This window comes from Eleginops maclovinus, chromosome 10 (genome assembly GCF_036324505.1).
Source record: "Eleginops maclovinus isolate JMC-PN-2008 ecotype Puerto Natales chromosome 10, JC_Emac_rtc_rv5, whole genome shotgun sequence".
NCBI classification, from domain to species: domain Eukaryota; kingdom Metazoa; phylum Chordata; class Actinopteri; order Perciformes; family Eleginopidae; genus Eleginops; species Eleginops maclovinus.
The window spans coordinates 4,298,285-4,359,232 of NC_086358.1; the positions used below are offsets into that span (position 1 = coordinate 4,298,285).

Consider the following 60,948-nt stretch of genomic DNA (forward strand, 5'->3'; position numbering starts at 1 on the left):
TGCTGTTCTTTTTTTAATGTGAGAACGCATGTATTTAATGTATTTGGTGATTTTGTTGTTGTTGAAATAAGCTCGTAGTGAGACGTCTTTTTTTTCAATTTTATTTCAGTGTACTTTCTTTCTGTCTCACCTTGTGATGTGCACATCAAATATAAAACATCCTCTCTGAGACAACGCGCTGGCCTGAGCTGTGGTGCATTGTAGTTGCATTGCATGTTGTGTTTCTCAGTGCAATGGATCTGCTCTGCAACACAGAACTCGCTCAAAGCAACAACAACAAGCATCACCGCAACAAGATCCATTATTGTGTGACTGACGCTCAATATATAAGGTAAATGTCATATGCTTGGATGTAAATGTATGTACTGTGCACAGTGTTGGTATAAACCCATGTTTCACAGGTACCTGTAATCAAATCCTTGAAACTGTGAGTGAATTGAATGGCATCCTTCCTAATGCTTGTGAGGTGTGGAAAGTCATTAAACACTAAGGTACTTGTAGTTTGCTTCAGTATTTCTTTCTGCTTTTTATACTTCTACTCGTCTGGTAATTTTGTGCCTTACACTCTCCTACTTTGAGTGATAACATCGTTAGTACGGTGAGTTTGTAGATTTAGGGGTAAATTACCCAGCTATAAATGAAGTGTTACGTTCATTGGCTGTTGCATAAAAGTGACTTTAAGTCTTCACGTAATATTATACAGCAATAATGAACCATTCTGCATGTTGAGTACTACTATTTGGTTTATTTCAATGCAAATACGGTACTTTTACTTCAGTGACATTAAATGTAGGACGTTTACTTGTCTTTGTTCATGCAACTTTAAGGTGAAATATCTGAGGACTTCTTCCGCCCTGCTTTATAGATATTGAAAGGTATGACTTATGTTTGTGGTATTTGGCAGCAGCTGATATTAAACACAGCGTCAAAGGGTCAAATCGTGACCCCTCTGGTGTCGAACCTGTCTTTGAAACTCTACCACGGGGGGAAGTGTTTATCAAACAAGAGCTGACGAATTTAAACAGATCTCTGAGTTATATTTTCATTTGAATGTCAAATTCCTGTTTTCCATTTGCTCTCCGGAACAAAACGCTCCTGGTATTCCTGGCAGGGACTTCCAGTAAACACGTCTCCAAACTGCCATTGATTGACATGCAGTGTTGATTTTCTCATTACTGACACACACACACACACACACACACACACTTGAAGTCATTTAAAAAATAATAGTATATTCTAGCTTTAAAGTGCATATTGGCTGTATACCTGCATGTGTGTGTGTGTGCATGTGTGTGTGTGTGTGTGTGTGTGTGTGTGTGTGTGTTTTAATGGCCTGAGACTATTTCTCTTTTAGCTCGTAGCTGATACTGTCTTTACAGCGGATCGTTCATGGTCCTCCAACACAGAGTCGATGTTTGATGTAATGATGGTGATATTATAACGGAGATTATTTCTACCTGTCACTGAATTTGCTGCACTGCAAACGCCTCTTTTATTTTGGTAAAAGTCAGCTTCTTTCTTTCTTTTATTTACATTTCTTTTTGTAATTTCTTTACTCATTTTTATTTTCATAATTTTCTTTATTATTATTTTTATATGATTTTGTATTTCATTTAATTTGGGGTTTTTTTACATTTTATTTTCATTTGAATGATTTCCTATAATTTTTATTTTAATGTGTATTTAATTTAATTTGTATTTTATTTTAATTTAAATAACCTTCTATTATTTTTATTTTTATTAAATATGTATTTCTATTATTATGTCTATATATTCATTATTTTAATATTTACTAATGTATGATTGTTGTTATTATTCATGTTGTTTTTGTTAGGGCCTTTGTGCAGAATTTGAGAAAAATAAATAAAATATCTGGGGTAAACAACAACAACACACCTGTATTTACCTTCGTCCTGATCACCCTCCCCACAGCCCGGGTGAAATCCGATCCCTTAAACAAACACTCAAGATTAAATGACCTATTTGTGTTTATGATTTACTTTATATTAACGTTGCAGATCAATGCTTTCCCAATTTCCTCTACCTGCAGTTCTGCTATGTCCCGCCCTGAGCTGCACATTTAATGAGCTCTCAAACCACACACACACACACACACACACACACACACACACACACACACACACACACACACACACTGAAATATGTCTGTGTGCATGATAATAATAAACAGAAGCTTTAACTGAGATTTCTTTAATAGAGGCGGTCCATCGGGACTCCAGTAGCTACACTCTCTCCGACTGCATCATGTGCATTGACTTTTCGGGCCTGACTGGTGCCTTGCTTTCTCTTTAGCTGCCTCAGAAGACCCCCATAGCCTCGGAGCACTTTATGCTAAGTTAATTTACCCAAATATATCATGGCGGCTGCAGCCCCCGCTATTCAACATCAACAACTTTGTTAATGGAAACTTGCTGATCCATAAACGCCGCCGCCGCCACCGTTAGCTGGGGGCAGTTCACATATGAATGTTAAAAACCCTCAGATCGATGAGGGGCATTTGCAAAGGAGGCATAAGGTGTGTTTAATTATAATTACGTCAGGAGGTGTGTGTGTTTGTGTCGGGGGAGGGGCTGCTGGTAAAGGCATGCAGGGGCCTCCGTATTTAAATAGGGTCACATCTCGGCCTCACCTTGCAAGTGTTATGCTATATTAAATGCCACTCATGTTAAGTGCGTTGAAAGCCTCCTCCGATGTAGTCAGACATAATATAAAGGTTAAATTGAAAATGTCCCTTCAACGCCATGATTGATCTCCCTTGTACAGGCAGGGAAATGTTACCCAGACCCTGTGTGTTTTACGTCAGGCCCCTTTTTAACTGTGTGAATACCGTGTGTATAATCAGGGTTTAAGTGTCAGTCAATCAGGATTTCAAAAGGTCAATGAAAAAATTAAGGAGATGTTTGCAGAAGGGGGTGGGAAGGCTTTGTTGTGTTACACCAGACACTCATGGTGGCAAAAGCAAAGGTGTCATTGGTATTTTGGGTTAGATTTACACAAGAAATGTGCTGTACAAAATATAAAACCTACACTTATTACATGTATTAGATTCCTCTGTTTTATTTTCTATTTGCAAAGACAAACGTACTGCACTGACAAACTCAAATGGAAAGAAATCCCTGAAATGTCCCCTGATTTGTAAACTGTAAACATGTAAAAGAAGTATTAATTAAAAGCCTAAAATGTTGTGATGATTTTGCCCAATTTTTAATGTGTTTTCTGTCAGTTAAGACATCACATTTACTTTATATATTCATGATTTGAGTTTTTCTGTGAAACAAATACAAATAAAACTCATTTTAAAAATATTATCCATTCGTTGTGAAGGTTAGGGTCTGCACTTTGAGAATATGAGCTGCTAGACGATATGCTTTAACCAGTAAATGATGAATTCTGTAAATAATGTTTATGTTTGATGGACTTTGGACACGCTGATATTGTACCATGACTGATTTGTATGTCAAAATGCCTCTGTAGTAAAGGTCTGATATAGTTTCACTGTGCAAAATATTATGAATGACAAGTTTAATACTAGGAAATGAGTTTTAATCAACTGTATCTTTGAGAGCATGAAGATGATAAGGATTTAAAATGGTAAAAGGACTGTACTTATAAAGCGCTTTATCAGGTCTTCTCGACGCCTCAAAGCGCTTTACACACTACGAGTCACACACACTCACACACCGTTGGCCATCGGGAGCAACTGAGGGTTCAGTATCTTGCCCAAGGATACATCCACATGTTGACTGACCGGGCTGGGATCGAACCCACAAAGAAAGTCGAGAGACGATCGCACGCCCTCGCAGCCACAGCCGCCCCTTTCAGCAACTTCATTCGTGGAAAGTGAGTATTTCTATGCGTCATAAAATATGGAAGACGTCGTGACAAATGACAAATAATGACAGTCGGCAGAGGACTCAGAATAAATACTTATTTATGGAGAAAACCATCTCAACGTGTGATCTAAATAATCCAAGGAATGTTACATAATCATACTGCTCACGGATCATATAGAGAGGAACCTAGTCTATGTCAGCACTGCACATACAGCGTAATGACAGCATGAACGCTTCACCCTTCACCTTTTATCTCTGGATGACAGCATGGTGCTTTCTCTAAGTGACGTTGCTCTCCCTCCCACTTTACTGTACCTCTAAATGTTCCTCCTTTATTTTTCAAGTCAGTTTTAAAGTCCTCTCGTAGGGGTTCTCCTCTCTTTGGATGTCCTTGTGATACTTCCCAGTTGTGGACGTAATGAACGAATGGGTTTAGTGTCTGCTTTGCTTACAGAGTCCAGAAGTGAAGGTTCAGATGTTGGGGCTCCAGGACGTGAACTGGGGGCCCGGTTGTGTGGAGGGGCCCGTGGGAGGATCTGATCCCGGGGAGAGGAGGATCTGGAGTGGACAGGATGTAGTCAATGCTGAATTTGATCTCTGATTCTGGTTTCTGGGTGTTGTTTGGGAGGAGGTGGTTCTGCTGCTGGGGGCCCGGCCTCGGCCTCTCGGGGTTCAAAGGGCAGAGGGGGGACTCGGGGCGCCGGGATGCGGGTATGTGTTGATTGCTGTGGCTCTCCAGAGGGTGGAACGGGGTTTCTGCTGAATCCCGGAAGCCGATTTTCATGTTCCTCCTGCGCCGGCGACGCCGAAAGTTGCCGTTTTCAAACAGGTCGAGCATGGACTCACAGCCGGTGGCAAAGGTCCAGAAGTTTCCCTTCCCCTTCTCGTTGGCCTCTGTCCGAGGAACCTGCAGGACATTTATAATGATTAAGACATATCACTTTCACTGTGACTTTTATCATGACATTTTTGACATACGTGTGTGTGTGTGTGTGTGTGTGTGTGTGTGTGTGTACCTTGATGAAGCAGCTGTTGAGGGACAGGTTGTGTCTGATGGAGTTCTGCCAGGCTCTCTGGTTGGAGCGGTAATAAGGAAACCGCTTCATGATGAACTCGTAGATCCCCGACAGAGTGACGCGCTGCTCGGGAGTCTGCTGGATCGCCATGGCTATCAGAGCGATGTAGCTGACACACACACACACACACACACACACACACACACACACACACACACACACACACACACACACACACACACACACACTCACACAATTATTTTCTCTGTATGTTGTCTTCTCTTCTGGCCTCATTTGAACAAAACATACCATGCACTTATTAAGTAATGACCCTCACCTTCGGAACAAATTGGATTCAACACGACACAACCCTTTACTTCAATGACTTCTAATTACAGTAAATAAAACCGACAGTTTGAACCTATTTCTATAGCGCTCCAATAACAAATGTCTCATTGATGTGTTTGGGTTTTGTTAGACTGCGCAGAAAGTGCATACAGCCCCAATCATAGAAACATTTGCACTGTTAATTCACTTTACATGATTTCAGATTGAATTGATGAATGGATTAATTGAGCATTTGAAAGTCAATTGTATCAAAGGCTGTACAGCTGCCGTTTCTGAGCACAGTAACACCATATTTAAAAGCATCGATCATGCATGTTCATAAACGGATCAATTCATATTATGTATTTAGTTTATTTTGTGAGAATTGAAAGGAAGGTTCGAGTCACAAAAACTGGATGCTGTTTATAAACACATTTATATGAAGTTTATTAAAGAATACAACTTTAAGAACAATTCAATGATAAAACTCAACTGAAAATGATCGTTAGTGCGCCACAGAAGGGAAATGATCCAACCGACTCAAAATATGATGCAAATGTCCAAAAGCAAGGTTTATTTGTTATAATTTATATGATTTATTCAAAGGTATCGTTTTAAAAGCTGCTGTTTTATAAAGAAATAAACATATGTTTCATTTGTAAAAACTGTCAAACTTCAGTGGTGAAAGAAATCTCAAAAAACTACTGAAAAAACGAGGCTTTGTTTATATAAAATGTGTTGATTTAATCAAATAAATACCTTAAACCTAACAAGATAATACATACACTCTATATTTAAAGTATACGAGTTTCTGTAAGTTAAAAGTTACCCTTTGATTTTAACTGCTAAAAGCCCCTCACCTGTACGCAGGTCTGCACAGTTTCTTCTCCTCGTCCGTGCTGGAGGAAGGGTATCCGTCTCCATCGTAGTTGAAGCAGTTGAAGGGGTAGCTGGAGTTATTGAACATCTTCAATATTGGAGGAGTGGGATCTGTCCTGTGTGACTGTCCTGGCCTCGGCCCAGCAGCTACACCCGTCCTGCTGCTCTGCTCCACCACCATGATCTGCTCCACCAGCTGACTCTGAGCTGCTGCTGATGGGACGCCTGCAACACCCCCTGACTCTCCCCCCTTTCCTCCCCCCCCCCCCCCCCCCCTGCTGCTCTCAGTGACTCAGGACCTCCTCTCTGAGGGATTTACACTCTTGATTCTCATCAGATTTCTTTTCCGATTCAGAGACAAGAATACAGATTTCTTTCTGCAAACACATCGTCTAATTTGATGTTTTTTAGGCCAATGTTTGGACTGATTAAATCCTTGTTTTAGGACCATTTAGAAGTTCATTCTTTCATCATTTGGGGATTTTTGGGGGCTGTAAAAAGCACATCTTTCCTATGAAATATGTGTAAATGTATTATATTTTCAGTTGAAGATTGCAGACTATACCAATTAATGTGCAAACAATACCATAGAAGAACACACGTTAAATCATATTACATTTTAAATCTAAAGACTGCATTTAAATAAAAGTGGGTAATCATACAACAAATTCTTAGCAATTATTACCTCTCACTTAGCAAGAGGGTTGACAAACTAGATGTGTCGTTTCCAGGGAAGAAAGGACAAGTATTTTAACACGGTCTGCAAAACACTCTCACAAAAACATGAATTTATAATGTAGATATTTTTTATTATACTTGTTTATGATTACTTTATAATCACTGTTAATGTAGCATTTAGCCGTTAGCATCAAGAAGAGGTCTATTAGCTCACTGGTTTTAAACTCCAAACCTTCCAATAGAAATTAAACTTGTAATCTTTAGCCAAAAACGATGAGTGACATCACTTGAGGCATGCTACCGGATTTAAGTTCATTTTTTATTTAAGCCACAATAGCTTAAATACTCACACCACGGGAAATTAGTAGCATGTCATTTAACCTCATACAGTGCAGACAGTCTCAAAGCAGCAGCCTGGTGTCGTCTGTGTGTGTGTGTGTGTGTGTGTGTGTGTGTTGGACAAACGACCCCCCCCCCCCAACTGTATTCTGGGTGGTCCACTTCATGTTTTATTTTGCCTCTTTTATAGCCTAATCTCTCTAACTGTACTTAAAACAGCTATCCCCAAACCAACAAACAAGTTCCCTTTGCATCTTTATTTTCTTTTTTTAACTCTTTCTCGTGTGTGTGTGTGTGTGTGTGTGTGTGTGTGTGTGTGTGTGTGTGTGTGTGTGTGTGTGTGTGTGTGTGTGTGTGTGTGTGTGTGTGTGGCAGACATTTAGTCAACAACGGGAAGTTTTGGAGATGCTATCTATAATTCTCTGTAATGGCCATAAATTGTTTCCGTGTCTGCAGAACAGGGGATGTGTGTTTTGATGTGAGCAGGGCAGTTGGAGGTCTCCGGTGAGGCGACAGAGGGAAACAGCCCGGGGTCTGCGGGGCCTCCATGTGTGGCCCGCTGCTGCAGGAGGAGCCTACAGGCGCTATTTCGGTTCACCCTGAGACATTAAAGCAAATCTGTGTTTATTCCTGACAGGCTAATGAAGCAGCTGAAAGGTCACTGGGCTCAATATCAGGAGCAGGTTACTCAAGTGGTTTGATGAAAAGCTGTGTAAATTATATTGAGTTAAACTGGATCAGTGGTCTCTGAGTCTTTGTTTCTAACTCATCTAAATTTCTTTATTTTTGCTCAGGAAATTGTGGTTTTGCTGTCGGCTTTCATATTATTTTTTTAGGTAAATTATTGATCAGAATATTCTGAAATCACAGCAAAAATCCTCTTCTAAATAAAGAGGTGATTGATTAAATGTATAGGTTATTTTTTGGCCAATGCTTGAATTTTTTAGGGTGACTGGGTGCCAATTAAGCAAAAATATAATAACAGAAACAATTGAGAAAATCTATTTTTTAAAACTTGACGTTTTTGCTTTTAAATTATATTAACAATTCAACAAAATCCATTCATTGAAACAGAAACTGTCAGGAGTTTGGCCACCTAACTCCAGACTAGATTGATTCATGAAGATTGATGAAAGAGGAGGAGAGGAGGAGAGGAGAGGAGAGGAGGAGAGGAGGAGAGGAGGAGAGGAGGAGAGGAGGAGAGGAGAGAGGAAAGAGGACAGAGGACAGAGGACAGAGGAGAGGAGGAGGTCTCAGTATCAGGTTGGTTGTTTGAGCTCAGATCAGATTAGCTCCTCGCTCCCATGACGAGGTTTCCTCCTCTGGTCACTCTGATGTTGTCTCAGACTTCCTCCATTCATAGCGCTGTCTACTAGTGTGTGTGTGTGTGTGTGTGTGTGTGTGTGTGTGTGTGTGTGTGTGTGTGTGTGTGTGTGTGTGTGTGTGTGTGTGTGTGTGTGTGCGCGCATTTATGTAAACTTAGCGAGTGGTGTTTCCGGGGGCTGTTCTGTGAGGAAAGGTTATGAAAACACAGCGCTGCAGAGGGAACAGTAAACACACACACACACACACACACACACACACACACACACACACACACACACAAAGCTGAGGGCCATTTTCTGTCCAGCCTTCCTCAGCGCCTCCATCCACTGTGTAATGACACCGACTGCGCTTAAGATAAGATACATGAAAAGATATGTAACTATTGCACATGCCTGGGGAGGTAACTTACATAAATGCATTCAATTACACTACTATTTCAACTTTCCAATCAGCTGTTGAGGTTTCCAAATGAAGCTGTGAATGTCTGTCGTCATATTTAGTTCTGAAAAATAAAGCATCAGTGTTATAAGAGCTCCAGAAGTTAGAGCTTGGTGACGTTGTGCCTCATTTTTCCACACAGAAAGACTATTGATGAGTAAGTCTTTGATTCATCATCACTCTTCGTCACATTTCAGTAGTTGGTTTAGTTTTAGGTTCCTTCAAAATAAAAGCCCCTTTCCACTCAAAGTGTGTTCTCTGTGGTGTTAGAGTGATCAGAAGTCTGGTTTTTTACATTAAAGGAGGAAGGTTTCTCCATTTCCACTGAGAGATTACTATTTAAACAAAGCAAACGCACATACTTCTGATAAAGAACAGACGCTTTCTAACATTCTGCTTATTTTTGTTTTATTGCACTTAAACCATGATGCAAAGAAATGGAAAAAGAATCAACAGAAAATTGAATAAAAAACAAAGAAGCGTTTTCCCTTTAAGAACACCATCTTAAGGTTCTCCATGGACCCACACACACACACACACACACACACACACACACACACTGAACTGACCTGACACAGGACGATGGAAATAAAACCCTTAATGGAGAAGTCAGCACACACACATTTATGAAGACCTCCGTATCTTAACTCTCCGCCATGGAACCAGACATTCAAGTATTTCTATCATTGCACAGGCACTAGAGTTTCCTACTTTATATATTAACTTTCCTCCAGCGACTGCACCGTTGACAGTTCAAGTCTGTCAGCTGTTGGTAATGAATGAAATATACATCCTGAAAAATAATCTCTCCACAACAGCAACATCTGGACATCAAATATATTACAAACAAAACAAAAAATATAAAACTATTAAGTGTCACATTTGGCTTTTGGTACTTTAAATCTGTTGCATTGAAATAAAGAAACAGTAGTTTGAATTTAACCTTTTTAAAGATATTTTAAATATGGAGATTTTGCTGAGGCACGGAGCTTTTGCACGTGCTCCGTTTGCCCTCTTGTGGACGAATGCGGAATTACACCACTGTGTTTTCTTTAAACAGAAAGTGATTTCAAATAATAAATAGGTTTTTCTTTTAAATAAATACTCTCATTTATGGGCAGATAAATCCAGGAGCAAACCTGCACTCCATTCAAATATTTCCATCTTGAATACCAATGATACAACTCAGACACTCAGTAATAAAACATCTTTTCAGCAAATCAACAAATTTGGATAATTAAGACAACTCCTCGTCCACCGTGAAACACTTCAATACCAACGATACGTATAAACACATAGTTCAGCTTGTGAAGAGAGAGAGAGGGGAGGGGGGGTACTTTACAAGTCCCTCAGAATTCACTGAATTCAAAAACAGGGTCCTGAAAACAGAGAGAAGGCGTCTCTTGCAAGACTTCAATGGTTTTGTAGTGCTGCGGTGGGTGACGTTGTCCTACACTAGAGTCCGGTCGGGTGTTTTTTTTTGAGGAGTCCAGGTGATGCAGGGGCTCAGCTCAGTTTGTGACCTCGACCCAGGTTTATCCACAAGTCACCCGTGCAGAACGAGTCAAGTTTGTAAGTCCTTTCCAGCAGGCTTCCACTTCCAGGCAGCTGATGATCCTGCAAAATAAATCCCAGTGCAGACGGAGTTCATCTGAGTTTCAGGGTTTTTAAGACAAAGACCGGATCTCCTCTCTCCAGGGAGTCAGTCCGATCCTGCTGCCAGCGCCCCGGGACAGCTACCTCTGCCGGGGGCCCGGGTGTGCGCGGTCGGGCCCCTGGAGGTCGTCCTCTACCACGTAAGTGTAGCCCTCCTTCTCAACGCAGTCTGACAGCACATTCAGCACCTAGTGACGAAGAAACACCCCAGGATAACAGAGAAAGGGTCAGATATATTTTATTGACAACTAAGGAGTGTGTGTGTGTGTGTGTGTGTGTGTGTGTGTGTGTGTGTGTGTGTGTGTGTGTCTCTGACCTGGCGTAGCCGTCGGTCCATGGCGTGGAGGTGCGGCTGGATGAGGATGGGGCTGAGCCGGTCCCTCACCAGAGACTCTGACATCAGCACCGACAGCTTGTACTCCTCTTTAGCCAGCAGCTGCAGACGCAGGTGGGTCGACTTCCTGATCCTGCAGGGGGAGGAGAGGAGAGAGTCAGAGGGGTTTTGTGCAATTAAGAATAAAGAGATACTTATATTTATAACTAACTGTAAAGCAGGTGGAAATGTGTGTTGCTGTAATACTCGTGTTGGCCACCAGAGGCTGTAGCGCACCACTACCTTGTTCTGAACGGGAGTAAAACCACTCATGTTTTCTTCCAGTAGAGTTTTAATTTCTCCATGCACGTTAAACACAATGTACAAACTGTATATATACATTTAGATCGTGTTATTGATGGATAAGCTTTGATTAAAACACATTTCTAGCCAAAAAAAAGAACCTTTATCCTGGTAAAAACATTTTCATTCACACAAATAAATTGAGGCTTAAAAACGTGTCACAGAAACTGTCTTTATCTCACTTTCTATCCTCTTCAGGGCTTCTGTATCCTTCTTATGAAGCTACATAAAAAACACCAGTGAAGAAGAGCTCACCTGCAGCACTGGGTCAGCGGCACCAGGATGGAGACCTCGTCATGGGAGTGCTTTCCGAATCTGTAGGAGGAAAAGATAGAGGTTTAGACGAGCACTTTTATTGTGTGCGTAATTCCTCTTCTTACATATTTTTTGTACGCTTCTTTTGCTCACACGGAACCCTGAACATTTCACAGTAACCTGCAGATTATTATTGCTGGAATTATCTCCTTCTCTTGTGTGGATGCACTGCTGCAGAGCGGAATCATGAAAGCAGTTTAATCTGTTCTGAATTTGAGCCTCTTGAGATACGTCGCAGTGACTCACCCTCTGCCGTTGTCCAGGTGGATGATAAACGTCTCATTTCCAAACTTTTCGAACGTCTCATAATGGTGCCGATCCATGTTTCCTGTGAGCGAATAACAGTAATCAACTCAGCACACGTGTGTAGCATACCTCATGTGTAATAGCTTTTCTCCACCAGAATGAGTGCATATGTGCATGTGTGCCCCTCTATCAATCTACCAATCCCTCTATTAATAGGCATGGATTCTTCCCCCATTGCCAACAGATGACTATGCAACATCATTTGCAGGTTTTTTATTTGAGTATGTCCCATAAATGTATGATTGCACCAAAAAGCAGGACTAGTAAACAGTGGTTACTTCTTTTTTATATCTATTACTTCTTCAGTTAACATTTACACAAGTTGGCAAATGTTTGAAAAAGAGGAGAGCACAAATACCTGTTGATTTGACTTATTTTATGTTTACTTTAATGTACAAATAAACTGTTTAAACCATAAGTGTTTTGCCCATTATCAACCTCTTAAAAGTGTCCACTGTAGGACAGGGACACTCACCCATGAGGAAGTCAAAGACGGTCATGTCCATGATGTCCAGCAGTCGCGTCCCGCTGTCGTACGGAGGAGTCTGTTTCACTTCCTCGCAGTAATCCGGGTCCACTTCCCATCTGAGGAGGTTCAAAGTCACATTTAGCTGATGCCTTTCTACCCAAAAACCAGGAAGAGACACACACTCAACACAGCGAGATCCTGCAGGAACATGAGCTTTAAATAAATGCTACGAACAGAAAGGATATACTTTGAGTTTCTCTATTGGCAAAGGAGGAATGAAAACAGGTAGGCTTTCAGTCTCAGAGATCTGCAGCCTTCCTGCTGTCCTGACATCACTGGGGTTACATCTTCTTCTCTACTGCAACAACGCTTTATAACAATTCACCTCTGGCTGGCAGATAATTCTCTGCTGCATAGCTTCACTGTGATAGCTGGACTTAAACCACACTGTGCCTTTTACCGTACACACTTAATGTATTTATAATATTCTGCTTTATATTTTGTTTTTGTTTTGTGTACTTTTTTAATCCGACATGAAGATTTTGAATTGAATTCATTTCTATTGTAATGTACAATGCCTGTCTTTATGCTACTGCAACGCAAACATTTCCTAAATTGGGATCAATGAAGTACTTCTATCTGTCTGTCTGTCTATCTATCTGTAATGTATTGTAACGTATGCTTCTTCTATGCTGTATCTGCTTTGACCAAAAATCCAACTTGTTTCGCCTTTTAAGTGTTTTTCCAATTAATTCTTGAGATCATTTGGAAAACTAAGATCCTTATCTTCCCTAGATTGTAATTAAGTGACATGATCTGTACAGTTGGTTTTATAATCTATGGATGTCAGTCAGTTTCAATTAGATAATATATATATAACACAGTAAATGGAGGTCAGTCTGAGAGACTTAGGATTAGAAAAGGTTAAATGCAGTGCCTAAATATCCCTGTGTGTGGATCTGTGTACAAGAGGGCTTGATTTGAATCCTCCTGAACGTAGACACCACAGCTCTCTTGCTTGTGAGTTAACCCTGTCACTGAGGGTGATAAATATCCTCTGATAGCTGCACATCTCAGTGGATCCCTCAGTGTCTGACAGTCCGATTGTTACGGACGGATCTCTTACTCTGCCTTCTTGCGTTTGTGGTAGGAGCGTCTCCACGGGTTCCTCCAGGTCTTGCGTTTGGCGAGCGCCAGGTCAGGGAGAAAGGCGGCGAGGGATCCCTCTATCTGGTCGGGTTTCCCGCACAGAGCGTGCTCAGTGGAGCAGTAGTACGAACACTCTCCGTAGAAACACACGTTGTTGGCTGAGATTTGGACAGAGAACACACACAGTTGCAGCTGATTTCTTAAAAGCGGTTAATTACTTTTTATGCAACTCTGTGGTAAATACTTGACTACACCCTCTTTCTTTTTGAAATGCACACCACATCTTCTTAAATCCCCTTCACAAGATTTAAATTACCTGGAGACATTCAGTATTAATTGCTGAGATTGTCAGTAATTTGAATCCTGTGAAAGTTTTCCATGTGTATAATATGTAGAAAGTTGCATCGCTAATTAACTCTCCTTCTTAGGCGCAAGCTAAAGTCCCCAGATAATACTAATCCCATGCAAATTAATATTACAGTCATTCAGGGCACAGAACGGCACTATGAAGCAGGAAACTGTCCCCCATTTTGCTTAGCTTGTAGGATGAGAAAGAAAATAGTTGAAGGCTGCACAGAAGCCATTTCATTATTCATTTTCTTCTGAGACCAGCACATAATCTCGAAGGATGCTTCTAAAGCGCAGTGAGTCAAAGAGACTGAAGAGAAAATTCAATCTAAAGGATATCTTCTAGTGTCGCTAAAAACCTCGTACCTGGTGAAATGAAGAAGGTCCTCCAGAGTTTTTTGTCTCGTGTCACATCCCGGATCTCCTTCGTCATGTTGACCAGCCTGCCGGCCACGGGAGGGACCCGTCGGAAGTCCAGGATCCTGCAGGACAGAAAAACTGAGGGGTTACATTCAGCTCCACAATAAAGTCTCAAACACAGCTCGTTAACATACAAAAAAAAAAACAATCACTGCAAAAAATCGCAATTCTGAATGATAAATCTGACATGACACACATCTTTAGATTCAGTGGGACTAAATATATCTTTATCTGTATAAGACAGATCATAAAGCTTAGACATCATAGTTAAAAAACACTTATAACTTCAGATCTTTCTTCAGAATCAGGAGATGTTTAGGTTTGCTTTAGTTTGAAAGTAATCCACTGATAGTTGTTTGTTCATCTACTGCGTTAATGCAAACAGAAATAGATAATTTTAATGGTGCTAATTTGACAATAACCCTGATATTGTTGCTTTTAATTTACATATTTGGATAACAAGTTATGATTTTCAAACAATTCTCCAATGATAACTGTATTTGTGAATAAAAGCAGAAAAGACATCACCCCAGATGGGACTCGAACCCACAATCCCTGGCTTAGGAGGCCAGTGCCTTATCCATTAGGCCACTGGGGCAGATAGGCCTATGGTGTGGTCGAGCGGGAAGATGTAGTTCACCACTACTGCCAAAAGGGGGCACTGTGACATAAGTCCTGTTCTGATACTCACACCCCCCGGTGGTAAACCTCTGTGTGGTTTTTATGTGGCTATCAGTCTACATCAAACACATTTTAACTTCCTCCCAGCTTTCTGGTGAAATATATTTCCGGGTGTGTGTTTTATTGAAAGATGGCTTGACTGTCTTCCTGTGTGTGTGTGTGTGTGTGTGTGTGTGTGTGTGTGTGTGTGTGTGTGTGTGTGTGTGTGTGTGTGTGTGTGTGTGTGTGTGTGTGTGTGTGTGTGTGTGTGTGTGTGTGTGGTTGTTTTATTAATGGGTCGTCAATACCACCCAGCCACAGCTTCAGCGCGGCCTCTTTAAAAATTGATACCCCTGACAACACCTAATGGCCGAGGCCTGAGGGCCAGAAAGAGAGGCTGAGATTAAAGATGGAGCAGAGAGAGAGAGAGATGTTAACCAAGAGCTGCTCGTATAAATGATGCCGTCGAGGAGTGTAAGGCGTGTGGAGAGAGACAGACGCACACAGTCGCGTCTCTTTCCTGGACACAGTGAGGCCTGCTGGGCCCGGGCCTGGCTGCCATGGTGCGGCTTCATCACTCTTTCTCCTCCATCCATGTCCCGTTAATAAACCCTATCCCCACAGAGGACATTTTGAACTTGTTTTCAATAGCAGACATGTTTTCCTCATGTCCTGCGTCAGCACACAAGTTGGTTTGATATAAATAATCGTTCTCATGGCTGCTTTATTAATCTATACGTTTAATATGCTCGCTGTAATGGGAACATAGTACTGAAGGTGCACTGAAGCCAAATGGAGGAACAGTTTGCTTTTGTTTTTTAAACGATTTTAATCACCACTTAAATGTTGTACTTTCATAAAATGAGATAAGACAAATCTTTGTTAATCCCCGTAGGGAAATTCAGGTAAAAAAGCAAGAAAGATTTGTGGGGATTTATCTTTTTTGTTGTTGTTTGGAAGTCTTTCTTTCTCGTTTCTGATATGCAAAGTGCTCAGATAATGACTGTTTATCTTTATATTTCTTTATATATTTTCATATGAATCCCCTAGATTTCATTTTCTCTTTAATCTGTAATGAATTATACAGTATGCAAAATCTGAAAAATGTATAAAACGCCCGTATATGTCATGAATTGTTTAGATCATTTGAGAACACGTCAGTCCTGTATGTCTTTATACCTGCTCACTCTCCTTTCCCATCGCCTAATGCAGCAAGTGCTCTTCCCATTTAAATCCAATCACATAATTAATGATGCTTAAAGCGGTGTTGTCCATATCAGAAGAGACAGTGGCTGTGTGTGTGTGTGTGTGTGTGTGTGTGTGTGTGTGTGTGTGTGTGTGTGTGTGTGTGTGTGTGTGTGTGTGTGTGTGTGTGTGTGTGTGTGTGTGTGTGTGTGTGTGTGTGTGTGTGTGTGTGTGTGTGTGTGTGTGCAGACCCCTGGGAGGCAGTGCAGCCTGAAACTCTGCAGCACCAGCAGCAGCTCTGAAGCCAGGCTCTAATTTAGAACAGACAAAATAAAGCGCTCCTTTTGGCAAACCCTGCCCGGCTTATATTTAGAATGGGCACAGGGCCTTTTCATGCCTTTGGTTTCCTCCTCTTCCCCTTAACCCACACATATGCCGGGTGTGTGTGAGCATCTCTTCTGTACGTGTGTGTCTGTGTGTGCAACCAGATGTGTAGCAGACGGGTAAAGAAAGCTGCTGCTAATATAACTCCTGCTGAACTGTGTCATTGTGCCTGAAGGGAAAGCAGATTCAACATCGCTACACGCCGAGGATGTGACTGGACGTGTGTGTATGTGACCTCACAATCATCTGGTATCGGCAGCATTCACACGCCACCCCCCCCCCCCCCCCCCTGCTCATAATTACACACAGCCACAGTGACGTCAGGTCCACTTTAATAACAACCCCGCTGAAACTCATCTCTTTCTCGGGTCGATCGCAGGGCCTCGTGAGGTTTTCTCTTTTCATTAAAGTCTGGAGGGCAGGCAGAGGGGCAGGCCGTAAAGCTTTAGCCTTGTAAAGACGGAGGAGTCAAAGAGCGTGGTGGTTAGCTAAGCGAGGAAGCTGCACTCATTGTTCAGTCAGATGCTAGCTGCGGGAGGGCAGCATTCATTCTCTATGACTCATGGCCTCATGCACGGCTCACACCAAAGGAGAGTTTCTGAAGGGAGAGTCAAAATAAAAAGAAGCAAACAAGCGCCAAGGAAATATGAGTTCATGCAGGGCGTGCAAGAGAAACAGCGTTCACACACGTGGACCTGTATCTTGCACCCATCTTTAAGCTTCACTGTAAAATTAAGGCTTGGTGTTCTGCAGGGTTTTGTTCCTCCCGGGTGGTCAATGAGCTGACACAACGAGAAGCAAATTAGCAATCAGGGGAGAAACACAAACCTGCAGGACGTTGGTCCTCTGGGATGGAGAGAAGCATTTGGGCTTGAAGGAGTAAGAGCAGTTTCAAGAACATTGGATTTTTTTCCACATTTAGTTGAAAATGTTTGTCATCGAGGCGGTCCCTGCACCGGACATCCACTGCTGCCCTCTGAGGGTGATGTAGCCACCGGGGTTTGACAAGGAAGGAAGAGTATGTGGAGTATAAAAGACGATATCTTTTTTTCTTCTAAATACAGTCCAGCATGATTCCGATAATCAAATGCTTAAGAACTAAGTTTTAAAGAGGCCATATTGGGGATTTATGTAAATGGCTGCAGGCGCTAGAATCCCAAAGTTCCCTCCAGACCAGTGGTTCTCAACTGGTGGGTCCATTTTGAGTGGGTCACAGTTATGCAAGTGAAAAAATAAAAGTTGAGGAAAGAAAAGAAATCCTGTAAAGAAAGTCAAACTTTTATTTTGAAGGCCACTTTTATTTTGAAGGCCGAAATTTGACTGGAAATGTCAGACTAGAAACGGGGATCCAGGATTGGCTCTGAGTCTGTCTTTTTATTTTATTATTGACGAAGGAAAAAGTGGGTCCTGAGGCTTGACCAGTTGAGAACCACTGCTTTAGACGCTCAAAAATGCCTCCATTGGACTCCTTTTTCTACTGTCGTATCATAGTGACATCACAATGTAACACTTGCGCTTCTATTGGCTAGCACTCAATCACTTTGTACCTGATATCTCTAAGCGTTTGACCAAACAGAGCCAACCAGCTGACCAATCTATTAGTAGACTAGGCTGAGCAGCAGCAGTGTTGTGTAGACTGTCCTTCAAAATGTGGCCGGAGTAGATTCAAAACAACCATTTTTAAAACCCAGAGTAGTGTAGCTCGCACTTTCAAAGTTATTATTGAAATGATTTAGAAAAAGCTGATTGCCCCGTCTACTTGCCTGTGGTTAAAAATGTCCCTGTGTCACAAGAAGTTGAAAAGCCTTTACAGAGAAGACAGATGAACGTGTGACAACACGGTGTCACAGATAACAGGACCCACCCCTCTTAACTGAGATTGGCTGACGGTGACTTACTTATCCAGATGAAAGGCAGCGATCTCTGCGTTGTGTCTCTCGAAGTCGGAGAAATAGAAGAAGTCTGGGGGGGTCTCCTGCTCCCGGGTCTGCCTGAAGAGACACAGAAAAAAAGAAGAATGGAGGTCAGGTATGACTGTCGTGCAAAGCCGAGGTTTTGACAGTCAGCAATATGCAAATCCCTCACACACACTGACAAAGAGACATACTGAACTAGAGCTGAGTGTAACAATCATTTTCTTGGTTGTGTAAAGTGTGACAGTGACCAAAAATAGCCATTATAAGATCCCAGGAGTCCCAAATGGATGTCTGGGGAAAGTGTTTATTCAGTCCAGAAGACAAGACAATGTTGACCTTTAAGAAGCTCGATGCAAAAGACCTACAGGATCAATCGATTATTGATATCTGCTAACTGCTTCATTGTTACCTGGGCTTACAAAAGGTGTTTGGATCTGTATTTTACAAGAAGCAGAAATGCAAGACAAGGAATTACTAACAGGACTCAATAGTATTTAGCAGGGTACACATTGATATTGATGCATTGGATTTGAATCAATCCCTGTCTTCAAGACCACTCCACCGGGGCTCAGCCTGTGATAAAACCCTTCTGCTTTACACCTGTGTACCTAACACTGCAAAACAGCGTCCGTGAGCAATAACCGAGACACAATAAACCTGTGTCCTTGCCTCACAAAAGGGCGGAGATACTGTGGATGTTTTGTGGGGCAACAAGAAGCCGGGACACTCGAAGGTCACACGCTTCCTCCTGTTCTGGATCTGTACCTATTTCAGTCCAGCTCTGACCCCCACCCCCAAAAAAAAACTGCTTTCCACTCACATTCGGGCCGTAAAGCTCTTACTGTAGGGGAAAAGAGGCTCTTAAAGGCTTAAAACCCAGAGCTGATGGAGGACGGCCAAGGATGGGGCAGGACAGCCAGGACGGCCGAGGTGAAAAGACCAAGTCAAAGGAGGTGAAAAGGCTCCCTGAGAAGGGGCCAGGTTTAGAAAATAATGTCTTTCAGGAATCCACGGCGTCATTAAAAAGCTATCTTTCCACCGAGGCGCTGCATATTTGAGTTATTTCTTCCCTTTCATACACTTCTCTTTGCTGTTTTGTATTGACAACAGTAAATACTTTCCAGGAAGGCAGCTGAGAGTAATGATTTGGACTGCAGCCTCTGCCATTTCTGCTTCAGCTAGTTGAGGGAGGATGAGAAGAATGGAAACTATCTTGGCAACCTCTCCTTCTCTCTCTATTCCCTCCGGATGCCTCTGTTTATTTCGCTCAAAAAAATCCTCTACTATCTCGCCTCCTCTCCCTCGGCAGAACAGTTTTCTTTGCTTTCTTCTTAATACTTTATATCTGTGTGTGTGTGTGTGTGCGCCTCTCCCCTTTTCTCTCTCGCTCTCTCCTTTCCATCTTTCTTCCTCAGCTGCCTGGCTGATTGTAACTGCACAGCTGCACGGCTGACATATGCACCAGTCATTAACCAAACGCAACACGGAGCCCAGAAACACATTCATCCACTAAAAATGTCCTCCTCACTTTATCTGTATTCCTCTCATCGTTCTCCATCCTTCAATCTCTCGGCAGATGTGTGAAAGTTTGACCGAAGTAAATCATCATTTAGTTCGGTACATGTTGTGCTTATTTTTCCCTTCAACATTTCTCAACTCAGTTCCCTCTCTCCTGCTCATCCCTCACTTCCTAACAGCCGTTACCAGGAAAAGGCCGAGCAGCGTCTGGTGATTGTATCGCTCTCTTCTCCTGGATAGCCTTGCTTCAGGGACACAGCCCTCGCTCCACACAGAGGAAAAATGATACTGACTTTGAAAGTGTCTATGCACACCGGGGCAGCTCAGGACGGGATCATTCCGTCCAACATATGAAGTGAAGGTAAGTTATTACCAGTCTTAGGCAGATAACACAGTGATGCTTTTTGGAGGCTATCATATAAAAAGGTTCATAAAAGTGAAGTGAGTCTGAGGTTAAAGCAGTGAATCTGAGAAATAAGGTCTTTACTCTTCATTTCGAAAGGTTTACCTGTTCTGTTTTGACAATGGCTGGTCTTTAAAAGGGATTGGTCAACATCAGTTAAATGAGAAGATTAACAGCACTGTACGCTAAATATATACCTAGAGCCAATAGCTTAGCTTAGCATAAAGACTGGACACTGGAAACAGCTAGCTTGGCTTTGTCTGAAAGTAAAAAATAACCCACCAGCGCCTCTAAAGATCACACATTAACATGATCCATAGTGTTAATGTGACGTTTTCTTTAAAAAAGAGAGATTTTAAAGGACTTTAAACTGTCTCTTTTTACCCAATATCCTCCATTTACAATTCAGATATGCGTTTGTCCTTTCTTGAGTATCTCCAGTGAAGACTTGATGATGACTTCCTGAATTAGTGAGCTTTAAAGGTGCTGGATGACAGATTGTGTCTCCTTTGGACAGAGCAGGGTTACCCCCTGTTTCCACTCTTAATGCTAAGCTAACTCTTCTCTTGTGCTTGTCGATAAACAACTGAAGACTAGTTTCTGCTTGACACCTCAATGCAGGTTAATCAATAGAAAAGTCCGTTAAAAACAGCAGATCTGTCCGCAAAAAGACGTGAGGATGTGAACGAACTTTGGCCCATGATCAGGAAAGCCCCTTTATTATGTATTGTAACCATACTCCATTGAAGTGTGTAATAAGGTGACGCTCTAACTTCCCAGTATTTCCACGGCTGTGCTGACCGTACCGGAGCGTCGCCATGGAGATATCTCAGAGGATAAGCATGAGCAAACATTCTCTTGAGAGGATTCATGGTCATTCTGCCTTTAAAGAAGTCCACGAGCATATTTCACATAGTCCTGCTACATTGCTGTCTCATACATATAGGGGGGAATCGCCTAAATACCAAAGCTCCAATATGCACCAAAAACACAGCTCCATGAGGCGTGCTATGCGTCGTTGCTTTCCTGCGACTCAGTGAATATGAGAGAGGAGGAGAACATGTGAAAACCACCATGTGTTTACATTCGATACTAATGCCTCTGCCTGTGGCCCCGGCTGCTCCGACGCTCCCCTCTCACACTGAATGCCAGCCAGGAAGCAGGAAGGCTGGATAATTACCGTGATCCACATCCAATTCAAATGTCAATAAAGTTATTTAGAGCGTGGCATGACACCCCCCACTGACCGGGGGGGAGGAAGAAGAAAGCTGAAGAGTGACAATGGCACTGGAGTTAAATGGAGAGGATAATCAGGGACAGGGAAGAGGACACAAGATGTCTCCTTAGAGGTTTTTAAACTAACAAATAGGCAGGCATGGGGAGTAATGGATGACTTATTACGCGATTATGCAATCAGGATGAAAAAAAAAAGCAACTGTATACCCGGACAGTTGCTTTAACAAAGACAGATTACTGTTTCATTTCTAAAAATTAGGGATTACTAGCAGGATTATGTCACTAAAAATCAATAATAGTGTGTTTATGAAGCGCAGTCTGTCTGTTTTTCTGTCTAAAAGCATGTATTTAACTGCGTAAAACTGCAAACTGTTGCTAAATTATGCAATATGTTGTGATTATAATGTTTTTAATTGAAAGAAAGAGTCCTTACTTTGACATAAAACAAAAAAACCATACTACAAAGCATATAGTGTTTCTAATAAAAGCATCGTCCCTCCTCTGTAAACTGTGCTGTTCTGTAGGCTCATACTGTAAGTGTGAATCCATACGCCTACTGCCTGAATCTGCTTCACGGTTTTCACTTTCTTCGGTTCATTTGTTCTGTTTTTAATCCAGCAGGTGAACCAATATGTTCATAAAAGAGTGTGTGTGAGCTTAACTGTGTGTGTTAAACTAAAATGGAGCATTTTCTGTCAGCTTAGACTTCATTTCTGCTGTTTTAAACTGCAGTGTGTGTTTCATAGGCTACTGCCTGAATATGCTAAATGAAAGGCAGGTTTTCCTATAAATACACACATTTTGATCCTTAATATCTTGGTTTCTGCTTTCCTAAGGTCACATTGTTCTGTTGTCTTACATAATACACTGCAGACACTTGCATTGGATATGGAGGTAATCCAAAATGAACGGAGAGTAATCAGGTAACGATTACATTTTGCTACAGGTAACTGGTAATCAAAACAGAATAGCTTTTTTTTTTTCTTCAGTAACCCTCCCAACCCTGCAGCCGTAACATGACGTCTGAATCCTTAAACAGCAGCACCTGTGTTCAGCCGAGTCTGAGCGTGTTCTGATCAAGCGAACCATTAGGGGCATGTTGATTTGAGGAAGCTGTGCCGCCCCCGTAAAGGCAGGGGGAAACATACATAAATGCATGACCACATTATAAAGTCTATAAATGTTTGAGTACACAGTATGCACTGAGCTCCGAGGACACAGATGTTGGTAACTCAAAATCTACTCGTCCCTTTTACTTTGGGCTGCATGGCTGAGCTTAACCTTTTAAAATATTTACTAATCCACCGTGGATTTATGCTGAATGATGAGTCTATCTATCACCAGGAGAAGCGCTAGTTTCTTCTCCTTCCTTGTAGTAGAACTGTTATGTAAGGGCAGAAGAAAGGGTGTATTTTACAGGAGTTTGATGGCGCCTCTCTATCCGGCTTGCTGCGCCAACATTCAGATCTTTTATCACCGGCGGCAGGTGAGACGTACCGATCTGAGCATGCCCAGTGTGACCCTGGCCTCTCTGTAAACACATAGTTTACACTGGGTGGTCAGACACTTTCTTGGCTTGGCTCCCCGCTCCGAGGGGCTCCAGCAGCCGATGGAGGTCTCGCAGCGAAACACACCACGGTGTGAGAATATAAAGGTGAATGAGAGCGCTGCATCTGGAAAATCTACCTGGGAAAACAGTGCATAGCTGACCTCTGCAACACCAGCAGGGGATGGAGAGATAGGAAGGAGGGGAAGTAAGGAAGAGGCATTTCCTTCTGCCCTGTTATTGACATCAAATCAGAAAGGTATTTAGCCTCGAGCTGCAAATACAAATACGCTCAGATCCACTCCGTCCGAATATGATTCAGGAGCCCTGCAGTCAGTGATGAGTTGGAACTGGACTGGACTCCTTAAAATGATGTTTCCATACAACACAACTGAATAAGCAAGAGTGTTTTGAGGAAAGCATATCACTAAAACCTTTCGAATCAAAGTCAAACAAACACTTCCAGCCTGGAGCACAGTGTTTCTGCCTCATTGGAAACCAGAAGACATGTGTAACTTGAACCGAGTGATCTTTATCTTTCTCTTAGATAACAAGTCCAATTTTCAAGCGAAATCATGATGTTCTTCTCAACAAAACAGATTACTTTTGTTTTGTTCCCTTTATTAAACTGTCATGCTTGGTATCAAAGCTCAGTTACTCTAGCAAATTAGTCTTGCTGTTCCACAAAGCTGGGAGACTTGCAATGGAAATAATTAAACAAGAATGATAAAAACTGAAGCAATAAAAGGCAGAAATATGCAGATTGTTGGGCTATAGTTGAGGTCAAACTCCTGCATTTCCCACAATGCAATACAAAAGGGAATCATATTAGTCAACAGGCTGAGTAAACGGAGGTTCATGTGTAATTGGCGCTTCTTTAACTTGTGACACTATATATTGTAAAGGCTAACTTGCTATAATACATTTATCAAAACTTAGAATATGCAAAGTGTTCTCCTAGTTGGGATTTTTTCCCCCCGCTATATCCCAAATCCATGCTTTTCTTTCAGCGTTGCATCCCAGTGCAAGTTATCCATAGCAGAGAGCAGTGACAGCTCAGCATTATACATGAGCCACTGTACATTCCTGCACACAACAAAAAATACAGTGTTATTTTCTTTTTTCCTCAGCTTTTTCACGGTCTAACAGTTTTGGACACCATCCAATTTCTTCTTTCCTGTTTCTCCTACAGCCGAATTATGTAAACAAAACATCATGTTTCCTTTGACTCTACATTGAGAGCGACTATCTTTCCCAAGGTGATGCATAATACCCAAAGTATCAGCGTGTCAACAGTGCATCAGGGCGTAGCATGCACAGTTTTATCTTGTTTTCAAAGTCAGTCTGCCAATCGATCACCATAAGCCCAAAGCTGTGGTTGTGGGCCACAGCCTGCACTGTAAAAGAAATATGCTGTAAAAGAAAAAAAAAGGGACAAGGGCGTCCTGCAGTCCCAGAGGGTTCCCACCAAAGGGCTGACTCCACACACTTGTCACACATCATCCGTCAAACCCACAGGCTTGGCAAAGCACACGAAACTCACACACACACAAATATAGGATCCTACTTGCGCACACACGCACACACACACACATACTGAAAGAAGCCTTCATAGGGCTGTGTGAGCTGCGAAGAGGCAGGTAAGCTTTAAATGCATGAGGGTATGATAGCAAATCCCTCCTATGGGTCAACAAACAGAAGAGAAGACGCCGCAGGGAAGCTGCAGATGAGAGGAGGCGGTTCATTGTTTTATCTCAAGCGTAACACATGTGAAGGTTGACCTTTAGAGCAATGACATTTGATGAATTGAGAAAAAAAAAGCACTTTACTAGAATATGAGACAGGCGTACCAGCTGAAGACACGTGTTACCGTGTACCTGCGCTGTGTCCTCAGGTCTGTGAGAAGGGTTTGGTGGACTAATGAGAATCTGTGACCGATTGGTTTATTGAGTAAGTGATCAGTAGGTGATACATGGAGAGGACAGTTTGGTGTTGTGAAAGGGCAGAGGAAGGGAAAGAAGAAAGAGAAAGGGAGGAAGGGACCAAAGGGAAGAAGGACATGAAGAGTTAAGGAAAGAGAGAGACAGAGTTAAGGAAAGGAAGGAAAGGCAGAAATAGAAAGGGAGGAAGGAAGGAACATCCTGAAATAACAAAGGAAAGAAGGAAGGAGACAGAAAGAGAAAGAGAGGATGCAAGGAAATCCTGAAAGATCAAAGGAATGGAAAGGAAAGGAAAGAAGGAGAGACAGAAAGAGGAAAGGAAAGAAGAAAGAGAAAGGGAGGAAGGAAGGAAACACTCAAACACCAAAGGAAATAGGGAAACGGAAAGAGTTAAGGAAAGAAAGAAAGGAAAGACAGAAAGAGAAAGGGAGGATGAAAGGAAACCCTGGAAAGTGCTGCAAAGGTTTGTATATTTGAAAATGGGTGTGTATGTTATAATATAGGGTGTCAATTAATTATATTCGAATGCAATTATCTAAAAATAACCTGGGTGCACCTAGTATCTGCCTTAAATGAAATATAGATCTATGAAGGAATTAAGGAAATATAAGAGATAAGGGAAAGAAATGGTCACTTAGGGTTAAAGTAATAGTTCTCATTTGAATGCTTAACTGATTAGCCATTCTTCATCAGAAGTCCTACAGTCATATATTGCTGGTTGTTTCAGTGGGTTTGCAACTATGATAGTTAGAATTTTAAAGAAAGAAAACCCCCAAAATATAAGTCAAAGCTGATCAAATATAACTCCAGGTGATTTTAAATCTAAAAGATTTCAGCTTGTGCCTCTAAACGCTGGTGTTTGCGGATATAATGAAATAAAGATCTGTACGTAGCGCACCACAAACACCCCCGGGCTCTCTAAACAACCGTCACACCATCATCCAGGTGTGTGTGTGAAGTGTGCGAGTGTGGTTTGGGATAACGTGTGTTGCAGTTTCTAAGTGTGATGGCTGTCAGAGCTCCCCGGGCACTGCAGGGCTCTTCATCCTCATCCTCCTCCTCCGTTACTTCCTTACCCCTTCAGATCCCAGGCCTGACACACAGAGACAGCTGTTTCCTTCCAGCTCTCTCTCTCTCACACACACTCTGTCTGTCTCTTTGACACATTGAAACACACACACAAAGGTAGGTGCGTGCACACACATACATTTGGGAGGGACAGATTAGGAAAGACACAGGAGAGAGACACAAATAGAGATATATAGGGTACACAGACACATACTGGCAAGTGATGAAAGAATAAAGAGATATACTGACAACACACACACACACACACACACACACACACACACACACACACACACACACACACTTTGTTATGTGTTCATGTTAAATGCATCTCCCATTCATATCTCAATGTGCGTGATTAAAGATAATGTCAATACATAATGAATCCTGCAATGGAGATGATTTTAAAATGAAACTACATCCTGTTTTTTTATTTAAGTTCAGCCTACGAGTCCTGAGGGGCAGCGCCATGCAAATGAAGGCATCCTGAATAAATAGCCGACGTTCTCACAACAAAACAGATTCCCTTTCAATCTGGAGACACTTCAAAGAGGCTGGAGAATAGTCTTAAATGAAAATCACAGAGCAAAACACAGCTGTGAGAGGTTTAACGAGACAGTGAGGAGGAGGAGGAGGAGGAGGAGGAGGAGGAGGAGGAGGAGGAGGACGCCGGAAGAAGACGTGAAACCAGATTGATATTGAGAGGCTTTTCAGATGGCAAGAGACAGAAAGGTTGGATGTGTGCATGTAAATGGTTGGCAAAGGCTCAAATCCCAAAGGTCCTTCCAGAGGGAGTTTGGAACACACTCCCTGAAACGCCTTTGTCGTGGCTTCAGAATCAGAATCACAAAAAGAAGCAAAACAAATAACTAATAATTAGAATTAAAACTAAACTACACGCCTTACAACAACAAACAACAAACTTTTTGCACAGGTAACAAAGAAAACAGGCCTTTACACCTTGGGAATTGTAGTCCTTTATACCTTTTGGACTACATATGTCACCATTACAGTGACTGTAACAGCCTCCATTTGACTGCTTTGTTTACTTCCGGAACATAATGACTTCACTATGCAACAATCTTGCTTCTATTGGCTGGCAATCCAACACATTGTACGTTATAGGCTAAGGGGCGGGACATCACTAAGCGGTTGACCAATCAGAAGGCAAGACAGAGGGTGAAAAGAGGTACAGGCAGTATGAGAGAAACAAGAGCATTTTGAATACTTCACGTACAAAGACAAGCGTCTAAACACACACAATAATATTCAGGGAGCTCTCCTCCTCCTCTCCCTCTCCTGAGCCGTTGTCATGTCATCCTCCTGTAAATATTGTGAGCAGATAAACAGGCCGTAAAGATGAAGCCATCAGTGCAACATAATCTGAGACAGATATACCGCCGCCTCTGACAGCAGGATGTCTGCGCCTCGACAGAACACGTGCTAACGCGGCGCCACCTCTCAGCCCGGCGCCTCTATCTTCCTTAAAATCTCTCTGAGTCTTTTACTGGAGAAAGAAACACTTCCATCTCTGGCTGTCAGCTTCTCTCTCCATCTGAATCTACTGCTCTGGAAACAGCAGCATCCCCGGCCTGATGTTTTTGTTGGAATACGTTTTTTTCCGCGGCTAACTGAGCACAGCGGCGCGTCCACAGAAGAGAAGAGCGAGGCACTTCCAGATATCGCCCTTCCTCCCAGTGATGGAATGTTCCTTGGAAATGTCCAATCACTTTTTTTTTCCCGTCTCAAATGCATCAAAGCCAGCAGGAAACCAGGAAGTTAATTAAATTGTCCTGGATTAAAAAATGAATTTGGGAATGGAATTACAGAAAGCATTGCAAAACGCCTAATGCCTTTCCTGCCACCTACGAAGGGTTGAATAAAACAAATTGGAGTGAAGGATGGATGGGTCCGAGTAAAGAAGAGCGAGGTAAAGAAATGGATGTAGTACATGACAGACGGATAGATAGAAAGTTAGTCTTATAGATGAATAGATGGATGGATGGATGGATAGATAGATGGATGGGTAGATGGATTGGTAGATGGACAGACAGACAGACAGACAGACAGACAGACAGACAGACAGACAGACAGACAGACAGACAGACAGACAGACAGACAGACAGACAGACAGACAGACAGACAGACAGATTGATAGACAAACTAAGAAATGAAACATGAAGGCACGATAAAACATGCAGCATCTCTCTATGGAAATGTAAACTTGCCTCATTGGATTGCCATATAAGCCATACTGTATAAGAGGACAACTGAACTGTTTCCTAATCTCCATTTCTAAAGCAGAGGTGGATTACACATGCGTGTGTCTCCGTGAGTGGGAAGGAGCGATGATGAATTTTCCCCGTATGGCATAAAAGATGATCCTTAATCTGCACCATTCATTCAGCATTCAAAACCAAAACGGCATCAATGAAGCGCTGCCACCGCCGTGGAGCCGCTCAGCAGCGCAGCACGCGGCTCGGTGACCAAGTAATCACATTATGCCGCACAATTATACGGACTGTATTTGCACCTATATGAGCTGAATCCTGCTGTTGAAATAGCCTACTGTATGTACTGTGATACATGGGTACAATTTTCAGGACTCAAACCGTGTCGAGGGGAGAAGATTAGATAATGAAGTACTTATGGATGCACCGTTCAATAAGTAAGTGATTTCTTTCTTAGGTGAACGAGTTCTCAAGAGCAGGGGGAAGACTGAATCCTCCAATTCCTTTGAAGGAAACAGAGACTTCTTTGGATTATGCAATTTCAGTATGCTGATTTATTGAAATACTGCAAATTGTGGTGTTAGCCATAGAAAATAACGTAGATTGAAACTAGCTAGCAGCTCGAGCTTGTAGGCCTACTGAGCCACAGTGGTACTTTGAGCTAAATGCTAACATCAGCATGCTTACATGTCCGACTGGATGTATAAAGAGAACTGGATATAGACAAATAGAGGGGAAAACACCACTTTGGATTTAGCTTTTAGTGCATTTTAGAAGTCTTCCAAATGAATGATTTGAAGAAGGGATATAAAAGAGTTTGTACTAAGATCTCAAAACTGCTTATTTTACAGGCGTCTCTTTCCCATGTTAACCTACAAAAGTCTTGACGGCATCATACGACAAACCTGAAGTAATTCCACGGCTTGATTCAGAATGATAATGTGTATTGCTGATGATAAGGAGGTATATATTCTTAGTTTCACAGGTTAGCATGCTAAAAACGTTCTAGTACGCACTGATTAGCCACATACAGACCAGCCATTATCGAAACCAATCGCTGCGGGCTAAAACCCCCGACAATGAGACTGAAATCTGTGTGCCATTTCTATGAATAACCAACAGCCACTATAGTAACAATTACGTACGATTGATATTGAAAAGGAAGCCCAGTAAGTCTTTAAAGATTTACTGGATTGAAGGACCTTTGGCTGACCAAGGTTTTGCTCTGAGGCAGAAGGAAAGTCAGCCTGAATGGAGTAGAGAGAGCCGCTTCAGTGTTATTATGGAGCCCCTCTCTCCTGATGAACGCCTGTCATTTTTGGATCACTATTATTTACTCGTCACTCTAGCCTGCCAGCTAGCAATCTGCAGTTTAGCCTGTACTGCTCATTCAGGGTCAACACAAGCACTGAGATTACATCTGATGCCCTGAGCATTGTGAGATTAAGTTAAAGGGGCTCCATTATGGTTGATTTTTTTTGGGGGGGGGGTTAGCTTTCCGGTAGTGTGTTATATAGGTTTGTGTGCATATAAATGGTCTGCAAAGGCTCAAATGTACACAAGAGTGAAGCCTGCACACGCAGTAGGAGAAAAATAAAGCACTATTTGAACATTAAAGCATAAAACAAGACATAGTAGAGGCACAGAATACAGAGACAAACCTGACAATGAGCTTAATAGGGTCCCTTTAAACCTGCTGCTGTAACTTTCATACTGTCTGCTGGTAAATAACAATCACGGTTTAATATGGACAGTGAATGCGTCATCACACTTAATTACCCACATCTGTAATTGCTGCCTGTTGGAAGAGCTTAAAGTGGCAAAAAAAAGAAGAAGAAGAAGCTCCATTCAGAAAGAGAATCTCTTGTGGATGATTAGGGGACAGGTCGGGCTAAGACTGATTGCTGTGGCCTTTGCAGGGCTATTCTGGCTCTGCTGAGTGTGTGCCTTCCACTCAACATTGATCCATCGACCCACAGTCCAGTAAAACCTCGCTCCGACCAAAAGGTGAATCTCATTTCTGCACACACACATTCACTGACGCTGCACACACAAACACGACACACAGACTCACAAGCATGTTGATTTTTGATGACAAGATTGATGTAGCCTCTCGAAATTCTCCTTGCGTCAACAATAGGCGGCCATTGTTGCTTTCCTGTGTGTGTGTGTGTGTGTGTGTGTGTGTGTGTGTGTGTGTGTGTGTGCCATTGAGCAGGTTTTGTGACGACTTTGCAATCAGCGCAGTGTAATTGGAATTGAGCATCCATGTAAACGTGAGGCTCCTCGAGGTAGGGTTGGAAAAACGATTGCTATTGTCTGCTGTAATGAGACGCAGGTGCACGCCTCGGGGGGGGGTTAAAGGTCAGGTATGGATGACATCAACTTATTCATGGGAAAATGCCTGGATGACCAATAGGCTTTTGATCTCAAGAGCTTTCTCTTCAGTCACTCATCATTTGAAGGAAACACTTTTGAAACGATAGTGAGTGTGCTGCAGATTCTTAATTTATTTTATATATTTATAATTTTTGGGGGAATATTTCTTTTCATATCCATTTTATTCGTTTATTTAGCGTTTTTTTTTATTGTAAAAATAGATTTACATCTTAAGATAAGATACTTTTTAAAATATATTTTTATCTTTATTGTCTTTTTTCATCTTTGATCTAAATGTGTTATTTTATTTAGCAATCTATTTTCAATTGTTAACCAATGTAACTTTTTTCTTTTTAGTTAATTGTGAATAAATCATCTTCCTAATTTATTTGATATATTTATTCATTAATATTTATCTTGTTTTATTCATATTTTCTTGCTATTTTTTAAACGCTATATAAATGGATTTAGCTCTTATTTTTCTTCAATTGAACATATATTTCTATCTAGTAATTTCCTACACTGCAATATATTCTGGGTTCAGTTCATTGTTGTATGTATAATGTGTCAAAATTAATAAATATATGAAACAATAAACCACTTTCTATCTTATATGCTATGTTGTGCTCGATTTATTCTGTCAAGTTGTATTTTCCTACATTTTAAATACAGTTATAATGTCACTGTATGCTGAATAATTAAAGAGGGGCTCTCATTAAGAAGCAGAATCCTAAAAAGAAAGGATTTCAGTTTGTGTAACCCTCTCTGTTCATCACTGCAGTTCTCTCCCTCACCTACAGAGCTTCTCCTCTCCAGTGTGCAGCAACAAAAGCCTATAGCCTCTATGTAACCACATACAGGGCTGCTGCTTTACAGCGCTGTCATGGTCGTTCTTTCTCTTGCTTTAAGTCTGCATTTCACCTCCCCTCTTTCCTCTCTCTGTCCCCCCCCCCCGCAGGGCAGTCAGCAGTGCAGCAGGAGCGCTGGAGTTCACAGCTCTGTATTTGCAGTGCACGTCTGTGTTTACAGCGTGTCAGGGCCACGAGTCTTTCAGTCAGGCTCTCATTGTGTCCGTGTTATGAAAATGCAAATGAATATACACATTGGATATAAGATTGTACCCTTGGTTTGCTGCTTGTTGTGCAAACACTGCAGGTTCATTGCAGGCAGTTTGGCATCAGGCTGTACTTTGCCCCTTTTCATAATAGCTGCCTCCAACTGTGTGGAAAAGGGGAATGTTTGAGACGTGGCGGATTCAACCTGATTCACTTTTTGGGCATTTAGGCACACTGCTGTCGTTCGCAGCACACCATTGTAACATTTTGTATAATGAAAATGTACAAAAATGACCCCATTCCTCACTTATCCTGTACTAAAAGGCCAAATTTATATAAGAAAAATCAACTCTTTTGCAAAAGAGAGTCAAACATACACACTGTTTGAGGGATAATCCAATCAAATCTGCTAACCAACCATAGAGCGAGTGTTACATAGTGATGTCACTATGTTCTGGAAGTAAACAAAGGAGTCCAATGGTGATGTTTCAGGCAGAGGACAATTTGGGATTTTAGCTTTTGCAGACCATTTACATACACTAAAATCAATATTACACACTACAGGAAAGGGTAAATTCATAAGAGGGCCTCTTTAACATCTTTTTAATAATTTATATAAAGCTTTTAATATTAATTATTCCCTAGAAAATGAATTACCAAGATTAGGCAATAATAAAAATATATCTGTAGTTCAAAAACAATCAAATTATTGCTTACAGATGTCATTTTTCCATGGTTCTGGGATCAAATGGAAAACAATAAAGCAAACACAGCATGGAACATTAAAGAAAGAAGCGCCCGAGTTGAAACCCAAACCAATTGGCCTTTTTTTTCTCCCTCCCTGAACAACAATTACTGCTAATTATCAGCTGCTCTGCCCTCCTCAGCTCCAGCCATTAGCACTCGAGGCACGTAGCCCACATCCATCCGCTCACTTCTCAGGCCGCTCCTCTCCACCTCTATCTCTGTCTGTAGCCTCGTCCGCCTGTAACCAAACAGCACAGGAGGAAGCCGGGGTGTCGCCGGGCCCTGATGGGACAGCTTGAGTCCTGGCACTTCTCATTATTCACTCCCGACCTCCTCCTCTTCTTCCTCTCCTCAATCTCCCTCATCCGGCCTTTTGCTCTCGCAGCGTGCAATGGATTTATTAGGAGGTATTACCAAGCAGGCCTGGTGGTGCCCCGCTCACAACCTGACGGACGCCATGCAGGACGGAGAGGAGGAAAACACACGAGTGGAAACACATCAGCATCTCCCATGAGAGCGGACAGGAAGGAGGAGGATCATCATCATTTCTTCTTCAAATTAAATCATTCTTTAGTCTCCTCCAGGCATTTATAGTTGAGCATTTCAGTCTAGTGCAGGATTTAGCTCTACACAATTCAGGTGTTTGCCATTTCCTTTGAGCCCTCAGATTCTGTGATCTTTCATTTGGTCGTGTGAGCTGTAGCATACTAACCGATCCATCAGTCTAACTTAAAGACCACTTCTGGTTGGGAGAAAAACCTAATTTATTGACTGCTTTATACGGCCATTGATTGTTGACTTGACTGTTGACTCCTTTTGGCTCGTAAGGGGTGCAAGTGATCAATACCTGCTTAAGTAGCAAAAGGTGTTTCTGTTGTAAGTCTGATGCGAGCCTATTTTGCCCTTTCTTGGCTTAAAAACAGACATCAATACAGTCCTTAGTTTTAGTCTCATTTTGGACCGGAGCATCTTCACATTGATTCATTAAAAGGTAAGTTATGATTAAGTTAAACAAGGTGAACAAATCCACATTTTTGTTGTCTTCTCTGCTATCTTGACTGTAAGGAAGCCAGGAAGGGACAATTTAGTGAGATCTGTTTGTTTGGGAGGAGAGAGAGGGAGACACACCTGGTGGAGATCCGTAGTTTATAATCTGTTCCTGTGAAAAGACACGCCATTATGTTTTCAATACAGATGTGTTTTCATCACTCTTCTCTTTCCACTGAAGCCGTTCCATCTTCTGCTTTCCCCTCTGGCATTCAATCAAACGTCCAAAGCATGTTCCTGTCTCTTACTGTTCACATACAGCAAGTGAACATGCCTGCCATACAACATCATCCGAAGCCCCGGGGGAGCGGTTGCTAACAGGCTGCGCTCATCATCGCATAGCTTCCCAGTAGTCGAGGTTGAAGCCTTCGACTGGCGCACACACACACACACACACACACACACACACACACACACACACACACACACACACACACACACACACACACACACACACACACACACACACACACACACACACACACACACACACACACACACACACACACACACACACACACCGACTTTTCTAAATCTGAGCAACATTAATGATGACCCAGTGAGAAAATCTCCATGCAACAGACCCTTCATTCCAGATTATGGCTCTCTGTTTGACGCGGCTTAATGGCACCAGCACACACTGCAGAGGGAAACGGGCAATATTAATCTCACACACACACATACACACACACACACACCACATATTCCCCTGAAGCAGCCAAGACGAGTCATTGCGATTAAGTGCGTCAAAGAGCGCGCAGATGCATGGATGCGCTTTCGCACTGTCTCTAGGTTTGCTCATTTATGTAAGAGCAAGTGACACAAGAAGTAATGCTGCAAACAATTTACATTAGAAATTAGAGGACCAAACTGGGAGTGACTTCACATCCCAGTTGACTGCATTCCAGTAGCACAAGTTGGAAAAAGACGGACGCTCTAAGGAAAGTTTTTTGCAGCTTTAGCATTCACTCCCAGGTTAGCCGCTGTTAGCAGTACTGGTTGATAACCACGCTATATTTCTATTTTTGTAACATAATACCATATGTACAGTTGATTTAATGTGACACAAATAATACAGAAGAGATATAAATGTTATCTAATCTACTCCCACTTCCCAGTACAACTTCATTCCACCATGATATTGTGCCATTTGTGGCGAAGACACAGGCCTTTCCAAAGACACACTGCAGCCTATACTGCACCAGCCGCAGTGTCTGCTACAGAGCGAGAACAAAGCCAGCGCTCTCTGAAACATCACACGGGCCAGAGCCATCCAAACCCCAGAAGAAACCCTCCATCGCTCCGCTTCATTGTGCCGCCAACTTATCAGGCCAGTCCTGAATAGAAAGCGCTAATAGAATTATGAGGAGGGAATGAAAGGAGCAGAGAAAGGCAGGGATGTTTCTGTTGAGAGAGGATTCCTTTCCAGGGGAGCGTGGCGGTCTCACGGACATATGTTGCAGTCATTGTGCCGACTCCAGTCAATAAGGCCATGGCTGACACTAAATGAACTCCCAGACGCAAAGTAAGAGCACCCAGGTGGGTCACAGAAGAGAGAAGAAAGAGAGAGATGTGTTCGGAAGGAAAAGCTATTTCTGGCGAGGTTTGATGCTGAGTGAGCAGGTGGAACATTTCCAATCGAACAGACACACATCTTAATGCTATTTGTGTGTGTGTGTGTGTGTGTGTGTGTGTGTGTGTGTGTGTGTGTGTGTGTGTGTGTGTGTGTGTGTGTGTGTGTGTGTGTGTGTGTGTGTGAGTGTGAGTGTGTGTTCCCTCAGGAGAGAGGCAGAGGAAACAGCTGGAGATGGCCGATCTCAGAAACTCACACCGGGGTCAATCAGCTCCTCAGCGTGACACAACCAGGGTTTAATGGTTTAAAGTGCATCAGCTTCCTGTCTCACATTATAAACTCTGTGCTTTATAAAGCGCTTAAGGTCTTTCAAAAAAGCATTTACAGGCCATGTGTGGCTTAATATGTCTGTTTGTTGAATGAGTTTCGATTGGAAATATTGCTCAAGAAAGTAGTTCATTATATGGAAACCAAAAGGATACATTGCTAGTGTAGATGTCTGTTCAAAATGTCATCATTTAATCATTCAATCCTATCTGACGTCTGAGTAAAGTTGTTGTTGTGCAGAAGAGAGTGAAACATACACACTTTTTGGAGGGATTATTTTTTTCCATTCAAATTAGATTTGGTGGAAGCCAGTTTTTCAGACGACAGTATGTCATTAATCGCTGAGTCATTCCCACTTTTGAGCAATCCAATCAAATCTGCTCGCCAATAGTAGAGCGAGTGTTACAAAGTGATGTCACTAGAAGTAAACAAAGAGTTCCAATGGAGGTGTTTCAGATGGGGGGGGAGGGGGGAGACTGTGCGAGAGAAACTCCCTCTAGAGAGAAGAACTTTGGGATTTTAGCCCTTGCAGACCATTTACATGCACCGAAACCTGTATAACACACTACAGGAAAGGGAGCATTCATAATAGGGCCTCTTTAACATATTTTATATATGGCATTTCATATTCATTGTTCAATAGAAAATGAATTACCAAGACGAGTAATAATCAAAATACATTTGAAGTCCAAAAACAATCACATATTTACTCACACGCGTTATTACATAATGTAATCATTCAATCCTATTAGACGTTTGAGTCGTTGTTGATCAAAGGTATTCTATATTTATGGCCAAAAACGTGTTTTATGAAGTCTCAGTGACTTTGACCTTCTAAACCTTGAGTCTTAGTGAAAACATTTACCAGATTTCATAGAATTACTACAATGCGTTCCACAGATACGGTGGCACAAGAGTAGGACAGACGCTCATATGGACAACCACATAAATTCCTTTGGCCACAGGTGTTGCAGGCGAGGATGCATAACACTCCTTTATATCGAATAACCATCCATGTTTTTATTTAAAAGCGTGACCCTGAAAATAACGCTCAATCTCCAAAGAGATAAAGACCCTTTCACAGCAGGTTCAGACATCATGCGGATTCCAGCTTCCTCTCAACAAACAGCTCACTCAGTCTTCATTCATCCAGATTTCTACCAGCGTCAATAATTTGGGCAAATAAGGCTAAATTACAGCATCTCAATCAGAAGAGGACAGCGTGTTCTTCTCCATTGCAGCCCTCATTTGCTTCAGATAAGATGGGAAATATTTTTACATAAATTTCCAAATATTCTTGAAACAAATTGAATGAATTCATTTGAATTTAAATGAAGTAATTTCCAGTAAAATCCTTTTAACAGAACAGGTTTTCTATTGTAAAAAATGTGTTTATGTGCAGGCTCAGAACAGGCTGCACTTACAGGTTACACAAATGGCTCCACTGGGCACACACTTCCATTTTGAACTGGGCAGAAAACAACATGTCTGCACTCGGAGCACAGGATGAGCTTTTATATGACACACCATCGCCCTTGGGGACAAGCGTATGGCAAATTGGAAATACAGTTATACAAACATTTGAAGGAGCTTCTCTGGAGGCACAACTAATCTGATGGGTTGAGATTAACCTCAGTGGGCAGAGTCAGAGCAATGAACTACATTGCACAGACTGACGCAAAGAAGGCACTATAATCCAGAAGATATTCATTTATTTATTACATGGTATCCTTGAGCTGCAACTTATGATTATTTTTCAATTATTCAGTTGATAGTTTGGTCTATAAAACATCAAAAAGAAGTGACAAATGCCCACCCCAGAGCCCAGGGTCCTTTACATTACATGTTATGTAGCTGCCTTTACCGTTAAGGACACTTCCACATGCTGACTGCAGAGGCTGGGGATTGAACCACTGACGCTCTGAGTGGTATAAAGTCCATTACTACCTAAGCCACAGCTGGTTCTATCCATCCAACCATTAAAATATGCAAATATATTCTATCTACTACAAATAAAGACCAAGAAAACGGTATCAAATCTCACATTTGAGGACTTCAACATACAAAATGTGTGACTTATCGCTTAAAAAATACTTTTTGGGAGGATTATTGGTTAATTGTGCAGCTCTACATCCACATATGGACACATGGCATATATAAAAGTGGTTATGGCTAGTATTGTTTCGCTCATTTTAAGTAACTAGCTAGTCGTGGAAAACCATTACAGTATGAATTTACTGCATCCTTGGTTAAAAGAATACTCATATTTTACACAGATCCTCTCTATGAAAGCACCAACTTTTGTCCTAAAAAAAGAAATTCAAATCCTCTATTTCCACAAGTGCAAACCCTTTCAAAATAAAACCTACCCAGATGTGCAGATTCATGCCAAGCAACATCAGCCAATATCATTTCAAAGCACTTTCTGGTTTATAATTGGTTGGTTTTTCCTCTCATTTTCCCTATTATTTATTTGGAATCACGTCTGCATGTATGTGTGAAACAGGCTAACAGCAGCACAGCAACCCTTCTGACTCCAGAGGGTGGAGGAAGGACAAACATCCTGTAACCTCCGTAGTAAACCAGATTTCCCCCCCCCCCCCCCCCACACTTTAAAGCCTTTCTGTGTGCTCCAAATGCCCTGGCTACATGCAGATGCCCTCAGATTGCCTCTGATTGGGGGCTGAAGTCATCCCTCTCCTCTTCTTGTCTTTCATGTTGGCCACATTAGTGACAGGAGAGTAATCAAAGCTGCCATTAATGCCCGGCCAATTTCCCTGCCCTTGTCATGCAGGCCCGCAGGGCAGGACTTCCACTCCACTGAAGTACAGCGTTTGGTGTGGGGTGTGGGGGGGGGGGGCAAGACGGCTTAAACCACACAGCTAATGGATTTTCCTCATTTCCTGTGGCTTTGGACTTGCAAGAAGGATGCCTGATGGTAAGAGGAGTGATTTGTTAAGAGGGCGAATTTAGATACAAGAAGAGGCCACCTTTACCTCGTCATAAACTAAAGTCAGGGATGTTTTAACGCAGTCGTTCATCGGACGTCATGGCTGACTGTTTGGAACGACCTATACTAGTTGGCCGCAGTAGAAAATAAAGCTTCTCTGGACAGGTTTTAACCACATATGGATGAGGAATATAAAGCCAAGCAGGGGAAAATGACAGATCTCTGGGGTAATGACCTTTTATAGAAAACAGAACGGTCTACAACTGTAATAAATATGCTTATTCTCTTCATTTTTAATTCACTTACTGAATTAAATGACAAGATGTAAGAACTAAGAATGGCAATTTTCTAAAATGTTGAAATATTTCTCTAGACTTTTTGTTTAACACAAGCTATCATGATAGATATAATGTGTGTTCTGTATTGCTGCAGTAATATTACAGCATAAAAAAGCCTTCTCTAGATATGTTTATATCATAAAAGATGAGGGTGAATATAAGACAAAGCAGGTGGATATGTAAAATGTGCCTTATTTTTTATCTGTTCTCGCAAAATTGTCTAAAACCTCTTAAAAAATATTCTAAATGACTGTTTTTTTGTAAAATGTTAAGCTATTACTCTAAAATGTTTGGTCAAATCCAGTTCTATCAGCTAGATATCAGGGTTTTTTCTAGAGAAATATATTATGAGGACATTGATGTCATTCCTGTCAAAATTACGGCCCGCCCACTTTCCAGTGAAAATCCTGCATCAGATCGAAGTGGAAAATAATAGTGTCTTCGTGTCTGAAAGCTGCCGAGTCATATATTGCACCTCAAACAACAAATGAATCCAGAGTTCTGGTTTCTTTACTTCCTCTGCAGAAAAAAGGACACTAAAAGAAAGGATGTAATTCAGAAATCTCAGTCTCAGTGTCAGCCTGCTGTTTGCCACTCGTCCACCGGCAGACCCACCGGACATCCAACCCCTATTTATTCTCCGTAAGCTGTCTCTGCCGTCTGATCAGACCTCTGACTCCATCTTCGTACTTCTGGACTCATTATACCGTCTTTGATGAACTGAAATATTGTTTTCTGGCATCAATTTAACATTTTACGGGGGAAATCTGCATTCATTTCATGACTTAATTCACTTGATTATGGGACCATAAGTACATGACTGTGTCTAGGCTATATATACATGTCTTTATGATGGGATGAAAGGCCTTTCCTTTATTCACCTGTAGTGCCTCGCCTCATTCAGACTGGCTGACAAAGAGCACAGAGTGGAGCTGAAGTAGACTGGAGGAGATAAACCATTCATACATCTGTTAGCAACGTCCCATTAAATCCAGTTGAAGTGTCTCATTCTGCCAGACGGCTTCATGCAGCCTGCCTCCCACGTTGTCTCCCTCTTTGAGTCAACCAACTAATTACTTAAGGTGGTTCTTTTTTTTTTTTTAATCATGTAGCTGGCTGCTGTGCACAATTTCATTTAACTCCTGAGTTTCACTTTAATCAACCCGGGAATTACCCACCATGCACCACTGCGCCAGTGTCTCGCATGAAACACAGGTCTTTGAACACTAGCTGCAAAATATGTGAGTAATTAGTATCGTAACCCCCCCCCCACCCCGAGCCTCCATTTCTTTCATGTCTGGATTGAAATTTATTGCTGAGACAATTAGTTTAATTATACCTTTGGCCAAGAAGCGGTAGAAGTGGTAACGTGATCCGTGCTTCTGTGTGTCTCCACGTTTGACTCAGATGTTGTTGGTTTTTTTTTGCAAAGGCAGAAAAATGTGCGCTGATGTGACTTGGCATTGTGCTCCGGTACGCGACTAGCACGTCTGATTTATGACACACACATCTCCGCGGATCACCGTTCACGCCTCGTAGTTAAAGTAATACACACTTGACAAGAACAGAGGAGAGGAGTGTTTGAGTCTGAGGGGCAGCGAGGGCTTTAGAGTCTCAGAAACCCCCCGAAAAAAGCAAACAAAAAGAGAGACTTGGCGGGGCATAAATCAAGGGTTTGGGAATATAATGGTAAAAATAAGGGAGTGAGTTTTGAGTGACTGCAGCCTGTGGTCTCCTGCATCCAAGGGCTGGGTCTGGTAAATTGGTGGGTGGGGTACACGGCGGCTGTTGATAAACAGATAGAAAACAGAGCCCAGCGCCTATAAATACACATAGGGAAACCCTGGAGCCATGGGACTACGGGAGTATGGTGAGGGCACTGTGGGAGGGAGGGGAGGCTCCCAACCGGAAAAAATTCAGGGAAAAACAGAGGGAGATGGAGATGGATAAAGACAGAAATAAGAGGGGGAGAAAGCAAAATAACTGGAGCCGTGAATCAGATGGAATGAGGAGGGTATACGGGAGGTTTAACCGCAAAATATACAAGCTGCAAACTCTATCAGGTCTCACTGTGAGTCCAGAAACAAAAGGATCCTCCAGCCTCAGAGAGACCTTTTTGTTTATTGCACCACCAGTACAACCTCACAAATACAAGAGGAGACACAATACCAAACTGACCTTGTTAAGCATTTATAAGCCCTGTCTGGGAGGCTTTACGAGCGAAGGAAAAACAAGTTTTTGCGAGAGGAGCAACGATAAACGTCAGATTCAGATTTTCCAGGGAGGGATGGGAGAGTGAATGGGAAGAGAGAAACAGGAGAGGACTAAAGGGACGGCGTTAAGTGAGCCTGTGTCTCCCAGCTGAATCAATCGTATCATATCAGGAGAAAATGAGAGGGTGAAGGCGTTGACGCAGCAGCGGAGCTCTCCTCTCGCTTTCTATTCTCTCTAGAGCAGAGATTAAGAGGTGTGGCTGGAGGAAGAAAGAGTGATTGTGAAAAGGAGTGACGAGGAGAGAAAAAGGGACAGAGAAAAACAGGAAATGGCCTAGGGAGGGTAGGGAAAGAAGCAGAGAAGTGAAAGAGGAAAGAAAAAAGGAAAAAGGCAAGAATACTCAAGGACTGTTCAGGCCCAGATACTTAAAGATGCAAACATCCAACACGGCATGGATTGAAAAAAGAGAGCAAGGTTAATTACTGCTACAAAACTGAGAATTTATAATGAGAATAAGCAGGCTGTATAGATGCTGACACAATTAAAAAGGGAGAAGGGTCTGAATTATTCTCAACCGTGATATTTTCAACACAGTACAGCAAAAGGCTAGTTAAAAAAACCTAAAAATAACTTTCATTTCTACATATAATAAAGCTGTTTTTATGCACAGCGTCTACTGATGTCTATTTATCACCTCAAAATCTAAAACGTTGAAGGATTTTAACCTTGTGGGTAGATTATATGAGCTGGTAGCAAAGTGTGACCGTACTAAAAGCTACCAACAGGGTAGGCTCATGTTTTTGAGTCCGTTTTTTAAGAAATACTTTATCCCGGCATGTTCATTAATCTATAAATCTTCTAACAGAATAAAACAGTTGTGTGAGACTCAGTAAACAGATGTTTTGCTGTTGTTGAATGCCACCTTTATTTCATTTCGTTTCACTTTGCCTGGGTTTTGATTATTTGTTCACATTCCAGAAAGCAAAGTTTTTTTTCACAACTCCAAAGTAACACTGGCTGAGAAACTGTCGAGAAAGGCACTTCTTTTCACCCTCTGTCTGAAACCAGAGCCCAGTCTGCTCTGATGGGATAGTTGGCTGGCTCTGTTGTGATTGGTCATCCGCTCAGAGATGTCCCGCCCCCTTAACCTATCAGGAACAATGTGTTGGTCCGCTAGCCATTAGAAGCACAAGTGGGGAGGAATTTGGGATTTTAGCCATTGCAGACCATTTACATACACAGAAACCTATCTTACAAACTACAGGAAAGGGCAAATCCCAAGGACTTAAGACGGAGAGTCTAGTGAGACATCTCAGAGTCACGCAGTTTAGTTTATCTCCCAGATTAAAGAAGAAGAAACGGAGTAAAGACAGAAAATGAATCAGCCCCAGAGAGACAAACCGCTGCCCTAGCAACAGCTCCTAATGACGTACACCGCGCTGACAGGTGCATTCAGATTTAATTATGGTAATAAAAAAAACATGCTCAAAGAAGAAGACGGATGTAAACGTGCATATTTAATAGTTCCTAAGTCGGTTGCACTTAACCGCAGCTCTTCCATTACTGCGCTGCCGCATGAAGGAGTGAATATTGGCTGAGAGCTCAAACAAACTGCTCTTAATGTCTCTTACAAGGCATGACAGATGTGAGAGCCCCCTCTTCAGACTGACTAATAAAATATGAGTTCTTATATTTAGGAAGAGGGAGTGTTTTCGGAGGGTGCACGCCGCTGTGTTTAAGTGGTGTGCCTGCTTGAGTTGAACAGTGAATTAGGGGAGGACGTGTGGAATTAAAGGTGAAAGCCCGGCCCCGTCCCAGGCGCTGGGCTGTGATTTTCTCGGATCATTACTTTGAATGATGAGACAGCCACGCCCCCTCTGCAGTTAGCTCGTGCATGGACAAGAACTGAGACTCCAAAGCTCATATTTGAATAAGCGCTGGGCAAACACCAGAGATGTAGCACCCCCCCTTCCCTCCCAACACTGCACTAACTGAACACACAGCAGTCGGTAGGAAAGCTCTCGCAGCACACTAATCCGTGCCGTTTTGCCAAGCTGCTTTCTCCTCGCTGCTCCTAACAATGCAGAAGTCACTTTTCCTCCCTCTGCCTCTCTTTTATTTATGCGAACAACAACAAATCATAATCCTTTGGTGAGCCCGACCATATGGTCTTATTCTTTATCCTTTCTTTATCCACACCCCACTGACATTAATAATCTTTTGGAATGGGTCAAAAACACTTGTGAAATTAAAATAATCCCACTGTCATTTTTTTGTACTTATTTTTGCTGGTGCTGAATAATTCCAACATCATGTCGACTGTGTTATGGGTAAAGTGTGACTTTAAGTGACAGTCCCACAGATAAAGAGCAGTTTTAGCATCTTTTAGTAATAAAGACATATTAATTTTGCTAAATACCCCCTGTATGCTACCTGCACACAACTAGCCAGCAATTACAGTGAAGACTTAAGCAGCCCAAGAGAGAGATATTTATCATCAGGTGAAAACTCATGTGGCCAGCAATACGACTGCTAAAGAATGCTAACACTGCGCCATATCTCTTTGATGTTCGATAAAAGATAAGCATTTGGCTGAACATATAAACAGTTAAAGGTGATCATTTCGTTTAAGGAGTATTTATGCTGCTCACATTGTCCAAAATTACAGTTATTGCAGGTTTAAGGTAACATTTAGGAGCTGCCCATGCTGATAGCTGTTTGGCTAAAGTCTAGCTAGTTAGCCTAGCTTAAGATAGATTTAGAAGGGCGGTGGTAGGTTCAAATTTTAACCCATTTGTAAGTAAAAAATGAGGGTTAAGGTCCAAATGAATGCTCATGTTGCTCCTTTTCTGCTGGATGTGTCAACAAAAAAAGACCCTGTTTGCAACCATGTTGGCCCCTCCCGATCTCTAAGGTGATTATATGTTATTGTGGTGTTTACAGCTTGTTGTGCTGGCCCCCCCCAGGCCAACAATTAACTGCTTCAGTCTGCACACATAAAAAATATCTGTCTTTGAAGCTGTTACAACTTTAGACAAGCAAGGCAATTATATAAATGATAAACGTTCAATATATTAGAAGCAGTCAGAGAACTGATGAGAAGATCATGATATCTTTATTTTGTCAGAAAACATAATGGTGGGTATTTGATTCAACGTATAATCTCTTATTTGATGTTATTCTTTCAGCTATGGCTACATTTGCATTTCGTGCCAATTAAGTGCCTATAAACTGTAATGAAACCGAGTTGTTTACACAATTAAAATGTAAGTGTGCCAATAAAAAGAAAATGGGCAACTCAGTCTCAGTGGGTTATTGTGCCACTTAAGCAGCACTTTCTAAGTGAAACAAATCACAGGCTGTCACCACTTTCAAATCAAACTCTTATCTCTGAGAGGCTGGTACAGTGGATGCAACACTATCCATCCTGTGCCAGAACATGCATGTTGGGACCTGGATGGCTCTTTAATCTTCCCATCTCAGCTCTGTTGCTTCACTTGTTTTGACTACCCAGCTTCTTTCTTTTCCTCCGAAGAGGACGTCAGTGGTGACGCTTGGAGGGGGGGGGCTATGCAGACATTGAATTGTAAAAAGCAGAACGCTCTACTTTAATCAAGCTCATACGCTACGCAGCCGAGTGGAACAGATGTTGTTTAACCTGCATCCATACCATCGGCCAGAGCGCTGAGAGCCGTGGTTAACACAAGCGCTTTCCCACAGTAACCTTAGTCGCCGCACTGCTGTTTGCTAATTACGCATCACAACATGCCCCTCTTAATGCCACGTTCCTGAACGACCACCCCTTGGAGGGCAAGTCTTCAGGGAGGTGAAGAGAAAGCTCATTAGACAAAGTGTCCATCTGCTTAAAAGGGAGACGTGGAGGGGAGTTGAAGAAATGAGATAAACGCAGTGAAAAATGCCCCAAAGACCTTTAGTGCTATAATTAAACCTGACAATCAGGAATGTTGGAGAGCGACGGGCGAACATGGTATTTTACCTCCTGCTTCATTACAGTCTAATGATCCCCCCCAGGTATTTTCCCTGACACTAACTACAGCTTATAAAAAGGGATCAGTTTCTGCCGCCAGGACAGTGCTAAGAGACGAGGGGCTTTAATGGCTAGTGAAGGTGAAGACAGAAAGTAAGGAGGAAAATCACAAGAGAAGCACACCAGTCCGAAGCCGGGCCACGCTGTAAAACACTGGATATTCGTTTAAAACTGGAGCTGTCTCACCCTGTGGCGGAATAACAGATACTTGTATGAACCAGAGTTGTTTCTCCGGGCCATCGTGAATCCAAGATCAAGAAAAGTCAAAGCAACGATTCACGATCCTTTTCCCAATTCAGAACTTCTCTCTTTAAATCAGAGCACACTCTTCCTCCATAATTAATCAGCGACACTTTCACCCTGAACACATCCAATTAGAGGTTTATCTGGCCAACGGATTCAACAAAAAACAGGTGAAACTGCTTCTTTCCAAGACAATAGCTGTGCTGTTTTCCTACAATTGAAAATGTATCCCGGTCATCCACAGGAAACAACTCAAAAACAAGGGTTGAAAGACGGATGTTGACATTTGATAGCCGGCAGCCGAGAGAAACAAACTGCAGTCAGGACTGATGCTCAGTTATTCCCTCACATGATCTAAAAGCACAGAAAGTAGATCCATGGTTTCTTGGCTTGAGATAAAGGGACTCGAGTTTGATTTCTTTAGTGTCACCCTGCTGCCAAAATCTCTAACCCTTTGAGATAACAGGTTGCAGAAGCTGTCCAGAAAACGAACGACGTTAGAAAACAAGACCTGCTTAGATTGTTATCCTGCAACCTGAGACAAAATACTTTTTCTTTATACAACTTGACCCGCTTTAAAAGTTAATGCTGTCCATTAAAAGGTGTCTGGGACAATAATGAGGTTCATTTTTAACCTCATGAATATTCAGTTTGTAACCAGAGCTAAAAACAAATGTCGATGTCTCCACTTATCTCAAGTACTCTATCCTAAACGCAGGACACATGACACCGTCCTACCCCGTCTTTGTTCATTGACTTTTCATCGAACATAAAAGGCTCATTTTCCAGTCATGAAACACCCTCTGTGCCTCTGCTTTCAGCATCTGGTTCTCTATGAGAATGGCAGCACATAGAGGGCCCGTCCCACGCCAGATGAATCAGTGTCTGCCGCGATTGTCACATCAGCTGCTGTAGGTGTACGGTGTCCAGACAGAGAGGAGAGCATGCCTTTTGAGTGACAGCTCCTTCAAAGCAAAGAGACACGCTGACAGATGGTATCGAGGCCTGCGTTCCCACAGAAACACGGAGCCAGATCAGGTTTTCGGAGATGTTTATTGGCGAATAATTAAGCTCCTTTTTTTATTATTTCCACGAAACAATGGATGAGTTTATCAGGGATTGGGGCGGGCCAGCTTGCCTCTGAGACTGTGGAGAAATGGCAGCACAGCCTCTAAAATGCATGCATGCACGTACACACACACACACACACACAGATGGCAGAGGAATTTAGCCGAGGCTTTGATATGCAGATTGGATGCTGGCTTGTCATCTCTGCTGGCTGCAACACTGTGTTATCGTTTCCTTCAGCCCAGCATTAGAGCTGATAACATTTACCTGAAGGGGGCAGCTGACTGATAACATCATCAAGACATGTTTGCTCCTGGAAGCCACTGCTGAGTGGTGCTCATATGCACACACACACACACACACACACAGATCAGCAGAAGACAAAGAAATGTGGCCACTCTCTTTCACTTTCTGGCAACTACAGTTTGAGTACTGAGACAGATTGGAACGCTGTACGTCCAAAGTCATCAGATAGAAACGTGCCACACACACCCCACACACACAGTTACACACACAGAGATCTCAATTGCAGGGAGAGCCATGCAGAGAGAGGAAGTGGTGAGAAGACGCTGATTGATGATGATGTTGAATTTTTAAGAAATCATGAAAAAAGGGAGAGTTTTACACACTTGTCAAACTTAACGATTGTGCTTCTCGGCCACACTGATTAAAACTGGCACTGGGTGTTAAAGCACATTACTAACTAATATCTACATTCTACATAAATCATGACGGCTGATTACTGGAGATGGCAGACCGCCAACAGTACATTAACAGATTAGCACAGTTTCCTCCCCCCATCCCCAGTAGACCGTAGATTATTTGCAAAAGCTTCTGTTATTGCACGCTCATAACATGTTGTTCTATAGGCTGCACTGCTTACCGTCCATTACCATGGAAACTTCAGCCTCATATTAAGCGATTATTATCAGCGGGCCAGTTTACCCTTGGCTTTTAATTATAGGGTGTTTTACAGCTGCTTACTAAAAAGCTCCTCAACCACTTCTGAGTCATATCATGAAAATAATTTAAGTTATTTCAGTCCTACTGTGGAGAAAAGTGTTTTTTCGAGTCCTTAGGAGGGATTTAATCCTTTAAATGCCGGCCATTACTCGACCAATCTGCACTGGGACACATAAAATGTACCCACAAAGCACTGCTCTATCTTTAGTGGAAAACGTAAACAACCCTGTTTTGAGCGTGGGTTGGATGAAAAGCAAAGGCTCATGAGTAAACAGGTCACTGAATAATGGCTGTGGCGTTACCAAATATTGGTCATTACAGTCGTGCTATTTTCTACCAAAGCGTAAAAATGATCCGGGTTATTTTTCAGCACATTTCCCCCGTGTGAATATGGCAAAATGACTCTACCTTGCCTGGCAAATTACATCTGTTTTTCTCACATTTTTCAAGTCATTAAGAGCTCTGCAAGCGCACCATCTCTGCTCTTTTTAACAATTGTTCAGGGGGGAAATATAGGTTATTTTACCCTGTTGTGCAGTGTCTCATTAGCATTGCATATCTAACGCTCCTGTAGCAAAAGGGTGGATTTTAGTTTTTTTGGCACACAAGGGAAAACACAGTGCTCTACATGATCCCGGTGCCCTGCAGTGTGTGACAGGGAAGACATTAAAGGGGGTCAGATAACTGAGCCTCGGGGCCACCATTTGATCATATAGTGCACATGTGTGAGTGTGTTCACTGTACCCTACGTGCTCGTGTGAATGTCTTTTAAACCACGCGTGTTTTCTTTCTCATCAGCACAACAAAAAAAAACCCTTGTGAAAAAAGTACAACATAAAGGGAAAATAGTCAAAACATTGAAAACACGGAGCAGTGCGGAAGCCTTAAGAGCTGCTGAATAACACATCTCACTGTGGCTGTAATTTCAGATTAATTATTCAGACTGTTTTCTGTACCGGCAGAAATGAATAGAGCGGCGATACTTCCTGAGGTCAGCCAGTGCGTTTACAAGCGATTATAACGTCCTGCTATTATTCATGACCCCCGAGTGCTCTGTTGAAGATGGGGAGCATGTGCACGCAGTATCGACTTTTCAGTCCAGGCAGAGTCATAATCTGAGCTTGATGTTTATTTCCATTGTTGTGAATAAAAAACATCTTATATCAGTTGAATTAAAAGCATGTAATTCCTGTAAATACTGGATAGGCTTCCTGTTGTATGCCACAAGCGTGCGCAGTATATAATTACTATATGTGCTGTATGTATCCAATTAGTCTTGTGTTCAAACGCCGTGGTTCAGTGCAGCTTCCCTGATATATGGGCCAGCAGGTTGGGGGTTAACGTGGCACTTTCAACAGAGCTGCACTCATCATCTGTGCTCTCAATGACTCGTCCTGAGGCGTTTCATCCCTTCATTTCCCGACTCAAAGTCAAAGCGTAGGCATGGGAGACCTTGTGAATGCGATATCCCGCAGCAAGCAAGCAAGCGTACGTGCACACGCGCTGACAAACAACCAGAATGTATACAAAAAGGGAAGAGGCAAAAATGGTCCACAGAGAGGCTGGGTTGTTTGACGTCCTTTTGTTCTGGAACAATCGCTGAGTTGTCCGGCTGTTTATCGGTCTCGTTCGAGGACAGATCTGGGTGGCTTTAAGCGAGGATAATAAGGGGTTTTGTTGAAACATGCCCGTCCCATCTTCAGACACAGCTCCCTCAATCTTATTCTTTCACCTCCCACAGCTGATGCAGCTTGATGATACAACATACACCCTCGCACACAGCCAATTTCCCACTTATATTTTACATTTAACACAGACATTTCCTCCAGGCTGTTACTTGTGCTGCTGTCAATATGTTATTGACACAGGAGAGGTGACATTCTGTGTCTGCCCTCTCTTGTCTCCGCAACGTGCCAATCAAAAATTACTCACAGACCCGGCTGCGCTCAGATATGGATCGCACAGCGGGAAGAGCAGATATCTCTTCTAGGAAAACTCAGATTGATTTGCGTGTGACTGAGCCGACAGTCGGCTGATTGACAGGAGATACAATTAATTGGAAGCGAGAAGGAACGGAAGACCGCCATTAAATCAATCATCGGTTCTTCCCCCGCCCTCCTTTAGCAGATCATCTGCACTCATCCTCTAATGGGCTCTGTGAGCTGGGAGACAATTTTGTCTGTAAATATCACATTCATGTTTCCCTCGGATCACGATGGCAAGAAGGTATAACGATGGAAAGATGAAGAGACACCAAAACAAAGAAAGTGAATCAAAGGGTCTATTCAGGTACGCAGAGTGACTTCTATCAAAGGTTTCTGGTGGCCCTTAAGCTATTGCCTACCTTTTCATTGCTCTAAAAGCTACATATCTGACAGCAAAAGGCACATTACATGCATTAGTATTACTTGAACTTGAAGGTAAGCCTTTGAGGATACAAAATGTTGTGTTGCTGGAGTGCTCCTCCCAAAGGAACTGCAGCTTTTTAAAGTCGTTTCCCCCACAGAACTACACAGGGCTATCAGTCCAGACTCAAGCTGTTGTCATGTTCTCAAAGCTGCGGGCTGAAATGATTATAATTGGTGACCCTTCTAGCAAGTAAGCAGTGAGTCCAAAGTGTACTTTTTTTTCTGCCCAGAGCTTCACCTGTCATGCAACATAGCAGTTTACCTAACCTTGTGATTGGTTGAGGTTGTCAAGGGCAAACACAGCCTGACAGGAAAAGCTGGGAACACTACTCGACTGACAGAAAGGTGACTAGATTTATAGATGTCCCTCAAAGATGTATTATAGGCTCTCTCTTTTTATTGTCAAGAGGTAAATGTATGCAGATGACAGTCATTTACAATCAATACATGCTAATTCACAGTAGCAAACTGCATCTTTACTTAAATAAACTAACCAATTAAAGCACATATGGAGAAAATAGCAGATTGATTGACTGAATCAGGCTTGAAAAGAGTTAAATATTTAGTTGTGATGGTCAGTTTCCTATTATAATTTGCAGAGATAATACAGACATTAGGACCAGATTCCTACCTCTGTAAAGTAGTTTTACTATACTGCATCATCTACTTTCTTCAGAGGTGATGGTTAAGTATATTTGTTTGGGCAAATGACTTGTTTTAGCAGCAGTATTTTAGCATATTCAACTTGAAAAGCACTAGTCTACGCCGACAGCGTACAGTAAGTGCACCATTAGACTAAACTATTGGGACAATTGGGAATATTCTGTTCTTTCTCTGCCAAGGCATCACTTTTTGCCATTAAAAGGTAAAGTCAGGTGAAGTCACTGTAATTTGTTTTCAAAAAGGGCTACAAGCTGTTTATTTTGGAGGCTTTTGCGAAACATAAACATGTTTTTACCCACAAATGTTCAGTGTTCAAGTGTTGGTTCAGTGGAAAAAAAGAAGGAATTATGGAAATGCCGCAAATTCAGGGTTATTTCAGGTCCAGCCACGGGCATAACAGGATGCAGAGGATGACGAAGAGGATAATTGAGCTTAGTCATCCAACGCAGCTTCGTTCAGGTTACACTGCAGATGTTGTGACAGAGAGCAAAGCCACGAGGTTTTCACCTGCCGACTTAAGCAACACTGGGCTGGGCATCAGGTGGGAGTTTTGCATCATTCAAAGCCTTCCTGATCTCACGAGACACTTAAAAAACATTACAAAATAAGCCTTCAGTTGGCTAAGAGTGGGTTTATTCCATGTCTGGAACAAAGGACCGCAGACAGTATTTCATTGGGCTGATTCATGTGTGTTACCTCATGATGGTGTCTCAATTAAGGAGGAGCTGATTCATTTTCTGTCATGTAAACTTTGAAATGAGGTGTGTTGTACTCAACATAAGTGTATTAGGTTAGTTGAAAGCTATTATATTAAGTTTAAATAATAATATTATTGCTTTCAACTAACCTAATAATGTTATGTGAAATCTGTTGACATATTACATTTAATTAAAGCCAACGTTTCTCAGAACCTAAAACAGAGGCCCAGACCAGAGCAGCCGATCATCTCCTCTCTCTTTGAGAAAAAAATGGGATCAATACAGCAACCCTGTTAATGGATTCCCTCATGTGCAACGTTCATTAAGGAACGTTCGAGAGAGAAAAACAAACAAATAGAGTTTCGGAGACGAGAGGGGGAGGAGGGAGAAATGATGGAGAATACTGAGAATGAGAAAGAGACAGAGGGGGCGATAAACAGAGACAGCCGGAGCGCAGGTTTCCACAGATATGGATGGTTTGAGGGGTCGATCGTTACCCAGACACCGCAAGCCTACCCGCCTGCTTGCCTGCCTCCGCCGCCTGATTGCCTGGCACACATTTGCATTAGAGTTGAGAGGAGCCGAGCAGAAGAGCACAGCCGGAGAATTCTTTGATCTCTCAGCCTCCGTCTCTTTGATGCACCATGTGGAAACACACCAGCACATTTGGAAACTAGGAGATGATGTTGGGTGTTAAGTGGCTGTGTGTGTGTGTGTGTGTGTGTGTGTGTGTGTGTGTGTGTGTGTGTGTGTGTGTGTGTGTGTGTGTGTGTGTGTGTGTGTGTGTGTGTGTGATCTCCAGGAGAGAAACTACATATGTAGCGGGAATGACACTGCAGATCTGTCAGGCCCTTGATTGCAGCACACACGCCAGCATGGGTTGCCCTATTTGGTTAAAGTCAAGTGCATTCAAGCAGGAGGGAATGAAAAACTCTTGGGTTTCTTCAGGATTATCAAACATCACGGCGGCTCTGAGAAACCCACAACTGTCAAGCAACAGATTTACATCCGGCCACATCGCACCACGCTTGCTCGGAAAATGTCATTTCACATTTCCGTCTGGGTTCAAATTCGAGGCAGCGCACCGAGATAATATGCGGATTTCGACTGTGTGCGTGTATCGACAACATTTTCTCCCCGTCTGCCTCTCTTCCTCACCCTCCTATCTCTTCTAGCCTTTGCTACCTCGCCTCTCTTCCTATCTTGCACTCCACATCTCTTCCCTCCTCTCACCTCTCCTCTCCCCGACCTGTCAGGATGATTTCAGGCTTGTTGCGTCTGGCCTGACTTAGGGTGGTAAGATTGAAGCAGTAATTACACCAGTCTCTGAATAGCTCTTCCTCCCACAGTAAAAACCCTCACTACCCATCATCTGCAGGCTTAACCCGGCTCACCACTCTGACATGCAGGGGCCGGACAACAGACTTGTGTTGAAAACCATTAACCCACAATTTAATTACAATCACCATAACAAAGGACGGGTGACATTTAAATCCACCAATCGAGGTGGGATTAGCAGTAAAGAGCACTTCTCTTGGGGTGTGTTATCGTCTAAATATGACAGGGTGGATAAAGGAAGTGTGAATTAATCAAATATTACACGGTATCTACCAGTGGGGCAGACTGGGTAGACTTATCTTCTCTAAAGCCAAAGTGTAATACAGGGTTTGCCGAAGTAAGATTTCTCACAAAAGGAGAAGAAGGTGTTGCTTTCACTCCTCTTCACCTCCTTATGTGAGACTTTAATGATAAGATGTAGTTTCCAGGTTGGATATATTCTCATATCACAACTGGAATAGGATGAGGAGAGGAACAGAGGTGTTGGATCATGAAGCTCACACCAATTATATCTGGCGCTATTTCAGAGAACCAGCTCCAGAAAGATAATGATAACATTATGTAGCCCCAGGGTTTGAAAAAGTGATACCTGAGAGGCAGCTGCCTGTAGCCACAGCTGGGCGCCAAGCCAAGAATACATACCCTAACGTGTACCTTAGACTCAGCTGCTCAATTGTCCAACGTATAGAATTGCATGACAGCAGGAGGGACAGTGGTGCTTTGAGCTAATGTTTAGCAGGTCTAATATTACCCATGTTCAATGTCTTCAATTGTGTTGGCATGCTTACTAACACTGATGTCAGCTGAGGCTTGTAGATATTAGGTTATGACCAAAATGAAGGGACAAATTCAAATGTTGACCTCATGGTGAATCGCAACATTATGTCTGTATGCCATAAAAAGGGACACAAATTTGTTTACCAAATTGCATGTCAATGCAGCCCGAGGCGCTATATGCAAAGCCATGGGATCATAGCTTTTTATTGCTCCATACCAAAGAAAGACGTGCATGGTTCGGTTCTTATTTTTGCATTAATAATCTACAAGGAAGTCAGCAACAACACAATTTACTCTGATTCAAGGCTTCTTTGAGACACAGTGAGTGTTGCTATTGACTGACAGGCAGGCTCTTAATGCACACAAACCACCAATCGCAGTCATCAATTTCTCAAAGAAAACTGTCGACCACAAACTGAAAATGAGCGAGAAAAACACTAAGGGTTTCTTAATACCGTGCAGCACTACATCTAATAGCTAAAAGTGGCATGACCCGGCTACCAAACGAGCAATACTCACGAAACCAAGAGCTAGAAATGGCTAAAAAATGCTACATTCAACATTCAATATAAAGGGAAAAAGTCATGGTTCCCAAATTGGGTTTAGACCACAAGCAAGCATGCAAATCAGGTGATTACAATAGGTATGAAACCCAGAAAATGTACCAGATGAATTACAGATCAACAAAGCCAGCATTGCAGCAAAGGACCTCCAACATGGCCACTACTAAAGGATGTCACCTCAAAGCCCTGCGAGGTGAAACGCCTACTCAACTTTTGGCTCTGACACAGCAGAATGATGTCGGCCTTCAAGTGGAATATCAAGGTTGTGCTGAAATGAAAGCAATTTGATCCAGCCAGAGAGGAGATTGAAGGAAATGAGATGGATGTTGTGAGGAGAGTGAGTGGGTGGTGGGATGTGGAAAGGAAGTCATTGCAGGTAAAAGGCTGCATTGTTGGTGTTTTACGCTCCGCGGGTTTAACATGATGCGAAAGAGATTGCTTTTTCTTAAAGAGAGTGGACTTGACACCGGTGGAGGAGCAGCGGAGAGGGCGCAGTTTAACCAGTGTAACAATGGAGATAGTGGGAAGTCTTGTTTAAACACACAGGACACTTACTTCATGGGTTTGAAGAGAGCCTGGCCGTAGTTCTGGAAGGTCATGATGAGCTTCAGCTGAGTGCCTCCGGACTTCATTGCTGTTGAAGGGAAACAGACACATTAACAAACCATCATCCAAACGCTACTCTGAATATTTATTATACAGTATGTTAATTATTTTACCCAAGAGAATAGCTAAAGTAATGGGATAACAGTTTGTGGTTTAACACAAATTGAATCAGAGTTTTAAAACACACAAAATGGCAGATTTAAGAAGCTAGATGTTAGCCAGTCGTGTTAGCCTAGCTGACCTTCAAGAGTTAAGCTAGCGAAACTAATTATAATCAGGTTAGCTAATTACCTTTATTATAATCATAATGAATAACTGATTATTACAACTCACTGCCTTCAATCTTTTAACCAATGTTCAACGTTAACCCAGTCAATTTTGCAAATTAGCTTTTTTTATTCCACTGTATTGTGGCTTTTTTAACCTCCGGAGCATCTCTGAAATGGAAAGTAATATTATAACATTTCAGGAAATAGAAAAATAAACCAGCAGAAATTCAATCAACCCAGTGAGATTTTTTTACATAATAATTATAATTTATGATAATTTTCCTTTCACAAGCTGGAACGAGTAAATGTTAGGAAAAAAATCTGCCAAAACATTTTTTTATTAATTGACTTTGACTTGTGGCTCCTTTTTTATTTGGAAAATGCCATATGGAGTGTAGAGTTCAATCAATTGAACCGTGATTTAATAAAACTCAGTCATGTTCTTAATTTTCACTGTAAAAGGCAAAAACGTTCCCTGTCAAACTTGCAGCTGAACAACCTCATGAAATCATATAAAAATAACAGGTTAAAGCATGATAGAAATGCAAAGCAGGAGGAGAAAAGTATGTTCATAAGGCTCCAGTACTTCATCTAAATTGAGAAACAAGTAACAGCAACAGAAGTTGTGTCAAATAAAAAGAAGACAATACGTTAAGTCAAGATAAAAGAGACTAACCAAATATCCATACACTGTAAATGAGACAAAATTGGACTTTAATTTATGTGTATTTTAACTAAATGTAGTATTGACTGACATTGATTTCACATTTTAAAGACATGTCATTGTACACTGAACCATTTCCTGTGCAGTGTCGGTGAAGCACACTGTTGTGTACGTGCACTTGTGTGATGTGAGTTTCTGTGTGTGCTGTAGCGCAGATATCAGAGTGTTTGTTTGAAGGGAAGAGGGGGTGAAGGACGCTCACTGTACCTCCGCTGTTTACTCTTTTCTCTGTGTATTCTCCAGAGGGTCCATCTCAATCTCCCTCTGTCCCTTTGTGTTCCTATTCATGCGTCTATCCCTCAGGTTTTCTCCCCTTTTGTGTACATGATAATGCAATCGAAAAGCCCTCGTGGGACTGGGGTCAAGGTTTTTTCAGGGCTGAAATACAGCGTAATTCTCCCAAACAAAAAAGGTGAGCTGTTCTCTTTTTCAGCTGATCGATCGGAAGCCGTGTTTTGGTGGCTTTTAACCAAAGAGCAAGCCTCTCAATCAATGTTCTCATTTATTTTTACATATGGGGATCACGAGGACAAGAAACATTTTCACAGAGAGAGGAATTGAGAAGTGAAAAAATCAATGTCCGCCTCGCCTCACCTGCTTCTGTGTGGAGAGATTTCCCTGCGGATGTTTGGCGGGACTTTAAATAATGGCACATGTGATAGATAGGAGTTGTGCAAATAACATTTCATTTCAACCCGGAAATGTATTTGTCAAAACATGTTTACCTTCGTCTATTTTCAGTCCCATCAAAATTACAGACTTTTACTGTAATCACATTTCTGATATCTGCTGCTGTTGCACGCTATGTCCTTATTGATGAAGGCTGCTCAAAGGAGGTTAGAGCGTATAATACTTTGGAGCACTCCTATCCTCGAGTTTAGATAATAACCGACTGCTTTTGGCTTCTATTGGTATTCTGCTTCAGGCCTGTGTTAAGGCTCTATAATTACTGAGCCACCATGTATTTAGCTGGCTAGAGACGCTGCGAATCCACCCAGCCCGAGAGACAGAAAGCAGGAGGGAGAAAATCGGGGAACAAATTGAGTATAAACAAGAAAGAAGAAGGAAGGGAATTCTCTGTTGAGTAACAAAGCTGGGGTGCTATAGTTTTTTAAAAAGCAGCTAATCCTACTCCCGGATAAGTATTTGGCTAACGGTTTAGTCATTTGGCAGATGAACCTGAAATCTGCAATCACTTTTCAAAGCAGGCGCAAGATAAAGCGACCTTGAGTCGACAAGCACTCTTGGAATGTGGGAGCTGGACTGAACAAAAATAGGAATACAAAAAAAAAAAGATTCCTTGTGACAGTGTGGTTTGTTCAGCTCTGTCAGATATCTGCTCGCAGCGCAGGCTTTCCGCAGAGAGCAGTGTTCACCGTGCACTTGTCAATCAAACTGAAAAGCGATAGCGTTTGATTCGGATCAATCCTTGATGTGTAGCTGAGTGATTTGCATTGAGACCCGGTGTTCTGATATATTCTGCTGTGACGCGTTGCGGGGGATACATGAGAGGAGATTGTGGTGTCTTATTATTCTCTCAGCCTTGTAAGGCAGGCAGAGCACATTCACATTGTCGTACAATAGCCTGCAGCTGAATTCCATCTTTATGCCTACTTTTGTGTGTGAGTGTGTAGTGTATGTGTTCACATGTTCAGTGCCTGTAGCAACAACGAACACACTCATAAGCAGCATACCCAGTTACATTAGAGGTGCTTGTTCCCCTTTTGACCTCCCTTTAGATTTACAGTTGGAGTTGTCAGATTAGGCTGTTTTCCACCCAGATGTGTGGTGCAAAAATTGTTGTGATCATTTTGGCCACTTTTGGGGGCAGGGTACCCGAATGAAAATGAATGGATACAGTCCATTTGGCCCTTTCCCCTCTAAAGGAATTATCATTATGCCTGAAATGTCACATAAATTACAACAAGGCTGACACTAGGCATTTAGAAAACATGTGCCTTGTAAGTGTTTCATTTTTGCTTTTTCACTTGCATGAACACAAAACATACCCGGGAGGATCTGAGGGGCCAAATTCCTTTCCACCAGCACAGAGGAAAACACTTTTGTCCATTATCAGTAAGATAATAACGCATTGCTTTTGGCTTTAATCATTTATAGATATATTATCCCTATTTTCTGACAGCATGTTTATCCCTGGAGAGAAATTACTCATTGATCTGGATCAGTTAAAAAAAAACAGCTATATATCTAAGCAAAAAGAAAGTCTCAGTAATATCATCAGCTCTTATTTTGAAATTCTGGGAGACAATCTCGAAATAACGTCCAAAAATCTATTTAATAATGTGTTGCAATAAACCCTTTTTCACACCCTTAGTATTTAGGACCAAGATCTGTGTGCGTGTTTTACTTAATGGAATATAAAAAAACTATATATCTAAGCAAAAGGAAAGTGTAGCTAATATCGTCAGCTCTTATTTTGAAATTCTGGTAGGCTGTGCGATTTCAGTCTGAAATATAATCACACACACAATTCTGATTGGTTTCAGTCAAACACACAAAACTGCTGACATTCTTTCTCATATCTTTACACTTTGACCTCTGTGCAGCAAACAGACACACCTAGCGACTGGATAACCAAAACGACACAGGCTCAATCCCTGCGCAAAACCAACATCTGTGTCCTCCAATAGACATGCAGTGATCAAGACACTGAAATACTTAGTAGCTTGAAGAAGGTCTTTATTATAGGCTGCAGAGGTAGGTAATCTATCAAGCCTCCAGTTGGTGTCCTATGAGCACAAATTAGCTCATCTTTATACCTCTCCACACCCAGAAATGTACACCACGAGGAGTTAAAACCAGTGCAAACTCATGTCTGCAGTATCAGCTTGGTGTCTTTTGACCCTCCATCTGCACTGAAGCCCTCCTGCTGCTGTCTGCCATCCAGTAACACTACCCCCCCCCCCCCCTCCCTCCTCCCTCTGTTCCTCATGACTCACCAACGCTGGTGATCCTCTGGCTGACCAGGTCCTTCAGGAGAGCGTCGATGACCGGGTTGTGCCTGGAGTACAGCTCGTATCGGTTAATCCCAATGTGGAAGCGGAGCCAGTTGGGGTAGGAGTCGGACGTCAGCTCCCCTGTTGGGCTGAACTCCTCCGGGTTGCCTTCAGTATTCCTGGGTGAGGAGAGTTGATGGAGAAATGGGAATATGAGGTTTTTTCTGTGAAGAAAAGCTGGCCTCGACTAAGGAAATTCTGTGTTAGTCAAAAAATCAATTAGGTTATTTAAACAACAGAGTTTTCCCCTGAAGAATCCAGCAAAAGCACCACTTACAATCTTGTGTTTACCAAAGATTTGTCTATAAATTGCATGGAAATAAAAAAGCATAGAAAATGACTCATCTCAAGAATTCTCAGTCAAAACGCCCAATTAGAGGAGGCAGCATAATGTAAACAGTGACAGGTGTTGTGCAACAGATGCAGAATTACATTACTGTGATTACACAGACCTGAACATGAGCCTATAAAGATGTAATTACATTCTCAAATGTGTATTTAAACTTTGCATTAGAGTTGACTGTGATTTTTTTTTTTTTACCATGCCTGATCCTCTGCAGCTTTGGGATCAAATCTGATGTCCGTGTTGACGTTGAACAGAGTGTCCTCGTCGGTCAGAGGTGGAGGGGATCTTTTGAATAAGGGGTGGTCGTAGAGAGCCGACAACCTTGAACCCTTCACCGGCATGTTTTTGTTCACGTCCTGGATGAACTGTCTCTTCCTGTCTGCGCGTTGCCCGAGATGCTCCAGCCTCCTGAGAGCCTGCGTTTTGTCTCCCGTGGCCGGGATCCTTTCCAGAGAGTGGGAGGAAACATTAGAGCTGGGCTCGTTGCTGAAGTCCTGGAGGATCCGCAGCGTGTGCTTGTTAGGCCAGCCCTGTTTCCCCCAGTTTTGAGGCTCCTCGCTCGGCGTGTGGGAGCACGAGCAGCCGCTGTTCCCGTGCCTCTCCAGCTTTGGTAACAAGTCTATCATTATGTGCATCGAGCACGCAATCAGAAACACCATAAGGATCAAAACCCGGAATTTGCGCAGGAGGATCATCTTCATGGTCTCCCTTTTGAGCAGATGTGAATACTTACTGCAAATGATGAGCACGCAGATGAACAGGCTGACTACATCGCTGATGATGTTTATTAGACTGGACGCCAATCTAATGAAATACACATTAAACACATAGGAGGCATCTTCGCTTGCCGTCTTCAGTAGAGGATTCAGTGTTCAGCCTTTGTATATTTTTAAACATCAGAGTGCTGCTTTAGTGCGCGCAGGAGGTTTCAGAAGCGCAAAATCATCCGCAAGCGTCCAGGTAAAACGCCGTGAGTCGGTTCAGACCAGCGGTGGATGTGCGCAAACCACATCCTCTACACTGCGCATATCTCCACCAAATATCTCACATGGAATACAGAGTAAGTAACTCCAAAAGCAGGATCCGTCTCCTAGAGTTTGCATCGGTGTCACCATCCAACCTCGATCAGCTGGGGGAAAGCGTTCGTGGAAGTGCGAGCTCTTCACATGTTTAAATGCTCTTCGGGAAAGTCCACTCTAAAGTAGTCTGGGCTCTCATCCACCTCGCCGATCCAGCATGCGTAATATCTCTGTCACATCGACTTATCACCCGAGCCGGTACGGAATAAACTGCACCGGTAGCAGATCCTCCCGCAGGGCAAGACGGGAGTTAAAGCGGGATAGGAGAATGCACCGCTTGTAGCGTGTGTGCATCTGGGTGGGTGTGTTAAATATGATGATGAAGCCAGGACTAGATCCAGCCTTTTGCGCAGCGTCACTGTGCACAGATTGGCTGAACGCAGAGAGAGAGAGAGAGAGAGAGAGAGAGAGAGAGAGAGAGAGAGAGAGAGAGAGAGAGAGAGCGAGAGAGAGAGAGGGCGAGAGAGAGAGCGAGAGAGGAGAGAGAGAGAGAGAGAGAGAGAGAGAGAGAGAGAGAGAGAGATGTGAAGCATATAACTGCTCCTCTGTGTTCCTCTTGGAATAAATCCTCCCTGCACATCCCGGCTAAGCAAGAAGAGGGCGTCTTTCCACTGGCCAATATTCAGTGGAGTCAAGTAACTAAGTAGATTTACTCAAGTACTGTACTGCAGGACAACTCTGAGCGGGGCTTTACTTGAGTATTTACATTTTTTGCTGCTTTGTACTTCTACCCCCACTACATTTGAGAGTTTTTAATCTCCATTATCTTTAGTTACTTTGCAGATGTTGATTAATGATGTGAAACATAATCAACACTTAAATAAGAGTTCACTCATACCTGGAGTAAATTCACAAGCTACCCTGCAGTATACAAAGTCATTAACCTTTACCAGCTTTGACAAACACCTTAAAGCATCAACAATTAAACGCAAAACAAATCATATATATCATTCGGAAATGGACTAATTTGCATAAACAGTCATTTTACTTTTGGAACTTATTTAGATGCCAATATTTGTGTTTTACTTGAGTAACAAATGCAGGACTTTAACTTGTAACCGAGTATTCCTACACTCTGGTACTTGTACTTTTACTCAAGTACAAGATCTGAGTACTTCTCCCACCTCTGCCAATATTCAGCCTGGCTTTACACACTCAGCAGCCAAGCTGTTTTATTTTTTCGTTCGTGAAATTCATCTCCTGGAATCCCTCCGAAATGTCTCCT

General features: G+C 42.3%; 2 protein-coding genes and 1 non-coding gene across 3 annotated transcripts; all 3 read right to left on the minus strand.

The window, feature by feature from the left end:
• Positions 1–3,672: 3,672 nt before the first annotated feature.
• On the minus strand, positions 3,673–6,259 carry foxl3 (forkhead box L3). Its single transcript, XM_063893615.1, has 3 exons — positions 6,058–6,259; positions 4,871–5,039; positions 3,673–4,761 (listed from the first exon to the last, which is right to left on the minus strand). The coding sequence occupies exons 1-3, from the start codon at positions 6,255–6,257 to the stop codon at positions 4,303–4,305; spliced, it is 828 nt and encodes a 275-aa protein (XP_063749685.1). The 5' UTR covers positions 6,258–6,259; the 3' UTR covers positions 3,673–4,302.
• Positions 6,260–9,257: 2,998 nt separating this feature from the next.
• On the minus strand, positions 9,258–60,007 carry fam20cb (FAM20C golgi associated secretory pathway kinase b). The gene is made up of 11 exons (XM_063892455.1): positions 58,840–60,007; positions 58,242–58,417; positions 54,238–54,316; positions 18,324–18,416; positions 14,143–14,258; positions 13,406–13,586; positions 12,286–12,395; positions 11,751–11,832; positions 11,445–11,504; positions 10,830–10,980; positions 9,258–10,701 (listed from the first exon to the last, which is right to left on the minus strand). The coding sequence occupies exons 1-11, from the start codon at positions 59,343–59,345 to the stop codon at positions 10,594–10,596; spliced, it is 1,662 nt and encodes a 553-aa protein (XP_063748525.1). The 5' UTR covers positions 59,346–60,007; the 3' UTR covers positions 9,258–10,593.
• Positions 14,722–14,794, minus strand: trnar-ccu (transfer RNA arginine (anticodon CCU)). The gene has a single exon. It is a non-coding gene; the product is annotated as a tRNA-Arg (tRNA).
• Positions 60,008–60,948: the final 941 nt, after the last annotated feature.

Excerpts from the sequence above, each read along its gene's own strand:
- foxl3 (XM_063893615.1), bottom strand. The coding sequence starts at position 6,257 with ATGGTGGTGGAGCAGAGCAGCAGGACGGGTGTAGCTGCTGGGCCGAGG. Across the intron at positions 5,040-6,057 it reads CTGTGCAGACCTGCGTACAG|CTACATCGCTCTGATAGCCA; the intron begins GTGAGGGGCTTT and ends TGTGTGTGTCAG. Across the intron at positions 4,762-4,870 it reads TCAACAGCTGCTTCATCAAG|GTTCCTCGGACAGAGGCCAA; the intron begins GTACACACACAC and ends AATGTCCTGCAG.
- fam20cb (XM_063892455.1), bottom strand. The coding sequence starts at position 59,345 with ATGAAGATGATCCTCCTGCGCAAATTCCGGGTTTTGATCCTTATGGTG. Across the intron at positions 54,317-58,241 it reads CCAGAGGATCACCAGCGTTG|CAATGAAGTCCGGAGGCACT; the intron begins GTGAGTCATGAG and ends TCCCTTCAACAG. Across the intron at positions 13,587-14,142 it reads GACCTTCTTCATTTCACCAG|CCAACAACGTGTGTTTCTAC; the intron begins GTACGAGGTTTT and ends TCCAAATCTCAG.